General features: G+C 39.8%; 1 protein-coding gene across 4 annotated transcripts; it reads right to left on the reverse strand.

The window, feature by feature from the left end:
* Positions 1 to 14,603: 14,603 nt before the first annotated feature.
* On the reverse strand, positions 14,604 to 34,285 carry LOC147887320 (MADS-box transcription factor 23-like). Of its 4 annotated transcripts, none has more exons than XM_087394807.1 (8): positions 33,771 to 34,285; positions 20,629 to 20,701; positions 15,614 to 15,675; positions 15,430 to 15,529; positions 15,286 to 15,327; positions 15,164 to 15,205; positions 14,923 to 15,073; positions 14,604 to 14,835 (listed from the first exon to the last, which is right to left on the reverse strand). In XM_087394807.1, the coding sequence occupies exons 1-8, from the start codon at positions 34,043 to 34,045 to the stop codon at positions 14,831 to 14,833; spliced, it is 750 nt and encodes a 249-aa protein (XP_087250933.1). In that variant the 5' UTR covers positions 34,046 to 34,285; the 3' UTR covers positions 14,604 to 14,830. The 4 variants fall into 4 exon arrangements, with proteins under 4 accessions (XP_087250933.1, XP_087250934.1, XP_087250935.1 ...); XM_087394808.1 differs by having other exon boundaries at positions 14,923 to 15,064; positions 20,629 to 20,707; XM_087394809.1 differs by having other exon boundaries at positions 14,992 to 15,073; positions 20,629 to 20,707.
* Between the last annotated feature and the right edge of the window lie 37,804 nt (positions 34,286 to 72,089).

The following is a 72,089-nucleotide window of genomic DNA, read 5'->3' on the forward strand; positions in this document are numbered from 1 at the left end:
CCTCAATTACTTCAATGGTAGGCATTGGAACATATGCATCTTGTACCAAAATGCAGATTTGCGGAAGATCAAAGGAACTTTTCTTTGCAAGTTTGATAGAGAATCTACTGAACATTTGATCAATCTGATCATGTGCATGTCCCACTAACAAAAACCTAATTTTAAAATTTTTAAAAATCCCTCTATTGTTATTGCATAACCATGCGGGTTAGTAGCAGTGACTATGAGGGTTGTGCGAGGGTAAGTTAGCTGCAACAACGGTTGGCGGTTCAGTTCTCCAAGCGGTTTGAGTCTTCAATGGTCTCTAACCAACAGTCAATTCTTGTATGCATGCTATTACTAGCATTACATCTCTTTTCTTTACACAATTGTTAAGAGAGCTCTTGCTCCAAGAATACAGAGTCGCACAATATTGGGATCTTCTATTCATGTTCTTTGTATTCTTTTTGTAGATGTTGTGCATGTTGTTTTATCTCTGTTTCCCATAGCATTTGTGCTGAGTTACAAAGCTACATCTATGCACTAGCATGTTCAAGTATGCAAGTAGAACTTGATTTTTGTTCTCTCTACTTGTATGGGCAAGCTGTAAAAAAAGAATAGGTGGTAATTGACCAGGCCATCCATCAATGATCTTTTGAAGTATTGTAACTGTCAACTTTGGATCATTATGAATGTTAGGGAAATTGATGAACACTCTTGATGACAAGATGCCATTGAAAACCAATGCTCCAACAACATGCAATTGGATGAGGTTTTCTTCCTTCACATTTTTTGGAGTGTGTATGAAGTGAGGTAGCATCAATTGCTTCAATATCCTTGCTAAAAGTGGAGTTTGTGAAGGCAATGGACAAAAAAGAGAGAACTTGCTAGGGGCTCCATGTTACCACTCTATCACCAAACACAAATGAAATGTTGCACCTTGTAAATGAGGCTTTAGAGACATGGAAAAGGTTTTCGTAACCCTTTTTATGGAATTTAATTATTTGAATTTATAAAATATCCAAACTTTTTAAAAATAGAGAGAGAGTGCTTTAAAAGGAGAGAGCTTTAAAAGAAAGTGGAGGGCCTTATTTCTCAATTGCAATAGTTGGAATTGGAGCTTGAGAGCACTATAGAGATTTGCACACATTTTAGCACAAGTTTTAAGCAAATGTTGGTCTTTTACTTGTCTTGTTTAGTTTATATTCTAGAAATATAGTTTTTAGAGAACATTACCTAATTCATGGTGGTTATTGTCTTGGGATTACACAAAGGTAGTTTTTATGAGAGTTTGTATATTTGAAAAAGATAAGGAACACATTTTGCTAGTCTGAGGTATAGAGTTAGTAGATTTGAGGAGATATTATTGTTTATAAACTTTGGGCAGATTGTTTATAATTATTGAAACATAATTACATGTGAAAGTACAAAACATCCAAAGAAAAAACAAATTTTCTTCTCAATATGAGTCCTCCATTCCAAAAGAAAAATAAGCTAGGATTCTATAATCCAAACCTTAGAAGTCTTATTTTTAGGAAATGGTTCCTTAGAGCTAGTGAAAAGGAAAGTAGGATTCTAGAATCCACTTCCTATAAAGATTGGGATTTGGACCCTAACTTTAAAGCTTACATTGGTTGTAAAGAAATAAAATAGTTGTATTTGGGATTTTGGAATCCCAAAGTTTGGGAAGACTGGACATCTAGAGTCCAACTAAGATGTGAAAGATTTTGGAATCCCAAAACAAAAAGACAGGTAGTGGAAGGTTTTTTTAACTTCAAGCATCAATGGGGGTTTGGTGGTAGATCCCCCAATAATAGATTTTTGGGGCTTGGCATCCCCCCAATAATGGGGGGTTTGGGGATTGGTAGCCCCTTGAGGGGGTACCCCTAGTGGCAAGGTCTGAGGGACCATGACAGTATGACCAATTTATTGTCACTCCTAGGCTTGGGGGTTTCTCTTCTATTTTATTAATTTGGATTCTAGAATTTGCATTTTGTAAATTAGGAAACTGGAATCCCAAAACGAAACACAATCGACTGGAACACAATGCAAAACCTCGAAAAGGATCATAGAAGCTTGTTCGCCTTCTTTGCGCCTGTTGTTTTGCTTTAAAGTTGGATTCCAGAATCCAATTCTCTACACATGGGATACTGGAATCCTGAAAACCAACACGATCGCCTTGATATGAAACACAATCATCTACAATATAGTGAAAAAGTCTGAAAAGCGACATAGAAGCTACTTCACCTTCTTTGTGGCTATTGTATTTCTTTGAAGGTTGGTTTCTAGAATCCCATTTCTGTACACTTGGAAAACTGGAATCCCAAAAATCAGCATGGCTATGTTAACACTGGCACAAACAACATTTACATCATGCAAAAGCTTCAAACTGTCGCTTGTTGCCCTCGTCTATGCCCCTTTTTTTTCATGAAATCAAATTCTAGAATCTGAGTTCTCTACACCTAGGGGAAAAGTTTGGCAAGTATTGTGAAATCTTGCAAATCATGTTAAAAAGAGAAGAAGAACAGAAAGTGGTTATGATCATGGGATCTTCTATTCCTTTCACCTCTCCAATGTTTACATGAGTCTTAGTGGATCAAATTCCATCCTTGAGTTGAAATGACTCTACATTCAACACACAAAAACCCCATTCATCAAACATAATTTTAGCACTTCCATGTGCTCAAGTTCTATCCACCATGGCTCTTTACAAAGAGGTGAGAATTCTGAACAAGAATCATGTTTAGTTTACAAATTCTATAAAAGTTGAAAATTTTTTGTTTTTTATTTTAAAATGTACTTTATTCAGTGGTAGCAGCAATTTCTATATATTTAAAATGAGTAAAGTGCTCTTTTGGTCAAAATATTGTAGTTATTATCTCCCAATTTCAAAAACGTTATGTGAATTTAAAGAGATTTCGCAATGTTCTCTTCAATTTCTACTTTTGAGATGTTTTTTGGTAAATACAGAGAAGAATGCACTTTCATATTTATGTACCTTTCATACAGGGATTCTAGAATCCTACCTCTTAGATTTGTGACTCGTTGTTCTTTAATCAACACTCTAGGTTTCATCTTCCATGCTACTTTCCAATTCATTAGTTCTTCTTTAATGATTCTTTTGTTTAGTTTGGATTCTAGAATCCAATTTCTAACATGTTTCATGATGGGTCATGCTAATGTGACTTTTCTACAAGAACTTCAATAATAATTTCTCTTTCCTCCATTACTTTATGTTTTCTTAGTCTTAGTATTTGTTTTCTAGGCAATGGCATCACAATCCTAGCTTCTCCACTCCAAGAATAAGTTCCAAACATCCAAAAATACATCACCTTCTGAGGTGGGGAGGTGATGTAAGAGGAAGGTTGGGGTTTTCAGGTTCCTTGACTCCTTCTCATTTGTAAGCACCACCCATGACTCCAGCATTTGTAGAGACAAGATTGCTCAACTCACCAAATGCTTCATCAAGAAGAGAGCTTCTTGCACATGAACAATCTCTATAGAAAAGTGAGGTCATGCCAAAAAGGGAGACAGTGTCTTTCAAAAAGCCTCTTCTTGTAGTAGAACAATTTCCACAGCAAAGCCAATGGACACCATCAAAAGTGAAAGGTCGTAGAGGTAAGAGTTCTTCAAATGAGATGGAAGCTCCTATTCCAAAGGATTCAAAACCTATAGCTGTGTACCCACACGGGTGATTGTACCAATCTTTGGGCATACCAACAGGTCATCCTCAACAATGTGCACCATGGAGGTACTCAGCATTTTCCCCATCAACTTTTGCCGCTCTGCTCATTGCCGATCCCATTCCTGACCATCCAAAAATTCATTCTGCCAATGGCCTTCTCCCAAGTAGAAGTGGGAGCATAACGTCATCTTTGTGTAGAGAGGCAAGAAGAAAGTGCGGGTCACAATGGGAGTGGTAGCACCCTTAGTGGATGCAATGTGACCAGTCTTGGTTGAGATGGTGAACATGTCAGATGGATTGGAGGATGAGGAGGAAAGAGCCTTCCTCAAAGAAAATCTAGAGTTGGTCCTGATATTCACCATCGATGTGGAAGGCATTACGGAGAGATACCTACATCAGAATCTTTTTGTGGGCTCCATCAACATGGTCCAAGAGGAGGTGACCGAGCAATAACAAGCGGCAGTGGATATGGATTTTCTGGATCTGCTGTAGCAAGAGAGAGAGTTCGAGGAGCACATGAGCCAAATCACACGGTGCAAGAAGATGCTTTGGATACGGCCTTTTTGGGGGATGATGGTGCATCTAATCCAATCCAAATCAGCATGTTGCTAATGGCCGAATTCTAAAGCAAACTAATAGCTATACTAAGGGATTTCTCTTAATATGTGTTTGCATGGGACTATGCCGACATGAAAGGATTAGATAAAAAATTTGACCAGCATCAGGTTAAGATGCAACTCTGACAAAGATACAATGCTATCGCATGAATCTGCATGTGGCCAAGCAAGTGCGAGAGGAGCTAGAGCGCTTGCTGTAGGTGGGATTCATAGCACCAATCAAGAATCCGGAATGGATTTCACCCATTATCATCGTGCCAAAGAAGAATAAGAAATTGCAGATTTGTGTAGATTATTGCAAGTTGAATGTGGCCACAGTACCAGATCCCTTTCCTCTACCGTACATGGATTCCATGCTGGATGAAGTGGCGGGTCATGAGGTATACTCATTGTTGGATGGTTGTAGTGGATACAATAAAATCAGGATGGCTCCTGAAGACCAACCCAAGAGAAAATTCATCACAGGGAGTCTATGTGTGTACAATCATGTGGTTCGGATTGTGGAACATTGCCTCCACCTTTCAGACAGAAATGCGGGAGATTTGCAGCTCATACTAGATGTGAAGAGAGTGGGAGAGAAGGAAGGAGTCTCACTTGCAGCTTTCTCACATACACAATGGGGGAATATACACAAAGGTGGAGGCTGAAAACAATTTTCCTCTTCTTAGTTGTGAAAGCCAAAAAAACTCTCTAGGTACAAAAGGAATAGGTCAACCCTATATGTGGGTCTCAAACCAAACTCAGCTAACTAAGGTGGCATACTAACTGAGACACTAACTAGACTACATAAAGATAGCTGTCATCGAGCTATTATTCATGGGTAATGTACCATGCCGTTAATTTCAATTTTTAGTTTTTATTATTTATCATAAAGTCAAATTTAAATTTATTGAAATTTCAACTTCTTATTAATGTGAATGTTAAATCCTTATGAGCTGTAAGCAAATTAGTTTTTGTAAATAAAAATATTGTCTCATTTTTAAAATTTTTTATCTCAATTGTAATTGTCTTTTTTAAACTCGCAACCTAAGCATATTAAAAAAAATAATGGAAAAGAAATTATTTCTTGCTTTTATTGGCTTCGGCACTTGGTGTAGCCTAGATTAGCATATATTAGTTTATCGTTAGAGGAGAGAACTCCAAAAAAACCAATCAAAGCCTTGCTCAAAATTTCCCCACTAGTTCCTAGCCCATTTGCTCACATGTGGTTTCACACTCCAAACAACCCTACCATTTAAGCAACAATCAAGGTTTTTACAACTTTCAAGATGATTGGAAGTTGTATGAGTGGATATTACAGATTACAGTTGTATTAGTTGTGGGAGTCGACAAAATAGATTATATTTGTACTAGTTGTGGGAGTGGACAAAGCATATTGCACTTGTATCAGAAAGACTTCAGATTTGTATCCGATTGTACTTTATTTCATTTTACACTATCCATGAGTTCATTGTAAATCCTTAAATTTTTTTCCACATTTATGCATGTATCTAAGACTTTAAAGCCTTTTAGTCTATTCCCAAAGCATGAAATTGACACTTATACCATTGGGAAGAATGAAAACTTGAGGTGTATCAAGGGGACTCATTGTACTTTGATTTATCAAGGTAATTGTAGTTTTCATGCAAAAGTGTTATATTATTTGTACCTAAAAATTTTGTTATGCTTTTAATATAGGATGGATCTTGACCCAAAGAACTTCACAAACTGGACCATTGTTGACACCACAAAGAAAGCATGGTTCTTGGTATTGAGCAAAGGCAATCTCATTCTAGTGATGATAAAGAGAGAGTGGAGAAAGATGAGTAGGCATTGGATGTATCTTTCTCAAAGAGCAATTTGATTCAAGGGGGCACCTTACTAGGAATAAAAATTGAAAAAGACAGCAATACAATGATGATTTACACAAATTCAAGAATGAGCAATAGATTGTTTCTTCTTTCAAAGAAAGACGCAATGCACTTTGTGATGCTGCCTCCAAAAGCACCTAATTGATGATCCTCCAACATGTGTGGGAGAAATTTCTCATTGAGGAAGTAAGAAAAATGATGTCAAAGATAATCCTTGAATACTTTTAGGGTGCCATAGAACAAGGTTCAACTTCATTCGAGGGACCTAAAGTACAAGGATTTGCGATACACCTAAGGTGCAAGAATCCACACATGAGAAAGGAAGGGATAAGACACACCATGTAGACCTAGTTCAGGGTCATTCAAATGAGAGAGGAACTAGAGTGGATGAGACAGAACATGTAGCATTGAATGAGGGTCTTGTACATGTGGATGCTTACAAGGGATCTACATCTGAGACATGAATTAAATTCGCTAAGACACGACATGCATCAGATGAGATGGGAGATGCACATGCATCTCTCGTTTATGGTAATACTCACTTAGATGGTGTAACGCATAAAGTTGATGGGATAGTAGAACAAGTAGAGCCCTTGAGTATACTTGAAGTGGATGCAATAGAAGAAGAAGTAGGGTGATCTAAGAAGTTTAGATAGAGCCCCTAAAAAATAAAGCTCGACGTCAAATGCAAAAGGTGAGTACTTCATGAGTTACAGTTCCAAGTCCTATGATAGCTACAAGTACTTGAAAAAGAGGTCATTCATCTACAAAGAAAGGGCAAAGAGAAGAGGAAGAACACAAAGAGGATGCGGAGGGTCTTGAAATGGACTCAGATTTAAAAGCAAGGCTAGAAGACTTATGTTGTACATGCTTCATCAGTGGTGAAAGCAAGCATCTTCACCAATAGAAGGACCTTAGATATAGACTATGTTGAAAAGATTTTTTAGGCTTTGATTAATGGGAAAAAACCAATTGTTTCAAATTTGGTAATCCATCCAAGGGCATATTGGCCAGCCAAAGGAGATTCTAGTCAATCCATCCCAGCCTCAAGATTTTGAGATGGAATTCACTAAGTTCCTTGAAAAACAAGTTCCCTCACTTCAGGAAGGACAACATTCAGTGGATGATCCAGAATGACATAGAAAGGATGCTAAGAGAAATTTCTTAGCTCACTGCACATTTGAGGCAGCACTATGCCTATGCTTGTAATGAGCATTCTAGAGGGGCATACAACAAAGGAGAAATTACTTATGACACCTTTGTGAATGTGCCTCAATTCCACTAGCATTTGTATCTTCAAGAACGAGGAAAAATATTTGATTGAGTTGGAAAGAATTAATCATGACATTCATGCACTATGAAAGATCTCTTCCACTTTAGAGATGTTGCTCAAATCTAGGACCATATGGAGAGCTTTTTATTCTCCTGTGACCACTCTCAAAAGAATTGCTACTAAAGTGGAAACGGAGAATCTTATTGACTTTTACACATGCTTAGTGCAATTGTACCAAGGGGAAAGCAAGAAAGGAAAGAGGTGATGACAAGATTTAATACGGGGAAGTGACATCTATCAAGACTACACAAGCATACTTTTTTGCAGTGATGAAGTTTTCAATAAGATAACAAAATTATGTCTTACTGGTGAGAAGGGATATGTCACATATGAGGCTCCATCATTTATTAAAGATAAGGCAAAGAAGAATGAGATAAAAGAGACGACGGCTCAGATGTGGAGGCCTGTAAGAAACTTGCCAGACAAATACGCAAGTATTATTGCAGAGAAATGAAAGTCAAAACAATGGTTTTTTTGCAAAGGGATAAAGATCATTGCATGGAAGATTGCATCATCCAGCACATCAAGCCTGATGTAGTAAAGAGTGCGATTGAATATTAGTTGGTAGAAAAAAATATTCCAATTAGTCAATGTAAAGCTAATCATAGTATTGTGAAGCAGATGGCATTAGATTTACTGTCAGCTAAACAGAAGGCTTGGGCACACAAATGGGTAAAGGTAGAAGAGGATGGGTCTAAAGTTACTCCTATGGCAAATGACATTCTGGAAAATGTGCATGCATATGCACAAAAAATTATCAATGAGCACACTCTCGGAAAAGCAAAAACTTTGAACAGGGGCTTTTTTTTCATACACGAGATAATTTTAGAGTGTGGAAAGAGTGTAGGGTGCAAGGGAGTTTCATTGAATGACTTCTTATCTGACGACACCGCTTGGGAGAGGACTCAGCTTTTCTTTGTCTATTAAATATCACCTGACGATATTTGTCAACTCCTTGAAATAAAATACATACCACCATTGGTAGAGTGGGACTATGTAACATCATCATATTTGGTGATAAAGAAGCCAAGGAAAAAATGTTTACTACCCTAGAAAAACAATATGGCAATGAGCTTAAGATTTACAATGGTATATACTCAAGAAAGAGAGACAAGAGAGAATGCGATCTCAAGATATAGAGTCTTGAAACCTTTTTCTTGTGCATGAAGAGCGCTTACAAATGATTACTCCTTATAGAATAACATAAGAGGGAATGCACAGAGATTGCAACTGATGCTGGAAGAGCATGAAGCTCAAGGTCTTCTCCATCAAAGGCCAACAAAAAGTGCTAATCTTTTAATTAGGATGATGGAATTTTTGTTGCCGCCCAGATGGGAAGTCACATTGTGTCGAATGGGACATTTGTTTGAAGCTCTTATAAAAAAATGACACCCTGTAAATATTATTGAGAGCCTTGCTTTCTTGGAATACCTTGATACCATGGTTGCTCTCACAATGAAGTATGATAAAAAAGGTCCAATCTCACATGAAGAGGATGCTGCCATAGAGATGGCCATGTATGATGAGAGCAATAAAGAGGATGAAAATGCTGAAAGCTTTGGATATGATAGTGAGGACACCAACTTTAGTGAGAAAGCTGAAGGAGATGGATATGACACTGACCTTGCCTCATAAGGTTACATAAAAAGACCACGAAGATATCTAAAGGTATGAAAACTTATCCTTAATTTTCTTCATTTATTGAAAAAGACTAAAATTTTTTATTATAATTAATTTAAAATTTTGAATCTCATAGTTATTATATCTTTTTATAGGGGGAGGAAAAGCAAGAGGACATAGTTGGAGTAGAGAATATAGGAAGCTCATCTCAAGAAAATAGAGTTGCTCTCGCTATCCATTAGATGAGTCTAGAAAATAATCATACCTTGCAGTAGATGGGGAAGTCATTTCAAGTTAGGTTTCAAGTTCGACAAAAACCTCTTACTTTTCTATTTGATGAAGAGGACATTTCAATCCTCTTAAACTCCAAGAAAGAGGTTAATGACAAAGTCATAATAGCCATCCTCAGGTTTTGACACAAAATTTTTTCTTAACTTGATGCTTTTGTATTTCCATTGGATCAAATGAACTAATATTCTTTTCTTTTTATTATAGTATGGTTTTAGAACAGCTTCCCCAATATATATAGAGATGTGCATATATGGTCGATCCTCTTGTTTTCAATGTACCTAGCAACAAGCAAAAGACCATAGACGATTTTTACAAGTGATTGCAACTTGTGGATTTTTTGATTGAGGCGCGAGTTATCTTTACTGCATATTACGAGGAGTAAGTATCAATCCTTACTTAGCTTATCTCTTACATTGTGGAGGATTATGTCAAATAATAATTATTCTTAATTGATAATGGAGCTCGCATTGGAGCTTGGTGAATGTGGACATCTTAGCCAAGCACTGTTTCTTTATCAATTCAATAGCATCTGTCCATGGCAGTGTGTCAAAGTAAGTATAACCTACCTGTGTCACAATTACTTCCATGAGATGCATCATATGCAATGTGCACATTCATTTATGTTATCTATTATGATGTGTAGATCAGCTCAGAATTTGGTAGGTACTATAGATCTAGTTATGCAATTGGAAGGTGACTTAGAAGATCAAATAGAGTATGTAACATGCTTGGCAATGAAGCAGAAATATGGCCATAGTTGTGGGTGGAGAGTCGGATATAACTCCTTATTGCTCCTTGCTCAAAATTTTAATTTAAGCGATAGGTGAAACCTCATTGTCAACATATACAGACTTGCATCTACACGCATTTATGTCATCTACAATTAAGGCATTTATTGATAGCATGGTGGAGTGTCCAAGGAAAACATTGGCTAATACACCCATAATTTGTCCTAATGTAACTTCTGTATTGGACAAAATGGGTAGCTCTTTTGATGTCAGGGTTAGCATTAGCAGCGACCTCAGATTTTGACAACATTGGCTGCTACACCCATAAGCTATCCTAATGTAACCACTGTATTGGACAAAATGGGTAGCTCTTTTGATGTCAGGGTTATAACTAGCAATAGCGACCTCATGTTTTGATGCTGCTTCCAATGGTCCAACGTTGATTCAACGATAACACAAATGACAAAGTCCACAGAATCATCGCTCTAGAACACTAGTGAGGAAGTTACAATCCTCTCAGACCCTTTGAAAGAGGCTAATGACAAAGTCATGATGGCCATCCTCAGGTTTGATATGAGCTTCTCTTGGCTTGATACTTCAATCTTTTGATTCAATCTGCTACTAACATTTGTTTATTCATTACTCTAGTATGATTATATCTCACTTTCCTAGACAATAGATGATGTTTGTACAATGTTACAACCTTTAGACTTGGATGGCATGCTAGTCATCTTTATGCCATATTATGAGAAGTATCATCTCAACCTTTTTTTTACTCTTTTATTTGTAATATTGTGTCAATAAATCTTTTTTTCTTTATTGGTGATGTAGCTTACATTGGAGCCTGATAGTATGGGATCTTGATGACAACCATTGTTGGTTTGTCGCCCAACAGTGGGTGTAGACCATAGTATAAAAATATGCTCTCACACATACAAATCCACACACCCACACATACTTGAGCATCCATTTATACAAAGTCTTTGTACTGAGTTTCTGTCAGCACTCCGGAGGTGAAGGGCAGACTCAGCCATGATGAAGGCTAGCACTAAAGGAGAAGGCTAATCAAAAGATAGTCCAAAATCTCTTCATTCAAGCTACAACTACTTGTGAAGTCTAAACATTTTCATTTTAGTCTCTCCCCAACGAGCATCTAAATCTAAATCTAGCTGATAGGGCAATGCACCATTTAAGATAGAAAGAATTATCATAATACCAGCAGGCCGCAACTTGGACGAAAACTTCACAAGGTGAAATTTGCATGTTCGCTAATACGGCAGAAGCATATACCTAGATGAATCCAGGAACATTCCCAAACTCATCCTCTAAAAACACAACATAGTGCAGTTTCAATCTCATGATAGTCACTCACAAGGTTGAAAACCATAAACTCCATCATGCATAGCAGGGACTAGCTACTATGACATCCCCACTGATGTCATCAGCGCCCAACAGTGGGTGTAGACCATAGTATAGAAATATGCTCTCACACATACAAATCCACACACCCACACATACTTGAGCATCCATTTATACAAAGTCTTCGTACTGAGTTTCTGTCGGCACTCCGGAGGTGAAAGGCAAACTCAGCCATGATGAAGGCTAGCACTAAAGGAGAAGGCTAATCAAAAGGTAGTCCAAAATCTCTTCATTCAAGCTACAACTGCTTGTGAAGTCTAAACATTTTCATTTTAGTCTCTCCCCAATGAACATCTAAATCTAAATCTAGCTGATAGGGCAACGCACCATTTAAGATAGAATTATCACAATACCAGCAGGGCGCAACTTGGACGAAAACTTCACAAGGTGAAATTTGCATGTCTGCTAATACGGCAGAAGCATATACCTAGATGAATCCAGGAACATTCCCAAACTCATCCTCTAAAAACACAACATAGTGCAGTTTCAATCTCATGATAGTCACTCACAAGGTTGAAAACCATAAACTCCATCATGCATAGCAGGGACTAGCTACTATGACATCCCCACTGACATCATCAGCGCCCAACAGTGGGTGTAGACCATAGTATAAAAATATGCTCTCATACATACAAATCCACACACCCACACATACTTGAGCATGTGTGGTGGTCCAAGCACAACCAATGCAAAAACCACTTGTGGTAGATGGATACAATCTATAGAAAAATTTTAAAGATGTCATAAGACATTTCAAGACAATGAGGATAATGATGCCTAATCAGAACTCTAGGTACTTCTCTATGGAAGTAGATAAGAAGACAAAACCTTCAAAAGGTAAAATAACTAAGCCTGTATGGAGTAAAGAGGCAACCCACAATGAAACCCACTAAAGCACAAATGGATATATTTAAAAAGAACGGTTAAAAGTTTAATCATTCAAATGGAAGCAATGGTAAGAGCTCAACAACTTGGTTATGATAATCTTGTATCACCAAGAGAGTACAAAAGCCTATTTACAAACTTTTTATATGGATTGACGAAGCAATAGATTTGACCTATGTATTTCAAATATATGATGACATTAATGAGAAAATCTATGTTACTTTTAGTATCTTTTTTTTTTTGGAACGAGTATGTGATCCATACTTTATATAAAACAAAAATACATGGCATGCTTCCTTAGAAGCTTGATGTCATATAAATTTGATCTTATGTGGTAATAGTTATTGGGACAAAAATATATGGCACGCCTCCTTAGAAACTTAATGTCATAAATTTGATGCTACAAACCTAACTTAGAATGTTGTGTGTGAGCATTTGCGTTCTAAAACAAAATTGGGAGTGATATTTTGATATATCTTTTAATATTAGTCAATGTGTTGCTTATTAAAGTATAGTTAGGAGGATGCAATCTGATAAACATAAGTAAAGCAATACCAAATACATTACATTAGGGGAGATTTGGGGTCTAAGAAGAGCCACCTAAGGAGACTCTACAAGTTCATGGGAATTTTGGAGTAACAATTTGACAACCATGGGCAACCTATAGCTAGAATCACCCAAATTTATTGGACTTCATAATTTCAAAATTGTCTCATCAAGAGCCTTCTAGTGATATACATGTTATAATATACATTGGACAAGTACTAGAGCTCTAATTTTCCCTCCAAAATTCAAATTTGAATCTTATATGGTATTAGATGTATTTTCTTAAAGAATCAAACTAGCATGCAAACTTTTCTTTTATCGTTCCCTTAGGGGCCACTTTTGTTACCCCACATCTCCCCTAATGCAACTCTTAAATACCCATCGAAGAGAGATTCAAATTCAACAAAACCTATTCTCTAAAGATAAGTCAACATTGCAAGTGGTAGGAAGAGGAAGAGAGATTCAAATTCAACAAAACCTATACTCTAAAGATAAGTCAACATTGCAAGTGGTAGGAAGAGGATTGTTTGCACACTCTATAGTTCAACAAGAGGTAATTATTTTCCCTCGTAGTGGCACACAATATTGATATGATGAATGGAGAAAATTAACAACACAAAATACCAAGAATAAGAAGAATTGGAATTGATAACATTATCTTATTTCAAAAATAATCTTATCATACGACAATTGAAGACACCCATAATCCTAAATGGGAATATTTATATTTATATTTGGATGGAATCCAAGAACATCCTATAAAAACATAATGAATAGTGCAATTTGAATCTCATGACAATCACAAGGTTGAATACCATAAACGTCATAATGCATGTCAAGGGCTAGCCACTTTACATCCGATGGGTACTCTCTCAAGAGCCCTAGGAAGCGAAGCATCATCGAAAAGCGAGAAACGCAGATCAAATCCATGCACCGACACATACTTAAGCACCTATGTTTACCTGATACTCAGTTGCTATCAATACTTCAAAGGTGAAGGCTAGACTCGACCATGTCAACGCTAGCACCAAAGAAGAAAGCTACTCAGGGGGGTCACTATGTATAAACCCTCTATATCACGTGCGTTCAAGGCCTATATTTAAAGTCCCTTATCTGTAAAAAATTTAATTAATAAAATGTACCCCTTTTCTATACAAATCTGTAAATTTTTTCCAAAACTATTTTAAATAGTCCCTTATGTATATTTATTTCTATAAATTTTAGAAATAAAAAAAATCCTTCTGTTGAACTCACGTGATAGGGTTACATATGATGAGTGACCCCCCCGAGGAAAGCTAATAAAAAGTGCCCTCATTCTCCTTATTCAAGCTACAACTACTTGGGAAGACTTTAGTATTTCATTTTAGTCTCTCCCAAATAACATCTTGGAGAGAAAAATGCTTAGAAAAGATAGCTAACATTACCCGTAAGGTAGATAAAATTTATCCCAATATCAACCAACCTCAACATGGTCGAAAACTTCAAAAGAGGAACTGTACAATTCTGCTAGTGTGGCAAGAATACATATTTAGATTAACATAGAAACATGGGTCCTCTAAAATCATAACAAATAGTGCATTTTCAATCTCATGATAGTCAGAAGGTTGGAAAACCATAAACTACAGGGATGAGCTATCATGATATCCCATCAATGCCCAAATGGAATGTTGTCTCCCACTAATCATTTCAATGGCAACACATGGAATTAGCTCATAGGAGGAAGTATCAGCAAAGTAAAGGGCACTACACAATGTCTTCCATGTACCACCAGGCCAGACTGGGGGATGACACTTGACCATTCTAATCTTTTCTTCCATACTTACAAGAATCACTCTTTACAGTAATTGCATCCACATAAAGCTCAGAAAATCGATGATTTAACCTGTGCACCAAGCATTTCAACACATCAACACCGAAGAAATTTGTGGGTGGAAGAGAGACAGATAGAAAACAGAGAGACACACGAAACCTGATAAGTTAGTCCCAAGTTGCAGGGTTGTTTCGGTGGCGGTTATGCTTGATTGAGCTTTAGAAGCACCTTCAACACTCGAAGAATCCTGACAATCTTGAAAGTTGATTGCCAATGTCGTTTTTCCTTCCATGCTGGCCATCTGGAAAATCTTCAAGCTCAAGGACGTCGACGATCAGAAGAACAGGCAAGGACTCATCTGAAATTTGAAAGCTCATGCAGTAACATGGTGTTGCCTTACCTTCCTTCTGAGCATCTCATTCTCCTGGAAAAGCAGATGTTCCTAAAGAAAGCCCATGATAAAGCAGTCAGACAACGACTGCCCTATGATTCAAACAGCCAGAAAACAAACAAATCACGCACCTTTTTACAATGATTCTGTAATTCTTCCTTCAGCAGTTGAGTCTGCCCAGACAAGTGAAACTTGGATGATGACGAGTCTAGGATTGTCCTGATTCTGGAAGACTACGTTACGTTTGATGCAAGCAAAGACGATTGATCACAAACCTTTCTGGCCTCCACTTGGTTTGCCCCAATTTCTAATTGCCTTTCTAGATTTTGCAAGTCTTTCAATGACAATCCTGCAAGATTTTGGCCCATGCTGTGTCTGCACTGTACAGAGTTACCAAAAGATCAAAAAATCTAGTTTTTATTCTTAAGAGCTTACACCAACCACGCTGCATAATCACACCTGTTTTCGTTTTCCAGAAAAGCCAATTGCTCCTTCAATCTGGCAGATTGTTGTCTCCACCCCTGCATAACCAGCAGGCCATGAACAGAGGAGTGTTGTCCTTAATTTACTTTGAGATCTTGAAGAAATTGGAAATGGAAAATACCAATCTATCTAATGGGTCCTAGATCTTTGAACAACTGTAAATTGTTGTTTAGTTATCCATTGTGCTAGGATGCTCAGAAGATATAGAAATGATAAATTGGATAAATAGCACGCAATATTTATGCTCCTTTTTGTGCAGCCAACCATACCAACCATGTACTGATCTTGAAACGTTATGCTTTGAAATGCGCAAACAAGCCGGTTAGAGATTTTGAAGAATTAGAACATAATACATCAAGCTCGACGATGCTTAAAACAACACACAACCATATTGACTACAAAGGTTTCTGCAATTTCAACGTTCTAATAATTTGAGGTGACTCATGAGCTGCAGCGAACATGCATGATTCCCAGTCCTTGAATTATTGCATTTTGAAGACATCCATATTCTTTTGAAGTTACTAGACATGATCGTGAATCTGAATGCCTTAAAGTGACGTGCTTAATTCAGTTGTAAGACATAATAAGAGCTTGATTATCAAGCTGATGGTTGAAATTTTGAAGAACTGGAGATTCGTTTCAACATCGTGTTTGTCTCAGCTTGCAACATCTTATTTGGCGCTTCCAATGTCTTCTTTTTTAATCTGTATCAAGGGTTTTGATTGATTCGGCTCTTGCAAATTCTCGTGCTTTTTGTCACTGGTTCCTCTAGAGCCTCTCAATCTGGATTGTTACAACTTTTCCGATAATTTAAATTCTTTATATTTCAAGAAAAATCCCGGATACTTAGATAAATTATATGTACGCTCACTTTTTTATTTGCGTTTGCCATCAATTTTTCTTGTGTCTACTCATACCCAATTCTACCATATACATAGCCTCATCATGCATTGGACTGTCTATGAAAAACCAAGAAAAAATCCCATTGACAACCTTGATCCCAAATCGAATTGCATATATGCTAGTTGTGAGAGAACAAATGAAATTAGGGATGTGATCCCCTCAATACAATGACTTGTGAAAAAAAAATCACTTTTTCCTTCCACTAATTTACATGAATTTGACTACATAATGTCTCTTTACAAGCATTAGTAGATGATGTTCAAACTTCGAAAGGTGTATGCTCTCTCTACATTGAAAATTTCCACTTTAAGATAGCCAATCAAAAGGATTTCCCTCACAATCAAATTAGTGTTTCTATTGCCATCACATTCTTAAGCTCTCGTAATTCTTGGCACATGGTGGGGTTATCTCAACGGCCAAGTTAGTGACATTGCAAGTAGTGTAGTCTGTTTCTATTTCTTTGTGTATGTTAACACAAATCTTTAGATAGTTTTCCAGGTTTTATATTTAATTAAAAGAGTTATGCACATTACTTAGTAGTTTTTGTTACATCATAACGTCTCTTCTTGTAATCATTCTTCTCATAGGTTTGAGGAGATAATTATGTAGATTTGTTGTTTTTACAATATATCTTTCAATTATGTAGATTTGTCATTTTTACAATATATCTTTGTGTAACTAATCTAATAAAACAAAAAGTCAGCAAATTTAGAAAGTGGTGACCTCCACTCAATAAAGATTTAGTAAAGTCCAAAATCTAGTTCAATTATAACATTGTGCAATGCCTTGCTTTAGTGTTTGATAGAGAGAAAACATAATAGCATAGTTAAAAAGGTCTCATCATGAATTAAATAAAATAATTAAAGATTTTGTTAAATTGAACATATAGGTGGTGTAAAGGTACAACATTTGTTTGGAATTTATATAGGTGGTATACAGATACACCATTCTTTTGGAATGAGGCATAAAATTGTTATCATATGCTTCTACGCTCATTCAAAGTCTTCGAATTATAGTATTGCATTTGACTTCAAGGATCAAATCTAAATTGATATTTAATATATATGCAAATGCTATCAATGATTATAAGACATTTTCTCAGATATCGATGTGGTTCTAGGAGCCCTCAATTTCTAGCGATGAATAATGGCACTCACTTTCACCTTTTTGGTTTGAAAATCCCTCATAAGATGATCTGATTGTTTATTTTATAGGAGAATTTTCAAAGGCTTCAATGCATACCAAAAATCTGTGAATGTGGTAAGGATTTCTTTTTCACCCCTTACTAGATGAAGAAGCTTTACTACCCAAATTGGGCCACCTTGGTCATCTAAGTTTGATTCTAGATAGTAACAAATATACTCTCTTGCATTTTGTAACATGGTACAAACTCATGTAAGAACTTGTCACCCTTCATACCATAGAATCTTCAAGGAAAGGGCATTGCTCAGCTTCTTCCATAACACTTGTGGTATCTCTAACAAATTCAAAACCTTGTGACTCATCTCACTGTGGCAAAAAAGATTCAAAGTATTCAATGCTCAATAGATTTTCTTGTTATTTTAGATATTCGACATGGACTTTATTATTCCACATTTTTATTAGACTCCATATTTTTTTATATCATAATTCTAGAATGAGAAATAAATACTTGCAAGCCTCTCATTTTATCCAACTGGGCCTATACTCTTGATGAATTTAAGACTTTGGTCTAATGACAAGGATGTGAAAAGTATAGACCTTATGTATGTGTTTCCTGTTGTATTATATATAGGTTTTGTTTCCAATGTATGTATTGCCTTCCATATTATATAGGGTCTATACTCTTGATGAATTTTAGACTTGGTCTAGTGACAAGGATGTGAAAAGTATAGAGCTTTATGTGTGTATTTCTTTTTGTATTATATATAGGGTTTGTTTCCAATGTAGGTGTTACCCTCCATATTATATATGATGCTAGATTGCACTTCATCCTTATATGTTTTTTCCTACACAAGGAGTTAGATGGTAATCACTCCCACCATGGAGTGGGGGGAGTTGTAATGGAACCTTTAGTCCATGGAGGTACCATGCAAGGTCCATAATTAGTCTCAAAATCAAAAGACATCCACATTAATAAAATTAGTTCCTCCACTAGAGAGCGGCCTTCAATTAGCTTTCTATTTCTTTAATGTAACCCATTCCATCTAATTCTAAGAATGTATGTTATTTTTAGTTGTAACACATCAAATCCTTACAATATCCATAGCCTTGGATCTAAGAATTAAAACTATAAATAAATTAGCCAAGGATACAAATATACATTCTTATATTGAGCTCAATATACAATGAGTCTCAAATATCAAACGGACATAAGTTTAAACAAAATTCCATGATTTTTATAAATAAAATAATTCTAAAAAGGACATCATAATAAATTTGGATTACACGTGGTATTATCGTCAAATAGCCAACCAAAGTTCTCTAATTTAGAGAACTTTATTACCTTAAAATTGTCTATGCAGGAAATTTAATCTTAGGGTATAAGGCATTCTCCCACAATGGAGACATTTTGTCTCTTCAAACTTAGAATTCCATTTCTCACTTATATTAAATCTAATTTCCAAACACTTAAAATGCTATTGATTTTACACAAATGAAGTATAACGTTTGCAAGGTGTAAATCCATAACAAATCCCCCAAAATTATTCTAGGTAGTATCCCAAAATCTATGGAGCCCAAAAAGAATGAGTTTCAAATAGCATGCCTCTAGAATTTGATAGATTGAGACAAATTTAAAGGAAATTCCATGATTGTTTACTAACAAATTACCTCTAAAAAGGACGTCATCATAAATTCAGTTTACGTGATGTATTATCATCCAATAATCACACCAATGTTCTCTAACAGCATTTTATTACCTAAAAGTAGTCTACAAAGGAAATTTAATATTTAGATATATGAAATCCCACAACGGAGCCATCTTATCCATCAAGCTTTTTTGTTTATTTCTCTATTATTAAGTATACTAACCAAACACTTGAATGCTATAGATATTACTAAAATGCAAAAATAATATTTTCAAGGTGTAAATCCATACCAAATCCCCCAAAAGTTATTCTAGGCTAGCATTAATACAAATTAAGCTGAGTTATGCTCTCATTGTAGGTATTAATGCATTGCTTTGAGTCTCATTTTAGTCTTCACTTGTAATTTATTAATATCTTTAAATAGCTCTCCAAATACTTCTATTATCCATGTGTTGATAGGTTCCCAAGGAATCCCTGAGTATATAGATGATTAGATCTGCCTAACAACAAGTAAGCGAGATTCTATGTATTTGGAGAGGACAATGATGTGGTGAGCTAGCAAATATAAAGGAGATAGAATGAAAGGTTCATCATGCCTTATTAAAAAGGAAAGAATATTGTTGAATATTCTAAGCACTATGACCTCATGCTATGTGCTCAAATTTAGACTTGGATACAATACCCTTAAAGGGGTAATTTCTCATAAGAATAAAAATCATATATTTATCCGTATGTATGCAAACTATGTATGTTCTAGTTGGTATATTAATCACATCAAAGCATGTTTATCACCAATGTAATTTGATTCTTTATCCCAAAAATAAGCCTTCTTTGAATAACTCCACAAACCTAGTTTTCAAGGAGTCCTATGATTAATTCGTTTTCAAGAAAACTTCCTTTTTCCCTTGTGCTACCATGACTAATTCCATGCTTAAATTTTTAAATTGCACTATTTTCTTTGAAATACCATGATGATGAGGAGAAATATAGGAACATGTCTTAAAGTCAAAATTTTAGCAAAGTGTCACTTCTCTTTACCTTGAAATAATCAAATAATCAAGATCCTTCTTAGCATGAAAGGTTATTTTCATGACATGGATAAATACTTCCTTATTCTACCTCAAGATAACAACATGAAAGTACTAGAACTTCAGCCATAACCCAATCATTCCATTATAGGTTAAAGAATCATGTGGATTTGTGTGTGCAAGTTCTTACATTAAGGCTTATCCTTATATCTAGTTTGTGTACCATTTTTCACACTATAGCCACTCTTTGATCTATAAATTTGAGCATTACCTCAACTTCTTGATCTGGATTACCATGTTCTTGTATTCCACCTCCATATTTTGTGTATCTTTCTATGATCTTGCTGATGCTACAAAATCAAAAGTGCATGCTAGTTAGCCTCTCTCTCTCTCTCTCTCTCTCTCTCTCTCTATATATATATATATATATATATATATATATAGAGAGAGAGAGAGAGAGAGAGAGAGAGATGCATAACATCAATAATCAATAATAATATTAGAAATTGTAGATCTATGAAGAATTCAATCTTCAAACTATAATCCTTCAAACTTAAAATTCCAAGAATACGTTAATTTTAAGTAGAAATATTTCCTGTTTCTAACTAGAGTTCATATAGCCTTTCCTTTGTAATCAACAATCCACATTGGATGTAGCCCTTGCACAAGTCAAGCCACCTAAATATATTGGCTTCAAGTTAATGTTTTGTGTTGTGCTAACTTGCTGGCTTCATTTATTTTTAAATACCATGTTTCATATATCAAAACTTTGTGGCTTTGGACCATTGCAATTGTAGCTTCTCTACTCAACAATTTTTTGTTTTGGGCAAGGGATTATAAACATAGTGAATAATGATATCACTTTTCAAAAAACTCTACATTGTATGACATTTGGAAAATTTTACATATCAAGCTAACACATTTGGATCACATTGTATGGTAATTTCTAGATTTTCTTACAATAAAATGAATATAGAATACTATGATTTATCTTCATTCCTTTTAGGCCTAGGAAGTATAAAGCATAACCATATTCATATTTAAGTGCATCGAGCATGGTCAAGAGCTAGGCAATAAGTGATAATGGTCTACCCAAACTATTCATTTTGTCTTACATTGCACTTTAATTTCTAGATTTTGATACTATCACATGAAGATAGAATTATCTTTCTTCCTTACATGCCTAGGGAGTATAAAGAATAATCATATTCACATGTGAGTGCATCTAGCATGTCAAGATGCGGGCACTAAACTTGACAATGGCCTACCCAAGTCCTACCTTGTAACTAGTGGATAAGATAAGCAACAATTTTTCAAGCACCAAATTGATTCAAAACTGAATAGTTGAATGTAAATACCACATATGTTGCACGAGAATATAGGAATCAGCTAACTTTACCACATGTAATGGATCACCTATTTTAGATCATGCAAAGGTATTGATGCACAAAGAACTACCTATTTTTTATCAAAATTTGCTAAAATACATTTATTTTAAATACTTGACTTGCAATAGCACCAAACATATAAGTACACTCAATAAGACCTTTACAACTTCAAATGCTACAATCCCTCAAATGGGAAACGAGTAAACTTGGAAAATTAATAATGATGAATGGGCCCATGTAGAAGTAGGTGAGTGATCATGAAGAACCAATATTTCATTTTTCCCCTGAAGATTCAAGCACATGATGAACATGAAGTCTAAATTTAATTTTGGCACTAGGTCCACAACCAGTTATTACTAATGTATTTCTGAATTGCATGTAAGGTGACATGTCACATCTCACACATTCCATATTCTCTTTGATATCTTTTATATTTCGGAATTCAAAATTTGCTTTTCATCCTTGTCGTAGGCTAAAGACATATGCAAGGACTTGAATTTTTTGGGGAATTCATGATGGAGCCTAGACTAAATCTCTACAGGGAGAAAATTATTTGTTTTACTTTTTTAAAAAATGGTCTAGTTATAATAAGGAAAAGGAATACAAAAACTATTTTGAGAAATTTTTATAGCTTTGGATGTAAGATGTGGATGACTATTTTGGGGCCTCAAATGTTGAAATTTTGCAAAAAAAAGACTTTCAAACATTTGAAGTTGAGGTAAAGCATAAAAAAACATGCATATCTTATGAAATTTTATTTTTTTTCATTCACTTAAGATTTGTAGGTTTCTAGACAAATTAAATGTCTTGAACACTTCTTAAAAAGGGAAAGTATTACAGAAGCCGTGGTTGCCCAGGAGTTCAGCACTTGCCTGCTAGGGTGGTAGACTCTGCTCAAGCCCAATTGTGTGAAGTGTAAGCCAAGAGCAAGTGCTCCATAATAGATCCAAATCGGTGGGTGAGTGGATGGGTAACTTTTAATATTTTTTAAATTAAAAAAAGCTATATATAAAAATAAAATCTATTTAAAAGAGCTATTTTATTGTTAGCAAACGGCTCTTAAAAGTGATGCGCTTTTGGGAAAAGTGACTTTGGAGAACACCAAAATCATTTTAAAAATAAAATGTCTTGTAGACCCCCTATCGTTGATGAACTACTACTAATGTGGTCAATCAATAAATAATCTATGTAAATATGATTGCTAGTGGGACAAGATATTTATCAATGGTTCACTAGAATGACACATCTTGAAATACTATGATATACCTCCTTAAGTTTTCCCTAGTTACAAGAAAGTGAAATTAGCTTATTTATTAATAATATTCATTATACGATTATTAAATTCTTTATTAAAAATGTCTCTAAATAAAGTACACTTATTTGAAGATCACCAAGTAGTCTATTATGCCTTGTTATATTATTAATGTAACATTATTAATTACTACTATGAAAGAATCCTCTTAACCTTTGTTTTAATTTTGATTAAAAACCGAAAGGGTCTCCTCTTTATTATGAATTCAATCCTTTAGGTATGGGAGTAAAGCTTGACTATAGCTAGATGAAGTTCAAAAAGTTGTATCAACCAACCATATGGACTTGTAGAAATTTCACAAATTGGGATCTATTTGCAAGCTAGAAACTAGGGAGGGACCCAAATAAGATTCTCTATACATCCATTTCCTAGGTCAATATACATGTTTTTTTAATTACAAGATGAGTAAGATATCCAAGAATCCTAATTTTTTATAGTTAATTAATTACAATATTGTATTTATCTAAGACTTTTCTATTGTCCTTGACAAATATTTGGCCATGTCTTATGGTTCCATGATTAAAAGGCCTAACTAGCTATTTTGAGTGAATTTCTGAATTATAGACAATCAAGTTGTGGTAGTAAGCATCATATCTTGCCTTGTTAATATTGTCCATAATGGCATGAACCTATATACAATGCTACCTTTGCCACAAATTGGAGCACCATGGAGGCTCACTTCTAGTGCATCTTTTTGCCAATATTGATGGGATACCTTCATGCCACCCATTACATTATAGTTTAGCAAACGATGATAGTGGATTAGTCTTGGCATCTTTTGCCAATTTTATTTGTTGACAATTTCATTGCACTCTAAAATTCTTATCTAGATCATTAGTAGCCATCTCTAGATTTTCGTGTGCACTAGAGGACCATCTTGTCATTTCTTGATGAAGCGAGGATTGTATTCATTAAATCTAGGTACATGGGGATTTCATTTCATTTGGAGTGAACCATATACTATCAAGCTGTGAAGGATGTATTATCATATCGCTCAAAACTTAGCTATCAAGCTAGATGTCATCAACGATTTGCCCATGCTTTTTGTTAGAGTAATTTACTATTTGTTTGCATGTTGATTCTTTATGAAACGACACTCAAAATATTTACCATTTGTAGGGTCTAGAAAGCCTAGTCTGATACCCTTAGACTTAGCTTGTCACGTGTTTTGTACTTCATGACTTTTGCAATGGATTTGTGATATGCTCCCAGACCCACCATACATCCCTTATCAAGAAAATAGTCCATCGACCTTTCTTGTAATTCTGTCCATAGATTCAACTATACTCTAATTCCTCTGAGTCACGAGTGGGCGACATTACAAGCTACCTTGTGTCCAAGTTTGAGGACCAATGCTTGCTGAAGCAAGGAGGATTCACACAAAGACCAGTCAAAGAAGGCACACTTCTCCCAGAAAGAGTAGCACATAATTCCACCTAAGCTCTATGCTAGACGTACTTTGGTATTCAAGCTTTAATTTTACATGGAAATCCCTTTTAATCTCTTCTCTAGTTGCGTGAATTCTGCCCTCCAAGTTGAGTTAGTGCTCTGCAAGGCACTTTCATAGTTTTTTAGATGTTTGATGGGTGAAGCAAGTGATCATCTATTTTGAGGATGCTGGTAACAATACATTTCTAGAGTTAGTCACTTATCACTCAGTTGATGCTGATAATTTGGTTCAAATACTCTCTTATAGTGTTTTATTTCATTTGTGAGTATCTTCTTTGATTTGAAGATGATACACATGCACAATGATTGCTGATGAACATTTGATCAGTTGTAACCGTGACTAGCTCTTGTGGTTCTTGTAATGAGAGCTATGTGAAGAAGTCCAAGTCAACACGAAGGGAAAAGATCAAGGTAAGAAAACTCCTTCCAAGAGACTTTAGGAAAAGCCTACTAGGTATTTTTATGGCAAGAATTTATGATTTTCTGAGTACATAGCAAATAACTTACATTTGTATGGTGAGGGAGACCTCTTTGTCAAAAAAGATTGACCATCTGTAAGACAGTAGACACTGCCTAATTATAAAGATAAGACCCTCTCAATGGCCACCTTTAAGATAGATAAGTTTAATGGCCAAGGTTTTCATGCTTGGCAAATGAAAATCAAATTTGTGCTTATGAAGGAGAATTTGTGGGACTTAGTCAAGCCAGGGAATCAATCATCTAAAGAAGGAGAATCCACCATAACCAAAGGTAAAGGGAAGGCAAGTGAATCTTCTTCAACTACACTTGTAGATGCTAAAAGGCTAGAGAAGGCTTATGCATGCACTGCTTTAGGATTTGGAGATGATTTTGTGCATCATATTTCTAATTTGGAATCCCCGTCTGGCTTGACATAAGTTAGATATGTTATTTGGTGCTAGTTCTCATACTTCTAAGTTGAATTTGAAAATTAAGTTCTTTGAACTTACGATGCATGGAAACACTTTTGTAGCTCATGTTAATACTTTGAGAAGTCTTATGACACAATTGGCCTCAATCAACTCTCCAGTTACTAAAGATGATGCTATGGCTGTGCTCTTGACGGGTATGCCTCAAGACTATGATTATTTTGTGACTACCTTGAAGAATCTTCCCCAACCCATACTAGAGGAAATCATTAGTGCTCTACAAGAGAAATAGAGAAAGAAGACTTCAAGAAAGGATGGAGAGCACACACAACCACTTGCAGTGAAGTATTCATCAAAGAGCAAATACAAGGCATGCAAGCATTGTGGAAAGACCAATCATCTTGAAAAAGATTGCTACAAGATCAATCCTTGCACTTATTGTGCTAAGATCAATCATTTAGAGAAGTTTTGCAATGAGAAGAAGAAAAGCATGGCAAATCTGGCTAAAGAGAGAACTCCATCAACAAATGAAGACACAAACATTGTGGTAGAAGAAAATAAAAACTTTATCTTTTGAGCTTTCTTTTATCATCGAGTTATCATCACTTGGTCAACTTTGAGGTTCTCTTCCTAGAGTAGTACTCCAAAAAGAATGTTATGTGTTTTGTGTTTTTTCTTTTGTAATCACCTCTGGTCACTATGTAAGCCATGTGATATGTATTTGCCTCCATGGACATAAGAAACTAGTTCCACACAAAGGCCTAAGATTAATCCTTATACATGTGAAGGATATAACTATTTTGGGGGGGGTCTATCCCATTTTCGAAAACCTTTACCCTTGGGCACCTTTGCTAGCATGAGATCCTAGCCATACATTTATCCTTGACCATCATGAGATGGCTTGTGAAACTATGTGCATGGATGTATCCTTGACATACCAAGAGGCAAACCCTTGAGGGGGGCATGTTGGGAATCATGTGATCAAGTGTCTGTCCTATGATCATGTGTGTGTGTGTGTGTGTGGGTGTGGGAGTAGCACACTAAGTGCTATGATGTGTCTAGACCATGACATAAGTGATGATGTAAAGCAAATGCCCCCAGATGGGGAGGTGCCTTTGATTTAGGAGTCTCTATCCTTTGATGTAGGAGAGGTTCCTATGATCTAGGCCACCCTCTCTCCCATTCTATAAAAGAGAGGACTCCCTCACACATTAATGGAACATTTTTCCCTTTGGTTCCCACACTCTTTTCCCTCATGTCCATCTTCTCTCCCAATCCCCAACAGTGACTAGGTGACTGAGGGTTGAGGCAACCTTAGTACATAGATCGACGTAATGTTAAGGTCACTTATCTATATCTAAAGAGCTAGCGGCTCTAATTCTAAATGAGACAATGATATATTGGAACCCATGAGACACAAAAATGGACCAAGGAGGATGGATTCAAAGGAAAAGTTAAAATTCCACTCATGATAGAGGGAAGCTATTGAAATGTGCACAACTATGAGGTACATAGATGGTGCAAGTGTGAAATAGGGAGAGGGCTACATTGAACTTGACCTTGGAATGACGTGGAAATGGGTATGCTAGCTTAATCCCACATACAAAGTTGGGGCCTAAAGTTGAAGTCATATGATGCCTTAGTGATAGGACTTGTCAGCACACCTAGATCCACTTCTAGGAATAATGTTGTTTAGAGTGGCTAGGTGGTTGAGGGTTCAACAACTCCACATATTGTCACTGCCACTTGTCTAAATCTCAATAATCTTGTGGACCTAACTATCACAGAGTGAATATAGAGGTGAAGAATATATGATTAGGAGTTGTGGTTTTGGAATCATGTATAAGGAATGATGCAACATCCCCCTTTGTCTTTATCACTGACTTATAGATTGAATAGTCACATTCGTCAAAAAAGTTTAGTTTACTGGGAGTGAATTTGGGACTCAAAGACAGGAGATTGGTGGCTTCTTCGAGAGATTTGCTGCTGCCATTTTACCTTAAGCACTCACGAGATTGCATTTCTGAGGTAGATTTTACTAAAGTAGAATGAGGGCTGGCCAACTAATTGCATCAATATTGAAACCAGAAGGCCTCTCCACTGGTACATAGGAAAGATGAAAAACCAAAAGGCCTCTCCACTGGTACATAGGAAGATATCTGCAAATGCAATATATAGGATGTTGATGAATGAACGGGCTGAGCATGTGGATTTGAATAGACAATGGAACTTGAGGCGGGCACTTAGTTGGTGGCATCGTAGATTTAAAGTGATTTGATGCAAAGGGCTTGTGGGAAATACAGCTTCATTCTGTAGAAGATTTCAAACCAATGGTTTCCAGTAAGAGGCAAATTAGCTAAGAGGTTCCAAGTGAACCCACTGTGCGTACTTTTTGGGAATGCTATAGAGCACATCTATCACTTATTCTAGAGATGCATTGTGTCTAGATATGTCTGGACTAGGGTCGAATGAGCAATTGGGTCGACTGGCTTAACGACCAACTTTTGCTTTGACAAAAACTGGAAGCTAGTATTGCTAGGAAATTCTTTTGGATTCCCTTAGACCTTTCAAGCCTGATGGCCTTTTTTGAGAGGGGTAGTCTTCTTTGCCATCTGGCAATTGAGAAATCAGCTCGTCTTCTGTGACCGGGAAGAAGAAAGGTCATGGTGGTGAAAGCTGATAAGTGTGCTACTCTGGATACATCTAAAGTTATGGAAATCTTCCATTCTCTGATTAACCAATACCTATCAGATATTGGAATCTCTAAGAGCAGATGAGGAGGCTGTCTTAGCATAGTCCTAGGGCCCTGCCCTTTTTTCTTTGGCCACTTTTTGTAAAGGGTCTTTTGAGACCAACCCCCACTTTTTAATAATATCCGGCATATTTATTGTTATAAAAGCAATTTTAATTTTCAAAAATGAATAATAAAAATTCGTAGGCTTCCATGAAGGTACCTAAATTTTGGAAATCAACTTCTATATCATAAATTCATAGGAATGAATGGGAGCAAGAAGGAAATAATGATTTGTATAACTAAAGATAATATATGTCAGGACTTTATTTGCAGCTTAAGGAATGTTAGGAGAATGTAATGTTTGAAGATAAGTTTAGTCCATTGAAACACCTATACTAAAAGAAATACACATTTTAAAAGGAAGCATGCATCTTAATTAATTAACATATAAGAAACATCTAGTCTTGTAACATACAAACATATCAATGTTATGCTACTAAACTCACACATGCAAAAAAAACGTGAACCCTATGTGCTAATGCAAAAGATCTCATTTTGGAGAAAAATGCATAAACCTTGTTTTCGTAAGGAGCCAAATGGAACATGCCCTTCATAATTTTTAATATTTCGTATTTACCAAGAATACATGGTAGGAATACAACAAATTTCACATAGCCAATATGGTAAGATTACGAAAAAGAAGTTCCAAATCTATGTACTAATGCTATAGGTGTAGAGATGGAAATATTAATTTTTTTCACTTTTCACAAAATTGTATTCATAATATAATATATATTCTTGGCATTATGCTTGTGTGTGTGTGTGTGTGCGTGTGTGTGTGTGTGTATGGATTGATTAAACAATCGATTGATCGATTGAGGGAGGATGGATGGATAGACAAAGGGGAGGGAAGGAATGACTAATAGATAAACTGATGGATATCCCTTTCGCTTGCTACATTCCATTTTGATAGAGTTGTATCAAGAAAAAATTCATCTCTACTAATATAGATATTTTGTGATGACTTTTGTGGGGCTATTCATGGATGTCTTTAATAGGGATTTGGTGAAAAATAAATAGACCTATACTGTGGATACAAAAGTAGATTCAAAATACTCATATGTATGAAGAGATGCTGAATTCCATTTGCATCAGCATTGAAGTTCTATTAAAATAAGGAATTAGCCAACAAGCTAGGCACACTTGAGGTTTTATTAGAGGAGTCTAGTATTGCATCTTGAATTTAGATAGAAAATCATGTTAAAAAGTCTACTATTTCAGTGTTAGGCTGAGGTATCACTACAAGGCATAGGCACTTTTGCGACGTTTAGCACGCGCGGGGCGCTAATCGTCGGTATGCAAAGTGGGCTTAAAAAGTATCGCTATAAGACATAGGTCCTTTTTAGACGGTTACGCACCAACGTTTAGCACGTGCGGGACACTAATCGTCGGCATGCAAAGCGGGCTTAAAATGTGTCGCTATATAGGGACACTTTTTGAGCCCGCTTTGGTGCTAATCGTTGGTATGCAATGCGAGCTTAAAAAGTGTCGCTATATAGCGACATTTATAAAAGTGTCGCTATATAGCGACACTTTTTAAGCCCACTTTGCATACCGACGACCAGCGCTTTATAAAAGTGTCGCTATATAGCAACACTTGCTAGACTTGTATAAAGTCATTATATAGCGACGTTATACAGAGAGTGTTTTTCCCCATACCAACCTTTAAAGATAGTTTTATCCAATGACAAAAAAAATTTCTTTTCATACATGTTTGATCCTTTGAAAAAATAAAAGTACAAGAGCATGTACATCAAGTTTGAAGCTCATATATTCATGTCCACGTTTGAGACTTGGCTTCATCCTGAGCCAAGTCTAGTATGCCAAACAAGTCTATCTCCAACTCTATACTGAGTTGATCTCCTATATCATCATCGTACTTTAGCATCGTACGTTCACCATAGACTTGATCATCTTCTTCAATAAAGTCGGGTGATTCTTGATGATCGTCATCTTCTTCCTCAATATCGTGATCTCCATCTTTCTCCCATATGATGTCATTATGCACATCTTCCTCTTGGCTCATATTGTGATCTTCATCTTCTTCTGTAAATCCATCTAGATCAATTGGATCCGACATTGGTAGTGGAATCTCCATATCTACATCTCTATCTTCATATCCATGTTAGTAGTGTGAAGGTATACGCACACCACCCTCCTCATCATGTCTCAAGGTTTCGTATAAATATAAGATCTTGTCTCAAGATTTCGTGTCGTGTACGCATGCAATATTAATCACGAACTCAAATAGCATTGACTTTTCGATGATCCATCACCATGTGCACCACCAACGGTGGGTACTGGTTTGCGCTCCTTCCCATACATTCTCAAGTGGCGCATGACTACGGCATTGATGTCGTACTTCTCGCTTGCAATGAGTGCAATGACAATACAACCTCTCTGTAAGCCACTCTGCACTCCCAAGCATTGGTGCATCATCTGACAAGCTTTCACTCGTCCCTTCCATCTGCACACCTCCAAAGTCACAACACAAAATGCAAGGGAATCCATTAAGATCCAAAAAATAGCCACCTATGAGCTCCTTCCCTCTCTTCTTAGATCAAGTGCCTTGAACTGACACTTTTAAGGTATAAGTGTCGCTATATAGCGACACTTAGGATTAAAGATTGCTATATAGTGACTTTTAGGATAAAGTATCGCTACATAGTGACACTTTTAGGATATGAGTATCGCTATATAGTGACACTTTTAGAATATGAGTGTCGCTATATAGCAACGCTTTTAGGATATAAGTGTCGCTATATAGCGACGCTAGGAGAGTAAAACCCGAAATGCCGTGCGATGCTATCTTTCATAACTCTATTGCGAGAAAAGCAAAAATCTCTCCTCCCATGCTTTCCTCCTCTATTCGGCAACCTCGCTTTCCTCCTCTATTCCCCACACTCCTTGCCCCTACCAAGCCCCTCTCCCATTGACACTTGTGCTCCCTCTCCACCCTTCTCCCTCTCTACTTGTGTGAAAGGAATTTTTTCAAGAAGGTGTGCCTCTTTAAGCAATGTAGGTTCATTTTTTCTGAGATTTCATTTTGTGAGAGTTGAAGCATGTTTCTCCTTGCATTGTTAAGCCAATGTGCTAATTTTCATGCTTGATTTTCAGAGATTAACGACAAAAAACGAGATTTGCTCCTCTTTTTGGTATTTCTATTCCTCCTCTTTTCCTTCCTTTCGTGCTTTCTCCTTGTTTGTAGGCTTATGCTTGCCCCTCAATCCAATCCCTTTGGAAAGTTGCTTCTCCAAACTCCTCTTTCCTCTAACCAGTTATCTAAAAAATGGCATGTTTCCGAGATGTTTCCTCTCTTTTGTAAGGCCAGTCCACGAAACAAGGAGGGGACTTTTCCAAGTAAGAAAGTGCTTCTTCTTTTTTTTTTTTTAATGTCCGTTATTTGCATTGGTCTGCAGTGAGTGCTTTAAGTACTAGCTGTAGTGCTGGGCGTAGGAACCCTTTCTTGCCCTCTCTTCTCTTATTCCCTCTTCTTTCCCTCTTTTCCTCTTTTCCTCCCTCTTTCCTCCCTCTTTTCCTCCCTCTCTTATTTCCTCTTCTTCCTCTCTTTTCTTCTTTTTCCCTCTCTTTTTTCATTCTCTTTTCCCCTCTTCCTCCCTCTTCCTTCTCTTCTTTTCCCCTCTCTTATTTCCTCTCTTTCATCCTCTTTTCTCTTCTTTTCATAAGCATATGCATTTGCCTATGCTTATGCTTATGCTCATATGCTTATGCTTATGCATGAGCATATGCTCATATGCTTTTCCCCTCTCTTTTTTCTTCTCTTTTTCCCTCTTCTTTCTCTTCTTTTCCCCTCTCTTATTTTCTCTCTTTCATCATCTTTTCTACTCTTTTCATAAGCATATGCATTTGCCTATGCTTATGCATGAGCATATGCTCATATGCTCATGCATAAGCATAAGCATATTCTTTCTCTTTTTCCTTCTCTTTTCTTCTTTTCCCCTCTCTTTTTTCCTTCTCTTTTCTCCTTTTTATTTCTCTTCTTTCTCTGCTTTTCCCCTCTCTTATTTCCTCTCTTTCATCCTCTTTTCTCTTCTTTTCATAAGCATATATAAACAAGCTTACTCCATAGTTTACTAGAGTCAAAGGGACAATCACTACTGGACATAGCAAATTATATGTTAGATAACCTAGCCCAAAGGCTAACAAAAGCAATCAAACACAAGCTATGAAGCTGAATTAAATTTTAGCTATCAAGTTGACACAACTTACACCACTACAAATATGAAACATTATAGGGGGTATTCCAAGGGATTTAGAACTTTCCTAGTTGCATTGTTTCTTTAATGAAACCACAAAGAGGATATATATGCAAAAATATTCAACCAATCGGAATTGAAGAAAAAAAGAAGCCGGAGAAATGCGGGAACTGGCAATTTTTGGCGCAGAACCTGGCCAAACCTTCTATGTACATATCTCACATTCATCCATCTACATATGAGATACAACAAGAAGCACAAGGATTAATAAATTATATTTAGTGGGTGTACCATATAATGTTATGGAGCGCTTAAAATGAATATTGTACTTTCTTTGCAAGTATTAATGAATGAGAATCATGTTTCTCAAACATGCTATACCTAGAGAGTTGGGCATATCAATACTACATTTATGTCAAGTCCAAGAGAACCACCCAAAACAAGCCAATCCAAATGGAACTACAAATGAGTGCAAAACCATTTGAGCTTATCTTTCTTTACAAAGTTGGGAAAAACGTCGTGTGTGTATAAACCTTGTTCTATCTTTATTGAGTCCCTCTTGGTCTCAAATATCCAAGGCAATTGTCGCTATGACCACAAAAGCATTGCAGCTAACATCAAGCATAGTTCCACAAGACCTAGAAGTAACAATGGTCTTTATGACATCTATGACCTCACTTGCTCTTTTAAGGATCTCAAGATAAACCAATAACAAGTGCCTGCATGCTTTTTATTTAGTCTAACATGTAAGCTAATCAATTCCGATTAATTTGTAGGTGCAATGTTCATCTTGTGTATCCTAAATCGCCAATAAATTTTTTCTTTCTCGGAACCTAAACGCTAAACGCACTAATCAATGATAGATTTTTTGAGAGTGGAAAAGCCCCGTAGCAACTACCACCACTAGGGTGTGACTCTCTGTTATCCCATTTCAAGAAAGATGGATGTAGAGTTCTTTTGGGAATCTGCTATTTTATGAGATAGTGAAGGCATGTGCTACAAAATATGACTCCTTATAACAGCAATGGAATTGTTCTATCCCTACTGTTTATACTAGGATGTTACTCACGGTATCATCCATGCTGCTTCGCAATCTGATATCAGCGTCGGAACATGTGAATTCATGATGTTGATTATAGTTAGGCTCCTAAAATCCGTAAGTAATTTTTATGCAGTCTCACTCATCGTGCGAATGGAAACATAATCTAGCTGGAAACAAAGGGTTCCACCGTAGCCATTTGTTTAAGCAGTTTAGCAAGCGAATGTTCGATTTTCAACCACTCATATTTGGAGTTTTCATTTCAACGAGTAAGGATTTTTTAACTGGAACAATAGAATGCAAATTTCGTCGGGTTTGTTCTCACACCTGGAGCTGGAGTACTCGTAAAGCCTCCCAGTGGTCGAGAAGATAATGGCAGCTACATCAGCGTCGCACAGGACGGACAATTCGCAAGCTTTCTTGAGCAAGCTGTTTTTGCGCTTGGAAAATATGACTTGGCGGCTGGTGATGTTCTCGATTCGTCTGATGGGTATTTTGCGACGACGGGTGGAAGAGCTCTTGTATTCAAGGTTGTTGACATGGGTCTCTTGTTTTTTTGGGGTGAAGGGGTGAGGTTGAACGACTGCACTGACAGAGGACATGGTTGGTTTGGGGGGAGGGAAGAAGCTATGGAGGATTTGAGGTGTGGGAGGTTGGCTATGGCGGCTCTCTTGGGAACTTTCAAGTACACGAGTACAAAGTGGGTTGGTGCTCTCACCCGTCTATTGTCATTATTGTTTGTCTTCCCCACTAGGAGCGCACCGCCGCCACATGGAACCACGGAGACCTCCAGTAATAGCTCGAGCACCAGCTCGACACAGAATCTCAGCTCCTCGTGGCCACATGGACCTCTGGATTGGGGAAGGAAACGTGCAAGGGCACACTCGTCGATGCAACTATAGAACTCTGGAGGTCTCACATGCGGGGGTTTTTGCCACCTCTAATATTCACACCCTCCATACTGCTATTCTCCAGCTAGGTGGCTTTCAAGGTAAATTTAATGCACGTTGCTCCTCCATCCACCTCCGTTTTGCTCTATTAGCACATAGCCCTTGCCAAGAACAGTTTGGAATTCAGCATATGAATCCATGTCCCACATCATCAGGCCACCTCTTCTTCCATAGAATTTTCAACAAGCCGTAACTTGTAATCCAAGAGGAATTTGCACACACTCCAAAAAGGAAAAGTGATCATCTTTTCAAGCTCTGCGCAGCTATCAGATCAGAATAATTTTATGCAATTAGATACTTCCAATATTGAAAGAAATCAATTGGTAAGACCTTTGCAACAAATGACAAATCAAAGCATGAATGCACACATCGCTATCATAAGCATGCCAAAAGCACAAGTTCATGAGATGACCATAGCATAAAACATGGCATCCACACATAAAGCATCAAGGCACATGGAAGAACAAAGCATCATGCATCAAGCTACATCAAGCAAAGAAGAGAATGCCATCATTTACAATAAGCCTCAGATAAGTTACACCAAAAAATTAGATTCAGTAGTTGTAAACTCTCTTAATATTTATAATGGTGTTAGCAAACACCTTCAAAAGTCACAACTGTATTAAGCAAACTCTCACAATATTTATAAAGGTGTTGACAAACACCAAAAGTTACAATAAGTCTCTCAGTGGAATGCATTAATATTTGCTCTTGAAATCCTAAATTCAACCCATTCAAGGGCTGAGTTCATCTCATCATCATCAATGTAGTTAAAACTACAGAAGAGAAGTAAGGAATTATAAAATTTATCTTGTATAGCACTTTACTGATTCCGAATGGCTTGCGCTTCTTGGGATGGAAATCTTCCATAACGATCCACACGCAAAGTAACCTCACTTAGAAAGTGTGCTAGCTCTCTTCTATATGAATGTAATTTATCTATTTTTTTAGTGGACCTACTTAATTTTCCTCTCTCCTTCTTCTCTAAGCTCTTTGACAAGCAAACTCGTCCTTCTCATACTAGGTTAACGAAGATCAATATCTCTTTCTTGCCTCCCTCTTCACCTCATTCTCAGTGATCCATTCTTTGCTAGTGCTAATGGCTTCCTCGAAGGAATCGATGACTTCAAAAAGATCCATGAAAACGAGAGGAGGAAGGTAACAAGAGTGAGGAAGGTAACGAGAAAAAAGTGGAAGAAGTATTTTGTTGTAAGGCTGTTGGCAAGATGGAAGGAGTAAACTTGAGGAGAGGAGGAAGGTAATGAGAGCAAAAGTGAAAGAAGTGTTTGGCTATAAAGCTATGCACGAGATGTAGAAGACAAACGACTAGAGAGGGATTTATAGAATTGCAAACTCATATTGTGAGATGAAAGATTTAGAATAAATAACTGGGAGAGGCTGAGATGTCCCTAAGATGATGGTTGGAGAACGCTAGACTACTAGACTGTGTGAAGTAATAGATGCAAGACCGTAATGTGAGACATAATAGATGGTAGATTTTGAGTACAATGAAATCTGTAAAAGAAAGTGATAGAACACAAGAATGATATAATTATTAGATTCTCATCATGAGATATTTATTTTATATAATAAGTTAGACTTGCAGATGCAAAATCGTAAAGCGAGACATGTGAGACAATAGGTTTTGAGTACATCGAAATCTATAAAATAAACTGATGGAACACAAGAATGATATAATTATTAGATTCTCATAATGAGATATTTATTGTATATAATAAGTTAGACTTTGAAAGAGAGGTGAGTTGTCGATTGATTGAAGTAAAAGATGCAAGACCATAATGTGAAAGACATATGAGATGATAGATTTTGAATACATTTAAATCTATGAAATAAAGTGATTGCAGACATGAATAATATTATATCACACTCCCTTCTTTCGTCCATCCTAGTCGTTCTATAAGCACATTCTTCTTTCATCACTCTTAATTTATCATCTCCCCACCCACCACGGATGTCCTTGGCATCGTCGCAGACATGGAGTCCGAAATCGACAATCTCAAAGAATGGATTGCATACCAAGGAGCAAGGAGAGATGCAAGAATTCAACAAGGCTCTCCACTTACACGGATGGAGAGAGAGGAGTTCAATGCATAGAGGCGGGTAGAGAGAGAGGAGACTCAGAAGATAGCAGAGAGCGAAAGGCTTTTGCAATGTATTATAACATCATGACAAGATCTCTTAAACTTCTTAAGCAACCTACGTTATCACAACACTCAGTATGGACGATTTGATGCAGATGCTGAAAGAACAATAAGGGCCTCACAAAGAGATTATAAAGAAACGGGGAAAATTTTATTGTGAGCTTTTTAATGCGAGCTTTTTTGGAAATTTATCAAATTTTGTGAGCTTTTTTAGAGTCCCATAAAAAAAGACCTACTAATCAAAAAATAACAAAGTAATTACTTATCCTGTATCTATGGATTTATCCTAGGAAATACCAAAGCAATTAGCAATTCTAAGGACTAAAAAAGACAAAGCTATTAATCCAAGTAATTTATATTGCAAGTCAGTAATAAATGATATCATATATAAAAATGAGCCATCACAATACCAACAAATATGTATTATGCATTCAAGTCTATGGATTGTTGCTAAGGCAACAAAGGTTTAATGAAACTTCAAGTAAGCATATGCCAATTTTCATGTAGTTCTATTATTTGAAAAGGCCAAAGCAATTAGTAAAATGTTCCACACATTAAGAACATTGTGTTGACTCAACACATCAAATTTTGAGCAAAAAAAAGTGTCACATCAAAAAGTGGGCTATCATAACACCAACCAAGTTTATATTTTGCATTCAGGTCTATGGATTGATCCTAGGTCGACTAAGCACTGATGAAACATCCATAGTGGAAAGGGTTGGTTGATGAATAAGCATGTGTTGATTTGGATCCAATCCCAATACACGGATGAAGATGTAATAGATATGTTTGCATGCCAGGTAAGGTTTTTGACCCAACTCTCTTCTTTGAAAATCTGGACATGTACACATGGGTTCAGTCTTGATGTGCACATCGTAAGACATACGAGCCTTGTCAGACCCTGTTGTTCTCAAATGGAAAATACTATGATGAAGAAGCTCCACTGTCATTTCTCCCATGACAACAGCGTGCATAGATTGAGCACTAGCTATTCTTTTTGCAGCCTCCTTAGATATGCCATGCCTCCATTTTGTGGTTCTTACCAATGTGTGTTGAGCTAAATTCCTTGGTATGGATGCCGACCCTCCATGTGCATCACAAAAATTAGTTGGCATCGGTGCTGATCCTTGAGGTACATTTGGTGTCCTCCAATTTACATGGGGTTGATCCACTATTTGCAGTCTAAAACCAGCCTTGATGAGATTGCCTATCTCCTCACTTGGCCGCCGTTCAGAGTAGAAACAGGGTGCCACCACTCCTTGTGAACTGCTTTGTATATATCGATTACACTTAACCTTTCCATCTATGAATCCAAGACACTTCACTTTAGAGTTTTTGGAGGTCCTTCGAATTGCCCAAAAGGTACGGTGGATAGGCACCTCAACAATAGAGAGGCCACTAGGAAGGCCTCCTTGTCTCATAGGTGGAGCCGTTGGGGTGTGTTCTCTTGTGGGCATGGTCTCATTCTGAGCTCCTTCAGCTTCCCCTACATTGCCATGTTTTTCCCATGATGTTTTTGTAGACTCCCCTTGAACTCCACCTTGCTCCATTGTGGAAGCCTCAACATCCACTGGTTGGGTATTACCTTGCGGTTTTATTGAATGCCAATCTCCACCTTCTGTCTCGAACCTAATTTTTCTCGGCCGCCCTCTTTGCTTACGATCTCTGGTCTCCATCACATACCCTGGCTTGTGTGAGGTGTTTTCTAAATGTATACTTGATGACTTGCTTCTCTTTCTTTGGACTGTTACCTTATCCCCATGTAATGGTCTTGGTTCTTCATACATTGGTGTCCCTGCAACTGTTTCATGCACCATTTGTGCAACTTGTGCTGGTGAAGGTGTACTCCTTGAGGCCACTCTTTGCATCAAGGCTTCCAAGTTAGGACCATCCCCAACATGCCTTCCAATCATATATGCATATTGTTTGGCACTTTGTAATAGGGCATTTGCCATGTCCGAGACGCAACAATCATATAATTGTATCTTTGTCTTAAACCCTTCTCCTGCTAGCCAACTACCATGCATGCTTTAAGCTAGATTTGACCTTGGAGTGTGTGCCTCCTCCAAGGAACTCTTTGTTACCTGTGGTAAAAAGGGAGGTAATTAGATTGGCTTATTACATTTATTTAGCTTACTACATTTATCTACAAAATACATACCGCGCTCATGAGATTCTCCCAATGGGCAATCCGCACATCCCACCAACTAAACCATATGTCCATTGAAGGAATGTCGGCCACACGGACGTGTCCTGCATGCCACCACTTCCAAATGAGCTTTGCTTGGTTGGTAGCTTCTTGCTTTGTCTTACATAATCTCCAATTCTCACACATGGTGATATGCTCGTTCCTCATATTCTCTTTGATGAATTTCCTTTGGCTTGTGGCAATGATGCCGGGAATAGCCAAGAGGCTTTACAAGGCTGAAAAATGATGTGCACGATGCCGTGAGATAGCCAAATAGGCTTTACAATGGTGGCATGTGTGTGTGAAATCAAGTGCTATCTGCCCACTGAATCAATCTGCAATGCCTCTGAACTCTGAAGTCTGCTCACTGAACTGATGAACGTAAGGTTTCAGGTAATGTAATGATGTGAAATCGGATGTGAGCGTATGGACTGACTCCGAGTAGGTACTAGTCGGGAATTTCGGGCATGGCCTAGATTGGCAACTTGGGGAATTCAAAGCATCCCCTCTATGGCGATCTAGTCTACTCTGATCTAGATCTAAACCAACCGTCGATCGATGAAAGAGCAGCAAATAATTCCTTTTCCTTTGTTCTTTTTAAGTGTTGGGTCAGATGCGTCGATGTAGAGGCAAATGTGCGTGAAGGAAGTGGTTTTGTCGGCGAGGCTCAAATGTGAGTGTAACTTGCGCCGAAATGTGTGCGTGATGTAACGAGCACGTAGAGCATGAAAAATCGAGCGACTTTCCTTTTTGAAGCACCCTCAAATTCTTCCTTGATCAAGAGATATGACTTGATCTAGGTGGAGGGGCAAAAGGAGTGCAAATGGTGCTCAATGATGATGTGTCACTGTGAGTCACATGCAGTGATGATGTGGCACTGTGCTTAGCAAGAGGTGTGCCAGTGAAGCTCTGTGCTGAGGTGGCAGGAGTGTGCACATGCAGTGTGTGCACAGTGTGCCTGGCAAGGGACTGTGCCTGCAGGGGTCACTGGACTGCTGAGGTGGCAGTGCTGAGGTGGCACTGATGACATGGCCTGATGACATGGCAATGATGACGTGGCACTGATGACATGGCAAGTGACATGGCAGTTGGTGGTGATGTGGCAATCGGTGATGACGTGGCAGTCGGTGATGACGTGTCAGCTGATGTGGCAGATAAGATGACGTTGCCATGTGGCACAATTGGGATCAAACCACCTAACTAGGGGTTGACTGTACCTTAGCCTGGTTAGGTCCTATCTGCCACGTGTTGCAAGGTGAGCCACCGGAATCTTTTGGAGATTCTGACGAAATCTTCGAGATTCCGTCTCCCTGCGGATTTTCGTCGATGCCGTTTGGAGGTGGCGTCTTAAAGTCGATGGAGATGGAGCGCGTTGGAGCTGAAGCTAGGCGGGCGGTTGTCAGTGGACTGGCAGGAGCCGGGAGCCCGTGGAGGAGAGGCTAGCTACGGTCGTTGTAGGCTTGTGTCGTTGTCGGTGGCTGCTGCTGAGAGGTCTTCGTCGTACACTTTGGAGCAGTCGGGAGCCTGAAGCTTGTTATAGAGGCTGGCATGCGCCCGCTGCCTAGTGTGTTGAATGTCGGCTGAAGCGTCGTTCCTGTGGAGGTCCCTCGTTTGTTGCTTTATTTGCAAGTGTTGTGTGTCGTTGGGAATCTGTTTGAAGAGGCATTTGGAGAGACTACTGCTGAACATGGAGTAGCCGTATATGAATTATGCCAGTCGTTTGGATTTGTTTGGAGCTTTATGTGCAGCCGCTCGTTGGATTGGGCATAGCTGTTCGTAGATGGTCGCTACAGGATGTCGTTGATGGACAAGCTATCTTTGGATAAACCGAGTCGTTGTTGCAAAGTCGCTGAAGGGCATTGGAGCATGGTCTTTGAGCGGTGCTTATTGCAGAGTCTCTGGAGTGTAGTAGAGCCTCTGGAGTATTAGTTGGAGTAGTCGATCGAAGCAAGAGCTAGGCTGTTGATGGCGAGCAAGGCTTCGAAAGCTTGTATGCATTGGAGAGGAAGTGCTAGAGTAGAAGCAAGTCGAGAGACTCTCACAAATCTCTCTCTCAAAGACTCTCAAGGAAATAAATCTCTCTCGTTCTCTCTCAAACAGAAATCTCTCTCTTTCTCACACCTCAAGAATAGTGGATGGAAACTTTCTCTCTATTTCTCTTAAGAAGAAGAATCAAATATCTCACAAACTCTTGAAGGAGATGAACGGAAATAACTCACCAAATGGACGGAATTTTCTCTCAATGGAAGTGAAGGGAAGGATCTCACAATCACTCAAGAGAACTCTCAATCTCACAATCTCTCTCACACTCTCAAGAATCACAATGTCTCAATGGAAGACAAGGGAGCTCTGATACCATGACAAAATATGAAGAGGGGAGAGGAGAAGAGTGGAGATGAGGAGAGAGGGCACAGCTAGAGAGCACACCACAAATGACTAACTGTACACTAGAATTAGTTGAAAAAATAGAATATATACAAACCCTTTTAGGGTTAGGGTTAGGGGGATCTAACCCTTTCCTTTATAGCACTCTATAAGGTTAGTGCTATGCACATATGATCACGTGATGGTGCTATGCACACTGATCACATGATGTTGAGCGTGAACTCTCAACACCCCATACCAAGGTATTTATCATTCATACACATGGTATTTACAATGATCCATTCCAGCCATCCTCTCAATCCCATACAATATCTTAGAAAATAGAAATAAGTGAGAGTTACTAGGCTATCACTTGATACTCAAACTCTTATCAAACATAGAATAAAACAATACCAATGCCAAATAAAAAATATCAATTTTTTGCATCACACTACACAACAAGGCAGACCGAAAGCCCCCACCTCCACTAGCACCCCACTTAAGGCCCCAGCTCAAAAAGAGAAGAAAGCTCGCCGTAGTGGTAAACCAATGCCATTGCCTACTCAAACTATGCCACCACCCTCCACCCAAGAAATTTGTGAGCTATAAGTACAAGATGCTATCCTCTGTGCCCAACATCACTTCAATTGAAGCCGACTCCCTGAGAATGTCAAAGCAACAACGACAGCTTCGATTGCCCCAAGAAAAGGCTCCTCCGAACCCATCCATTACAAGAAGAAAGCTGCACCACTCTCTCGCGCCCCCGCCACACACCGTCAATAGTTCAATCAACACCACCCACTTGGGCGGCCAAGGCAAGAAAGTGGCCTCGGTCCAAAAATAGACAATAAAAACCACAAAGTCATCAATGGTGGCACCACAAGAACCTATGTCTCCCCGAGATACAGCACTGTAAGAACCTGCCAATGACAAAAAGAACGAAGTAGACTAGCCTCAAGGTACGGAATACGCACTAGTGCCACGAGTGGTTCGACTCAACACAAGTATCACCACAACCAGTTGAGGAACTCCGTAGGAACCGAATTGCCCTCCATAAAGAGTTACACAAGAACCTCTCTTTAGGGGCAAACATTCGAAGGTAATGGCAAACGTACCCCCTGTGAAGAGAGTGGGAGACGAAGGAGTCTCACTTGCAGCTTTCTCACATACACAATGGGGTAATATACACAAAGGTGGAGGCTGAAAACAATTTTCCTATTCTTTGTTGTGAAAGCCAAAAGAACTCTAAGTAGAAAAGAATAGGTGAACCCTATAAAGATAGCTATCATCTAGCTATTATTCATGGGCAGTGTACCAACTACATCTACTGCTAACAAGTCGGTGACATAAATGCACAATGGTCACCCTGGCATATCACGAGTGGAGCTCGATATCTCAATACTCCTCCTCGAGCTCAATCCCAATTCCTACACACCAAGCAGGTCTCTGAACTTGTGCAGCTTCTCTGCACCCAATGCCTTCGTGAATATGTCAGCTACCTGATCCTCTGTGCTGACATAAACTTGATCGATGAAACCTACTAGAACCTTCTCCTACACATAGTGATAATGCACCTCAATGTGATTTGTTCTAGCATGATAGACTGGGTTATTTGCCAATTGTATACTGCTCATGTTGTCACAATAAATGACAGCTGGCCCATCTATAGACTGATGCATATCATAAAGTAGCTTATGCAACCAAGCTACCTCACATGCAGCCATTACTGCACCCCTGTACTCAGCCTCTTTGCTTGACAAGGCACTCGGGGGGGTCACTATGTATAAACCCTCTATACCACGTGCGTTCAAGGCCTATTTCTAAAATCCCTTATCTGTAAATTTTTTTATTAATAAAATATATCCCTTTTCTATACAAATCTGTAAATTTTTCCCAAAACTATTTTAAATAGTCCCTTATGTATATTTATTTCTGTAAATTTTAGAAATAAAAAATATCCTTCTGTTGAACTCACGTGATAGGGTTACATATGATGAGTGACCCCCCTGAGACAAGGCAATTGTAGGCTGTTTCTTGTTGCTCCAAGTGACTAAAGCACTCCCAAAAGAGAACACATATCCATTGGTAGATCGTCTAATAGCAATACTACCAGCCCAATCAGCATCAATGCATCCATGCAACTGTATCTGAACCCTAGTCTCATGGAATAGTCCATACTGCAATGTGGACTTCACACACCTCAATATGCATCTAGCGGCATCCAAATGCGGTTTCCTTGGAGCCTGCATAAACTGACTTATCAACCCAATAGCATAGCTCAAATCTGGCCTGGTAATAGTCATATAAATCAAACTTCCTACTATGCATATGTACATAGTAGGGTCTTCCAAAAGCTCACGTGCATCTGTGCTCAACTTCACATTCTGCTCCAAAGGAACTGAAATAGGCTTATAGCCTGTCATCCCATATTTGGACAGCATGTCCAATCCATATTGTCTCTACAAGAGCCATATCCCACTTGTGGATCTAATCACCTCAATGCCCAAGAAGTAACGCAACTCTCCCAAATCCTTCATCTCAAACTTCTGCTTCAATAGCATTTTCACATGAAGGATATCTTCATCACTATCACCTATGATGATCAAATCATCAACATAAATGACAAGCATCATTATACCTTTCTTTGTTTTTCTCACATAAAGTGAGAAATCTGCCTTGGAAATCTGAAAGCCAATAGTGACAAGATACTATCCTATCTTGTCGTACCATGCTCTAGGTGCTTGCTTCAAGCCATAAAAGGCTTTCTTCAACTTGCAAACAAACTCAGGATGAGAACAGCATGAACATAACCTGGTAACTACTCCATATAGACCTCTTCTTGCAAATCACCATGCAAGAAAGCATTCTTTACATCCATCTGATGTAAAGACCAGCCCTTTGATGTAGCCATAGCAATGACTGCTCTTATGGTTGCCATCCTTGCAACCAGACTGAATGTTTCTTTATAATCAAGGCCATATGTCTATGCATACCCCTTGACAACTAATCTTGCCTTGTATCTATTCACAGAACCATCTGCATTGTGCTTCACCTTATAAACCCACTTGTAGCCACTTGCATTCTTGTCTTTAGGCAAAGGCACCAATTCCCATGTAGCATTTGCTTCCAAGGCATCCATTTCTTCATCCATGGCTTTCTCCCATTTTTCTTTTCCCATGGCTTGCTCAAAAGAAGTGGGTTCTGGTTCATGTATCACTTTGACCATATAGGCATAGTGAATGGCTGTAAATCCATCATATTTTAGCCTATCCACAGGAGACCTAGCTCTAGTAGACCTGCACAAAATAGGCTCACTACTAGGTGCTCTCAAAACATCCCTTGTCTTTGTTACTCCAGGTGTAACAACAGAAGGAATACCCAACTCATCATTAAGGCTCTGTTCTGAGCCATTGGATTCACCATCCACATAAGAGTGACTTGCATTCATATCAACCATGGGCTGATCTACTTTCTCTTTTCCTTTTTGTGATACTTGCATATCAGTATCTGCATTGCTTTGAGGCGATCCTCCTAATCTCAATCTGCCTCTCCATTTTGTGCATCTACATCATAAATCACATTTACTGGTTTATACCAGCTGCTCATCTCATAAAAAACAACATCTCTGCTCACTGTAAACTTACGAGTAGAAGGGTTATATAATCTATACCCTTTCTATTACAGAGAATAACCAATAAAGATGCACTTCTCAGCTTTTGGATCTAGCCTGGATATCAACTCATCTGGCACATGAACATAGGCAATGCAACCAAAAACTTTCAAATGAGAAATATCTGGTTTCCTACCAGTATACCTCTCCTCTGGCATCATGACATGTATTGCTGCAGTGGGAGTCTTGTTCTTTATGTAGACTATTGTAGCAAATGCTTCAGCCCAATAATAATCTGTCAGGTCTTTTTCATTGAGCATGGCATGAGATACCTCTCCAATATGCATGTTTTTCCTTTCTGCAAGTCCATTTTGCTGTGGGGTATGACTGCATGAATATTGCTGCTTTATGCCATGCTCCTGCAGGAAACTTGCAAACTCATTTGAGAGGTACTCTCCCCCTCCATCTGACCTTAGGCATTTTATTTGTAGGCCTGTTTCTTTTTCAACCATAGCTTTAAAAGCTTTGAAATGCCCAAACACTTCACTTTTCTTTTTCATAAAATACACCCAAACATTTCTGCTGTAGTCATTAATAAAAGTGACAAAATAATGACAGCCTCCAACAGATGCAGCTTTAGTAGTCCACACATCAGAGTGGATTAATTCCATTGGCCTCTTACTCTCTTGAACATGTCTAAGAAATGGTTTCCTTGCCTGTTTTCCAAATTGGCAGGCTTCACATACCTTATGCATTTCTGCAACCTTGAACTTAGGCAATCTTGCAACAATATTTTGGGCCTGCATTGATTAAGCTCAGGGGGGTCACTATATATAAACCCTCTATATCACGTGCGTTCAAGGCCTATATTTAAAATCCCTTATCTGTAAATTTTTTCATTAATAAAATGTACCCCTTTTCTATACAAATTTGTAAATTTTTTCCAAATTTATTTTAAATAGTCCCTTATGTATATTTATTTCTGTAAATTTTAGGAATAAAAAATATCCTTCTATCGAACTCATGTGATAGGGTTACATATGATGAGTGACCCCCCTGAGTGATTAAGTCACTATACATTAACATAACCAATGCATTTATGCCAGATATCAATATCTGCAACTAGGTCGGTCCCATGTGCAAACATTGTTCCACTCAATTCAAGCATGTCCGCAGCCAATGTAAACATCCTGCCCTTCTTCTTCCCTTTTTCTATCAAGCGAACTTTATTTTTCAAATCCTCAACAAAGCATCCATGAGGATTAAGTCTGACCTGCAAGCCCTGCTCAACCACTTGACCAACAGAAACTAGATTCTTGATGATATTTAGGACATGATATACATCAGACATGCATTTCTTTTTTCCATACTGCATAGACAAAAAATTTTTAACAATCTGCACAAAAGGATGTGCAGTATCATCACCAGTCTCCACAAATCCTGGTCTTTCCATTTTTGTTGCATCCTGCATCCATTCTGCATGACCTATCATGTTGTTTGATGCACTTGAGTCAACATACCACACATCATTGGTTTCTTCTACACTTGTCACAGAATTGGTCATGTGCTGCACCATAAACAAATGCTCGTTTTTTTCATCACCCTGTGTACTAGAGGATGCATAAATGTCTTGCTGCAATTTTCTAGTCATGATGTCATTCTGCTTTTTATTATAGTCTTTAACCATATGACCCATTTTACCACAGCAGTAGCATTCAACATTGCTGTTTGCATTTTGGCCTCTCTAACATCCACCATGGCCTCTTTGGCTCCCGCTGCCTCTAAAGTTACCACATCCTCCTTCATAGGACTGGTTTTCTTAAATTTGCTACATGTTATGATTTTGCCACGGCCTCCAAATCAGCCTGCTCTACCTCTGCCTCTACCTCTTCTAGCATTTGAGTAGAAGACAACTTCTTTTGAAGTTCCTCCTGAAGAAGATGCACCACCATTTCTATGCTCTTCAAAAATTAGAAGAGCAATCAAATCCTCAAAATCAGGAAAATTCTCACGGACGGCAATGAATGTCTGGAATTGTACATAATCCTTTCCTAAACCATTCAAGGTCATAGAAACTAGATCATCATCTTCCACTGGCAACCCAATGGAAGCAAGTGCATCTACAATCTTCTTCACCTTCATGTGGTAGTCATTGATGCTCATATTTTCTCTCTGCACATTGTGCAACTCTTGCTTGAGCTGCATTTTCCTGGCTTGCGTATTTGTGCTATACAATTTTGTCAAAGTATCCCACGCCTCCTACGGATCCTGAATATGCACAATCAAAGGAATCTGAAATACTGAGACAGCCAATACATAACTTTTCTGGCTCTCTCATGCCAACTTTTTAAATGCCTACAACTCTTGTTGATTGGGAACATTAGGAATAACTAGTTCTTGTTCAGCTCCAGTAATGAACTCCCAATAGCCTTTTCCCTTAAGGAAATTTGTCATTCTAAACTTCCATGCTTGGAAGTTGTTCTTGTCAAGATTTTCAGTGAAAATTTGTGAAAGAGCATCAGACTCCATTATAGAACACTACAAAATATTCTATCACTGCAAAAAAACACAACTTCTGCCTCACAAGGGCAAATCTGCAAAACTGATGAGAGTGGTATTTGACCACACAGTCACTTCCTAGTGATGATTATGCATCAATAGGAAATAATAATGATTCTGTTACTCCCAATATCTCTGCGCACAGACATACGATGTAATTTCTACAATAACTTTTCACTGACCTGCGGAATAGTGGTTGCATAGCAAAAATAGGGCACTTTATTGAGTGCATGCGAAAAACTTCTGTGACCACAACGGGCCCCGAAATGGCATCGAATTAAAAAAATAATTTCACCAAGGGCGTTGCCCTTGCCCATAGCATAAAGTGCCCTCTCGCCACATCGTGAAGGGTGTCGCAATCTGAGACAGTGCACTCTTTCACTTTCCGGCTGTGCTACCTGCAGAGATTTGCTCCCAAACTCGAAAAAAAAGAAAAGCAACAATGATCCTCTTACTAGGACACTGCGAACTTGGTTAGCACCAGGATTAGAATCCATTTTTGCATTTGTTCATTATCTTGCATGCTGACCTCACTATCACGACCACACCACACAAGTGCACTCTACACACTCACACTTTTTTCCCCTCACACACCACTCCCTCTTTCTTTCACTCTTTTTACATAGTCAGTACCCCTCCGGGCCATCGCCATAATGGTATCTCTCCAATCATTGGGATCCCAACATCCTGCTGACCATTGCCATTGCCATTTACAAATCACACCGATTGTCACATTAGAAGTATCCCAGCGACTGTCGCGATACCAACATCCCAGCAATCAATGCCAAGGAAAGACACCACCACCACTCGTTGCCATTCCAAGATCGCACCATCTGTCTTTATTCTGTATCATGTCAGTCGCGGCCTTGGCCACATCTCATTGACCGCCGACCGCCACATCTCACCGACTGTCGCCATCAATTTTTAGCACTGACCGCCGCCATCGATTTTTAGCATCGACCGTTGCCATACCCATATCCCGTCGATGAGGGGATAGGAAGTCTATATAAGCAAGCTTACCCTACCGGGTTGTCAACATAGCAGTTGCCTCAAAACTCTTGCAAAAGTTCCCTAGAAATTTGACAGTTTCTTGCCCCCTTCCACTACAATCTAGACAACAAGTTTATGTCCTCTTGCTCTTCCTCATCCACTGACTCCCTTATCACTCAACTCCCATCACTATTTTCAATGGATACCGAACACAATTTGTTTGAGTTCAAAACCAACCTCGGACTCCACCCTCGCCCTACCTCAGAGGCCATTGGTCCATCGGACTCCCAAAGCACTCGGTCTGCCATGATCCGCATGCCGGTCAAGATACCCTTGTAAGACTTGCAAGGCGAAGAGACATCCACCAGATAGGCCACTCAAGAGGATCCAACCACAGCAAGCACGCTGCCCTCAAGGACATGAAAGCGCACCCCGGTGCCAACCATCGGTGAGTACAAGGTCGTGTGCTCCCAAGCACACTCACCACTTGGAGAAGCATGGCTCTAAGAGCTAAATGCTTGCGTGATACACTCATGCCATGCATACTAGGGCAATAACTACACCCTCCACTACCAAATAGCAATAGCATACACCACTTTCTAGGCTAGAGCAATGGTGGAGGCACTCAACTTTGGGTAGAATAGTTGCCTGTCTCCCATGCCACTTGGACATGACACTGCTAAAAAAATTCCTCAAGGCATACAACAGCAACACCAATGTTGGCATCTTGCAAGATGCAGCAGGCAATCCCCACCACTACCAAATAAATCAGGACATAGTGCGAGGATCCTCCAGTGGTCGGGGAGAAATACTCCAAGAAGAAGAAAATGCTCGATGCCCTCAAAATGGTTTTTCACTACGACGACCACAAGTGTAAGGGCCTCCTCCAGTTCATAGCCATCCACAAGCCCGAAGAGGAGCAACCAGCAAGAGCCTTGTAATGGCTCAATCAAGTCTCATTAGTCCATTGTGCCCAATATATTGCTGCGCATGGTGGAGTTCCAAGAGACAAACTGGAATGACTACTTCTACAACCAAATGCAAGAAGATCTTGGCACCCATGGGGATGTTATCACCAATCCCATTCTATACATGCCGGTCCTCTATTACTTAAAGAGTCAGCATCTACAAGTTGGCTTTGGACTAGCAGAGAAATGCGCCACTGGCCCAATATAGACTGAGCAAGAAGAAACGGAGGTAAGGCCCAAGAGAGCAAGGACAACGCGCAATGTCACTGTGGCAATTCATGTGTAACTGGACACAAGTCAGCTGCTCACCCAATATGAGGACAGCCAGTTGCACGAGTTCATGCATCAACAACTGCATCTCCAGTGGGTGGATCCTCAAGGAAAGGGCAAATAGGTTCCTCATTAAAGACCTCTAGGGTGATGAGACAATCAAAATTGGCCTCCATATAGGAGCTGAAGCTACACCGACCAGCCCAACTACACCCTATGTGTCAATGTCCATCACCCCTCAGGAGACAACATCCTTCACCATTAGCACCTCTTCCACTCCATGGAGAGGCCTAGTAGAGGCCTTACAATTTTGTAGCGCACCCTAGTATAAGGTATCAGGTGGCTATAGCCACATGACAGAAGAGTAGTTGTCATGCACAAACCTGATGGAGCTAAACCTCTTTGAAGCCATGGCAAAACTCCCATAGGTCGCCCGCACGATTTTATAGAAAAGGTAGGAACAAGCCTCACAGATCTCCACTAGTCTCATCAGAGCTCTCATCCAAGCCCAACTCTCTGCGCATGAAAGCTAATCGACAATGGTCGTAGCCCAAGCAACAGGCCATGCTGCAATACATAGAGCCAAAGAATACCGGGCCAAATTTTTAGAGCTCGAGCTCGCTCTTACAAGGCTCAAGGACGACCTCACCACCAGTGAAACCCTGGTCTAGAAAATCATGGATTAGGTAGACAAGGTAGAGTCGACCCTCCACACAATGCTGGAACTACAAGCACACGCAGAGAAGTAATACGCCCAATCACAAGAGTCCCACGAACAACAAATCCTATCTTTATAGGATCTCTTGGCACAAGAGAGGAACCTAACATTCTCCCTCTAAGAAGCAAATGAATGCCAGCACCATTGGCTAATTAGAGGAGTCAGCATTCGAAGACTGGGAGCAATAGGAGTTTTGGATGTACAAGGATGTCTTCACACAATTAGCCACATACACACTTGCACCATGCACCATCCCCCAAACCCTCCCAATGCACTTTGATGCACTTCACACACAAAATATCAACTTTGACCTAGACCTCACTACTCCGCTTCCGCCTAACACCCTCCATACTATCCTTCACCGTAATCCCGACCACTACTCCCCATCTTAGCCATGTCATACTTCTCTCTTGATCTTCAAGCCACTTCTCTATCTCTTCTCCACCCCTTTGATCTCCAAACACTATTTGCCCATCCCATCCTTCTCAATTTTCAAGCCTAGTGCCGCATCATCATCATTGAGTCCCTTAAATATCCTACGGACGATGAAGTGATGCAACTCGCAAAGCCCAAGGAACTCATGCCATGGGTCTACAGTCCCGCAAGTATGCATGCAAACCTATAGCTAGAGCCTTAGCCATCCAATCTCAAGGGCACCTTGCAGCCTACCAATCCACAACCTACCACCCCCTCAGAATAATAATCCTCTTCAATAGGGTGCTATAGGCTCTCCAAGACTCACTTGAGTCCTTGGTGAGCAATTTTGAAACAATTCACGTAGCCTACCGAGAGGAAGTCACCAAGGAAGAGGGAAATGATGCAATCACCCTCTTTAATACCACCGCCCCCTGCAAAAATTCTGCTACCACCTCATCTAGATCCTACCCTACCCACCCAACAAGCCATCCACATTAAGGGAGAATTGGGGTCTCAAAAGGGCCTCATAAGGAATGGATTAGGGAATGCTTAGTGGGCTAATGCAAGGGCCCTGGAGGGTCCCAAAGAGGCCTAGCTAGCCCACCTAGGTGGGTTAAGCCCACATTTGAGCTGTCTTCTCCCCCCATCAATGAGGGGAGGGGGCCACTTTTTGAAATTTGAATTTCAAATTTCTAATCTCCCTCCCTCCCTCGCTCTCTCTCTCTGTCCCTCCCTCTCTCTCCCTCCCTCCCTCCCTCCCTCCCTCCCTCCTCCTCCTCCCTCTCCCTCTCCCTCTCCCACCCTCCCCCTCCCTCCTCCTCTCCCCTCCTTCGTCTTGCTCCTCCTTCTCCCTCCTCCCTCTCCCCTCCTCCTCTTTCTAGCTCCTCCTCCTCCTTTTGGCTCCTCGTCTCTCCTTCCTCTCCCCTCCTTCTCCAGCCACCCAGGATCCCTCTCCTTTGCTCCTCCCTCCTACAGAATCTTTCCCCTCCTCCTCCCTCCTGTAGCATCTCTCCCCTCCTCCTCCCTTCTACAGTAGCTCCTTCCCTCCCTTCTATACTTGTCACCCTACTCTTCTCCTCCTCTTCATCTTGCCCTCATCTGCTTCTCCTCCTCCCTCTTCCTTGCTACTCTCTCCCTCTCACTGCTCCATCTTTGCCATCTCTCCCCTACATTTTAGCTTGCATCTGTGATACCTCTCTTTCAGTACTCATGGCACCATTCAAGGATATACCCAACAAGTACCATGTGAACCTACAACTGGAGGTAGAATATGCAAGCACACGCTCTTTGGGATATAGTGGAACTCCTCAAAGTGTGCTCCACAGTCTTCAATTGCAAGGGAAGAAGCCTCTTGACCTTTGGGTGGATGGAAACTTGTATCCTTTAGACCCTACCACCCAAAAGAGTCCTCCTTTTCATACAGTGCATGATGTTGTTTGGTTTGTTGGCAAGGGACATGCTAGATTGCTTGGTTATTGCAATCGATTGAACCATTCTCAGACATTGGCTATGCAAGCAAGCGAGGTGCAGAGAGCCCAACCAGAAGAACTTGCACATTTGGGAAATATTACTATTGTGGAAATGCATAATATTATGGAGGATCTCCAATTGCAAAACAAAGAACCCAGTGACAAAGCACATGCAATGGACTTGGAGCAACATGAATTGGAAGAATCAATCTAGAAGCTTGCTAAAAGCAAACAAGATTTGGAAAGGTCTATCTATGGCCAAGTTCAATGTGCTGTGGAGAAGGAACGAGAGAAGTTGATAGAACGAGTACAAAAGTTGAAGGGAACACCTTTGGGACTGAAGGAGAGGAAAAGACAATTGCAATCTATGGATGCATTGTCAACCAATAGTGGTGCCTGAAAGAGGAGAATATGGGCTACAAGGTTAGTTCCCCAAATTTTCAATGAAATTTCTTACCCCAAAATATTTGTGGTGTTGCATTCTTTCCACTGAGACTCATTTGTACTCTACTTTAGGAATTTCATGGACGATGTGATGGGAACAATGGAAATGGATGATAGTGATCCTTCATATGTTCTAAGAAGTTTAATAAAGCCAAGTGATGTCATGGAAGTGTTGAAGGACCCTAGACAAAAAGGGCTACATAAACAAGTCACTAGAGAAGTAATGAAGGATTTCAAGGGCCTCGTCCAAGCATAGGAGGTGCTTGGAGCTTGTGATGCTAATGGTGTAAGTCATGAAGCTTACAACTCTATTTTAAAAATTTTCAAGTCTACTATGGAGGAAAAGTATAAGATATCTACAATGGCATTTCCAACAGCGTGGTCTATAATGTTTGCACGTCAAGAAACAAACCAATGTGCTAGAGAAAAGCTTGGAGGATACCATTGTGTAAGTGGCACAATGACTTGGAAGAGTAAAAAGAAATCTGGCATCCAAACATTTGAGATGAATGCTTTCAATAATGTTTACGTGGATGTGGAGAATTTGCAGAGAGCCATGGTCAAATTCTATGGGATGAGAGAAGAAGGTAAAAGAAATTACCTCTTCACATTCAACTTTATTTCTTCTGATTTCTATATCCTTAATAAATTTCTCTTTCATTGTACAGATGGCAAGCTAGTATTTGTTATAAAAATGGATGAAGCTCAGTTGGTAAAAGAGCACAAGCTAGAGAGGGTGAGAATTTGTATTATGAATGATGCCTTGCGTTTTGCTCAAGGGGATGAGGAAGTTGAGAAGGGTTTCTCAATCCAATCTGAGAAGGACATATGATGGCTTGTAGCCTTTGAGACCCCAAAGGAGTGCCACGAGACATTCAAGTGGGTTTTGGAGAGAACCGGCATCCCGTCGATTATTTGAAGACAAGAGGTAGGGCAAACATTAATTATGGATGGGCATGGAACATTTCAAGTTGAATGGCATCTAGCTGGTGATTTGAAGACCCTCAAGTACTTGTATGGTTGTGATATAGGTGCAGATGCAAAATGGACATGCTTGTATTGCATCCACACTCAGAAGATGCAAAAGGGAAGCCTACAGTGGGAAAATGGCATCCTTTCTTGCAACCAAAGTGCAGCCCCTGATAATCACAAAAAGGATCCTAAGTGGGACCCCATTCTACCAATTCCATTGGAGCGGGTACACATGTGTACTTTGCATGCTGAAATGCATATACTTGATAAGTTACTTTATCTCCATCTAGTTTATGCTTGGAATTTGAGGCCATAGCAAGTATCTGCACAATGCATTGCAAAAGCTAAAGAACTACTCTCACTAATGGGACTTCATGGAGGCAATGTGAAGCTTAAGCAGGAAAAGAAACAATTAGGAAAGACACAAAATCTTCCCGCTAAAGTGTCCATGGGTGGAGGAAAGGCAAGGAGGTTCTTGTCCAACCACAATGCTGATAAAGAAAAAACTACATTAGCTCAAAGCACCCTAGGTTGGGAGTACTGGAAAGATTTGTGTGAGTGTACCACAAATCAAGCTTCACATCCGCGAATTGCTACTTTGAGAGCAAAACTGTGGACCTTGATGCATTTATAAAATTGCTTAGACAAGGTCAAACAGATGAGATTTATTATGAGAGATTCAGGACAGCATTGGGAGAATTCATATCATTGATGGTAGAAGCATGGGGGGAGTCACATATTACACATTACATGGTGATCCTCCTTAGGTTGAAATTTTGTGCTTTAAACTTGAGTCAGTTTATGTTTCTAATACAATGTTTTTCTTTACAGCATATTCTTTACACACATGCACCATGGTTTGTGGAGCAATGGGGCCCTCTATCCATTTGGAATACTCAAGAAATGGAGAAATCACACTATAGAGAAAAGGGAGCATACTTCAACAATACAAGGCATGGGGGTGGTATCGCGCAAAGCAATGGACTACATGAAATGTTCGATTGGTTTTATAGATGTCTAGAGGCTAGGACTTTGAAGCGCAATAAGGTAGAGGTCCTCACAAAAGCAGTTCAACATGTCAAGAAGACAAGGAGATGTGTTGCTTGGAAGTCCTCAATAGGGAGCCAAGGGGTTGTGCTTTGGTTGCAACAACGTAGAGTCAGACAGGGGAGGCGTTGGGTCCTAAGAGAGCCCCAAATGTAAAATGTTTGATGAATAAAGTTAACACTATTTTGAGTCAATTATAGATTCCAAAATTCACAAATTTGTTTGGAAATTGCAGAATTGCATGTGCGACATGGCAAGGCAGAGAGGTGAGTGGGTTGGAAGGGAGGGTGGTGAAGATTAAGTATTATCAACTAGTGACAAAACACTGGGGGGGAGGAGGTGCACTTAAAAAACCCTAATTTAAAAGAATTACCCTAAAGTCATTTAAAAGACTATATAAATCACTTCAAAACCCTAAAATCCCTCATTTCTATGGCACGGGTTAAACAAACTGCTAGACCCACTAAACGTTGTTTAGACGCTACCCATTATCCTTCTCAAAATGCCATGGCCTCCGAACACACTGCAAGCCCTAGTGGCCAAGAGGGCAATGATCACTAGGGATCTGAAGGCGGTTCTCATCATCAAGAGTCCAAGCAACGCAAGTCCCCACCATTCGACTCTCATGGGGGATCCCAGGGATCTCAGCACCATGAGGAATCCTAGCATGATGAAGGATCCAAGCACAATCAGGGGTCCTCTCAGTCCTTCCACACAACTAACCGTGGAAGTAGAGAGGTCTCCCAAGAGGGGCAAAATAGTCTAGTCAATCCTGATCAACTGCCCCTCCCTCCTCCATGGGGTCTTGGCATGGAGCATCTAGACAAACAAGGGGAGCAAGAAAAGCAAAGAGAGGAGATGGAGAGATTACAGGGGCCACAACAAGAGGAAGTATTTGGCGGGCTCGCAGATATAATGAACCTTGGCCCCAATCCTCCAACTAGGCACACCGCACAAAGGAGCACCATCAACCCTCTGTGCCTTGAGATGAGCAAGAGCCTCAGCCTGTTGTCTCATAGCCTTGTGAAAAGGAAAAGAGACCAAGGACAAAGTAGACCTCTAGGCACGAGAAGCCACCTCGAATGACCCACTAGACACAGGAAGAGGAGTCTGAAGAGGTGGTTGCAAGGGAGGAGAGGCAAAAGAAGTTCAAAGCGGACAAGCGGCCATGGAGCCATGTCCAAAGGCCAGTGCAAGGTCCCCCAAAGATTAAGAGGCACAAAAATTCAGGCATGAATGTAAAGAATAAGGGAGAGAGATAGGAGACTCAAGTTCAGCTTTCTTCACAACACACAAAAGAGAGAAGACACAAGGTTGGAGGGTGAAGCCTTTCTTCACTTTTGCACACAACAACAATACAATAGAAGAGGGAAATACCCTATATGTCAAAACCTAGAATACGTGGTTCATATGTGAACCCAAACCAAAAACATACGTGGTAGTCTAACTACACCACGAGTACAACTAACATAGGCGGTGACATAAATGATAGTCATCCAGGAGATATGTCGGGGATAGAGCTTGATATCTCAACACTCCCCCTCAAGCTCAAATCCATCTCACGTACACCAAGCAAGCTCCTAAATCTGCGAAGCTTCTCGGTACCCAATGCCTTCGTAAAGATATCAGCCACCTGCTCCTCAGTGCTGACATAGACAAGATCAATCTCACCAGCTAGAACCTTCTCTCTCACAAAGTGATAATGCACCTCAATGTGCTTCGTTCTAGCATGATAAACTGGGTTATTAGCAAGCATGATTCTGCTAATGTTGTCACAATGAATGACAACTGCTGCATGAATTGACTGTCCCATATCTGCAAGTAGCTTCCGTAACCAAGCTACCTCACATGCAGCCATTGCTGCACCCCTGTACTCAGCCTTTGTGCTCGACAAGGCAACGGTTGGCTGCTTCTTGCTGCTCCAACTGATGGCACCACTCCCAAGGGAAAACATAAAACCACTAGTAGATCTCCTGTCTGAGACACTACCAGCCCAGTCAGCATCTGTGTATCCATGTACCTGTAATGCACACCCAGCTTCATAAAACAGTCCATAATGCAATGTGGACTTCACATACCGCAGTATGCACCTAGCCGCATCCAAATGTGGCTTCCTTGGTGCCTGCATAAACTGACTCACCAGCCCCACAGCATAGCTCAAGTCTGGTCGGGTTATAGTCATGTAAATCAAGCTACCTACTATGCGCCTGTACATAGTAATATCTTCAAGAAGCTCACCTGACTCTGCATTGAGCTTCACATTCTGCTCCAATGGAACAGAGATAGGCTTACAGCCTGTCATCCCATATTTGGACAGCATGTCCAAACCGTATTGCCTTTGCAACAGCCATATCCCACTCGGGGATCTAATAACCTCAATGCCCAAGAAGTAACGCAGCTCTCCCAAATCCTTCATCTCAAATTTTTGCTTCAACAGCAGCTTCACTTCATTAATGTCTGCATCACTATCACCTGTAATAATCAAGTCATCAACATAGATGACTATAAGCACAATCCCTCTGTTTGTCCTTTTCACATAAAGTGAAAAATTTGAATTGGAAATCTGAAATCCAATAGTGACAAGATATTGCCCTATCTTGTCTGACCATGCCCTCGGCGCCTGTTTTAAGCCATACAAGGCTTTGCGCAACCTGCATACAAAATCGGGGTGTGCTTTATCCTCATAACCTTCTGGCTGCATCATATAAACCTCTTCCTGCAAGTCACCATGCAAGAAGGCATTTTTCACATCCATCTGATGCAAAGACCATCCCTTTGCAGCAGCCATAGCAATTACTGCTCTCACGGTTGCCATCCTTGCAACTGGGCTGAAAGTTTCCTCATAGTCAATTCCATATGTCTGTGCAAAACCTTTGGCAACCAATCTTGCCTTGTACCTGCTAACAGACCCATCAGCATTGTGCTTTACTTTGTAAACCCACTTGCAGCCAATAGCCTTCTTATCATGAGGCAAAGGCATCAAATCCCAAGTGTGGTTTGCATCCAAGGCAGCCATCTCTTCATCCATAGCTGCTTCCCAATTTTTATGCCCTGCTGCATCCTCAAAACATGTGGGCTCTGGCTCCTCTAGAACCTTGACCATATAAGCATAGTGATGTGCTGTATACCCATCATATCTCAGCCTGTCAACTGGATACTTAATACGAGTGGACCTCCGTACAACTGGATCAGTTGCAGGAGTCTTTAAATCATGCCTGCTTTTCCTTGCACCAGGTGTAACAACAGAAGGAATCCCAAGTTCCTCATCAAGGCTCATTTCAGAGCCGCTTGACTCTCCATCAACATGAGAGCTACCAGCAGACACATCAAATACTGGAGCATGGTCCACTTTTTCTTTTCCCTTATGTGATACCTGCACAACACTATCAGGACTGCCATGTGACGATTCACTAGATCTCAATCTCCCTGTCCATGCATTAGATCCACTAGTAGAAGACTCTCTGGGTCCACTCAAGGCTTGAGATTGCTGCTCTGCATTTATTGCAGCATTCCCATTTCCTGCATCTGCATCTCCTACCATAACAGTTGGTACATACCAGCTGCTCATTTCATCAAAAACAACATCTCTGCTCACTTGCATTTTGCGGGTGGAAGGGTTATAACAGCGATACCCTTTCTGGTGCTGAGCATATCCAATAAAGATGCATTTTTCTGCCTTTGGATCCAGCTTTGTTCTCTTCTCATCAGGAACATGAACATAAGCTATGCAACCAAATACCTTCAAGTGAGAAATATCTGGTTTTTGGCCTGTATACATTTCTTCAGGCGTCATGCCATGGACAGCTGCAGTGGGGGTTCTGTTCATAATATAAACAGCAGTTGCTACTGCTTCAGCCCAAAAATAATCAGGCATGTTTTTCTCATTTAGGATCGCCCGTCCTACTTCTGCAATATGCCTGTTCTTCCTTTCTGCAACCCCATTCTGCTGAGGGGTAGACCTGCATGAGTACTTCCTTTGAATTCCCTGTTCTTTCAGATATTCACAAAATTCTTCTGAAAAGTACTCTCCCCCTCCATCAGATCTTAGCACTTTAATATGTACACCTTTCTCTTTTTCAACCATGGCCTTAAAAGCCTTGAAATGGCTGAACACTTCACTTTTGTGCTTCATAAAATAAATCCACACCTTCCTTGTGTAGTCATCAATAAACGTCACATAATAATGGCATCCACCAATAGAAGCAGCTTTGGTTGTCCAAACATCTGAATGGATTACTTCCAAAGGTCTTCTGCTCACCTTAGCATTTTTAGGAAATGCATGTCTGGCCTGCTTACCCATTTGGCATGCTTCACATACCTTTTGCATTCCCTCAACTCTGAATTTAGGCAAACCTGCAACAATGTTTTTCGTTTGCATAGATTTCAGCCTTTGTATATTCACGTGCCCAATGCGCTTGTGCCATATCTCAATATCTGCAATGACACCTCTCCCATGCGCAAACATAGCAGCTTTCACCTCAGGCATATCAACATCCAAGGTGAACATTCTTCCATTTTTGTTGCCTTTTGCAACCAAGCGGCACTTATTTTTCAGGTCCTCAACAAAGCATCCATCAGGATTAAATCTAACCTGCAGACCTTGCTCAACCATCTGGCCAACTGAAACCAGGTTCTTTGTGATTTTTGGAACATGAAGTACATCTGCCAAGTACTTCGTTTTGCCATCCTGCATAGCCAATGGCACTTTACCAACCTGCGTAATTGGGTGCGCAGTATCATCACCTGTTTCAACATAACCTGGCTTATCCAAATTTCTAACATCATGAAACCACTCACCATGACTGGTCATGTGGTTAGAGGCACCTGAATCAACATACCAAACATTATTGCAAGCTGCAGCATCTCCTGACATGGAGTTAACCATATGCTGCATCACAAAAAGGTGCTCATTTCTGTCGTCACCATGCCCACTTGATGATGCATAGTTGCTTTGCTGCAACTTTCCACTTTTGATGTCATTCTGCTTTTTATAGCATGTATTCTCCTTGTGTCCAGGCTTTCCACAATAATAGCATTCTGTGCTGCTATTTACTTGCTGGTTCCTTTGCCATGAACCACGGCCTCTTTGGCTCCCCCTGCCTCTAGAACTAACACGTCCTCCTCCATAGGACTGGTTTTCCTGTTGTTGCTGTTGGTTCTGATTTCCTGCACAGCCACCAGAACGGCCTCTTCCTCTACCCCTGCCTCTACCTGTATTCGAGTAGAAAGCAGTCTCTTGAGAAGTTGAGGTGGCTGAACCACCATTCCTTTGCTCTTCACTCAGCAAGAGAGCAATAAGTTCCTGAAAATCAGGAAATGTTTCACGGACTCCAATGGATGTCCGAAATTGTGCATAATCTTTCCCAAGACCATTCAAGGTCACGGACACTAAGTCCTCATCATCAACAGGTGCTCCAATGGAGGCAAGAGAATCTGCAAGGCCTTTCACCTTCAAGGAATACTCATTTATATTCAGATTTTTCCTTTGCACATTGTGCAACTCCTGCTTTAGCTGCATCTTTCGTGCTTTGGTATTTGTGCTATACAGCTTCACCAATGTATCCCATGCCTCCTTAGGCGTCTCTAGATCCTGTATATGCACAATCATAGAATCTGAAATGCTAACGGACAGCCAATACAGGCATTTTCTGGCTTTTTCATGCCATTCTTTAAAGGCCTTCAATTCAGTAGGAGTGGGAGCAGCACCCAAAACTGGTTCTGCAGTTTCACCACTGATGTAATCCCAAACTCCCTTTCCCATAAAGAAGTTTGTCATCCTGAACTTCCATGCTTGGAAGTTGTTCTTGTCAAGCTTCTCACTGACAATGGTAGACAGATTCTCAGACATTTTACAAATCACGAATTGCAACAGCAACCTGTAAACACAGCAAATGCCTCAGAAGGGCAAATAGCAAAACTTCTGCAAAGAGCCTCACAGGGGCAGATCTGCAACACTGACGAAAGTGGTATTTCACCACACAGTCACTTCCTCGTGACGATTTTGCATCAACAGGCAACAGGCATGAATCTGCAACTCCAATATCTCTGCACATAGGCATACGATGCAATTTCTATGGCACCTTTCCACCGACTAGCCCCGCGGTGGTCGCACAGCAAAAACAGGGCCTTTTTCTGAGTGCCTGCGAAGAACTTTCGCCTTCAAAACGGGCCCCGAAACGGCCTCAAATCAGAAAAATAAAGTCAACGAGGGCTTCGCCCCTTCCCGCAGCATATACTGCGCTCTCGCCGCACCGTGAAGGGCCTCTCAATCTGAAGCAGTGCACTCCTGCACTTCTGGCTGTGCTACCTGCAGAGATTTGCTCCCAAACTCGAAATAGGAAAGCTACACTGGTCCTCTTACCAGGACACCACAAACTTGGCTAGCTTTCTTGAGCTCCTTACCACGAACAAGGCTCTGATACCATGTAAAGAATAAGGGAGAGAGATAGGAGACTCAAGTTCAGCTTTCTTCACAACACACAAAAGAGAGAAGACACAAGGTTGGAGGGTGAAGCCTTTCTTCACTTTTGCACACAACAACAATACAATAGAAGAGGGAAATACCCTATATGTCAAAACCTAGAATACGTGGTTCATATGTGAACCCAAACCAAAAACATACGTGGTAGTCTAACTACACCACGAGTACAACTAACATAGGCGGTGACATAAATGATAGTCATCCAGGAGATATGTCGGGGATAGAGCTTGATATCTCAACAATGAAGGCACTTCAGGAGATCCGCAAGTTCCAAACCATTGTGGACTTGTAATCTCATTCCCCATGCACCCTTCCAGTGTGTTGTACGTGAAATAGCACAGCATTACAAGAGTGATGTGTGTTTCACTTTAGGCGCTATGGGAGCAATTCAGGAGGCAATGGAGCAGATGACAATAGGTCTTTTGGAAGATGCAAATTTATGTGCTATCCATGCCAAAACAGTAACAGTGATGGACAAGGGCCTTGCACTCGCCAAGCGCATCTGCTCCAATCCCTCCCTTAGGTCCTAGATGTTGTTTAGGTTCATTTGGTGTGACCTGAATCATTTTCTAAATCTCTGCCCTTTGAGGCCAATGAATAAAAGATATCTTTATGTTCTATTACTGTTCCCATGTTATTATACATGTTACGTGATGCTTTCCATCAATTTATGCAAGTTCAGTGTGAATTTGAGTGGTCAAATGATGTTTTTTCACCATGCGAAAGAAGGCAAATGTGTTCAGCATCGTGCAGGGAGCCCAAAAATGGTAAAACCTACTATGGCACATATGGGGCCTATTTGACCAAGTCAAACAAGCCATAGTGGGTTTTACCATTTTTGGGCTCTTAGTTAAACAAGCCCCATATGTGCCATAGTGGGTTTTACCATTTTTGGGCTCCCCGTGCGATGCCGAACACATTTGCCTTCTGCCACGCAGTGAGATTCTTACTAGATTGCTTAGAAATGACCATTATAGCGCAAATATTTATCTGATCTCATGCTTTTGAACATAATAGTGAATGAAAATATTAATGCCAACAACAATTAAAGTTACAAAATACAATGACAGTATAAAACAAATTTTGTAAAAGAACACAAAATGGGGCACTGTATAAAAAGTATAGCTATATTCATATAAAATAAAATTTCTATACAATAAGGCTTTAGAGTCTTTCTCTCTTCTCTAAAACACTGAGAACATCGGGCTTTGAATTCCCAAATACACTCCTAGTTCTAAACCTAGTCGATAGACAGTCAACACTATTGTTGTTGTTGGCCAAGGACATGGTTGCTGCCGTCAATGCCATACCTTGAAAATTGGTTCCAAAGGCATTGAGAGTAACCATGCGGTTCACCAAAATGACGTTGTCAGCATTGCGATTGATGTCAGCATGACCAATCACTCTTGACAAGGCCTTGCACTTCAGGAGGTCATCAGTGCCATGTGGAGAAAACTTTTTCTAAATAATCACAAAGTACCCTTTTGCTTGGCCAAGGTAATGTGCCAGTGAGTGATCTCGATCAAAGCTACTGCGAACAAGGCATTGCCGAGATGAGAAAGGTTGACCTCAAATGCCTCCTACAATAGTCCAACATTACATTAGAATTCCATTAAAGCAAAAGTATACCAAGAGAGAAGAAATTCAAAGCTCATAGTTTCTTACCACTATGGAGTCATCATGCTCAATCCCTTCCTCTTTGTCAATGTGGATGGATCCACAGGCCTCCTGCTATCTAGAGTGAGATGTGGAGGCTTCTTCTGGAATATCAGGTAGGTCATAGTAGATTGATGTCTCTGGATCTTTGATCTGGGCCAGTGTTAAAGCAAGAACCTCTTCTATTGAATCATCTACTCCCAAAAACCCAGGTTCTTGCATAGTCGTGTCCACCTTGTATCCACATAGGATACCAAGAGCTTCATCCTCCCGGAGACCAAACATAACCTCTATGTCATGGAGAAAGAGGTATTGTTCTCCATCGACAAGAAGGGGAGCAAGAAACTATATCATTGTTGCGAGGTCAATAGAAGTGGTGCCCGAGGTGGATGGAACTTGAGAAGTAGAATGGGGTTCAAGAGGTCGCTGGAGCACTTCCAAGGCCAATGCAGCTTCCCATTCCTCAGCTTATTCATCTATGGGCTCTTCATTGTAGATGTTGGGCTCATCTACAAAAATTAGAGGATCGGAAAGGGCAGAGGCCTTGAGGTTGAGGCCTCCTCTTCCATTTGTCCCTCTTGGAGAAGGAAAATAAACGTCATTTCCTAGGATAGGAACCTATTTCCTATGTTTTTGACGACTCCACATGCTAGGAGGTCATCAGTGTCCACCTCCCTAAACCCTAGGGGTGCGAAAGCGATCTAAATGCTTCACCACCTTGGGTTCTTGATTGAACAAGTACTTTAAATAATCAATTGGGACCCAACTTTTTGTAGACTCGTCAAGTTGATATGAAAAACTCGCAATGTAGTCTTGCATGTACTTGATGAGGTCTTAAAAATCGTATCGGGCTCCCAAGTAGGTGCCAAGGACATCTATGCTCTTATCAAAGACTGGAAATAACTCCTCTCTATCAATTAATGGAGTATGGGAGATGAAATCGTGGAAGGCAGACCTAGCAGAATCCATGGTAGTTTGGTAGCTAGGAGAACTATGGCTATAATAGTGAAACTTTGAAACTAAAGTAACTTTATAACCTATATATACCCAAATGTTCTAAATATAAAAAATAAAAATATTTATAAAATTTTGGGAAAAAACTTGACATTGACATGAAACAAAACCATTCAAAACATCAAAAGTAATTGCACCACTATTAATTGCAAAATGTCAAAATCCACAATTGTTCCACCCCACATTTTCTAAACAATCTTCAATATTGCAGGAGGGATAAAAGTGGCACTATGCACGAGCTTCTCTACAAGCTTTCCTACCTTTTCACCATTTAAGGTAAAGTGAAAGGACTCAAACATGCCATCCTCCATGACCAATAGGTGTTCCCACACATCCCTAAGAGTCCAATGTGATGTGATAGTCACATTCTTGACATCTCCTAAATGAGAACCAATACATAAACTTACCCCTATATTATCATCATCATTAGAGTCAAGGGGAGCCCATTGCCACCTGTTTTCTTCCAGTGCCTATATTGGAAAGCAAAATATAACATTTGGTGGGAGATGTGGTCCTTGAAACCACATTGTCCTTACATACATGGCATTGAAACAGATCACCCTTTTGTTCAGCTGACCTGCTTCCCCAATTCACCCCAACCAATTTCTCAAGGGCATTCTCATGTAGGCACTTGCATGACCACATGGTTTTTGTTATGTGCATTTGGATATTATGAAACCAAGAAGCAAAAATGTGCAAAGGCATAAACCAAGACAACCTTACCCATTTAGAGCCAAATGTAAACTTCATGGCCATGCCCACATCCTTTGCAATCTTTTCCTTGTATGATTGCATTGTTCTTGTGTCCACCATGCTGCAATCCATGTCTTCAAGTTGTGGTGTTGCAATGCATTGAAGATGGCCATAACCTAATGCCGTCCTTGGAGTAATGTACTTGGCATTATACCAATAGATATTTCTCTGTTTCAAAGTAGAGGACTTCTCTCCAGCATGCATTTGCCTTCCTAAATCCTCATGAATGGTAGTAAACTTACCTAAGAAGCACTCGACTGGTTCCCACTCCTCAAAGTCTGAAGGAAATACATCTCGTATGCACAAGTGCTATTTCAAAATGCAATTTCAAATTGACTCATTACACTGGTTCTATTTCAAAATACAATTTCAAGTTGACTTATTACACTTCAAAATCTTACACAAAATATAGACTTACAATGCGATGGTATTGTCAATTGATTGCTTGACGGAGGAAGGCGCATGTCCTTCCCAATGCAGATGTGTTGCACCTTTGCAAGCAATCCTTTCTTCCCAAGCTTGAACTTCATGATGCGGCCCTTCCATTCATGCAAAAGATCACCTCTTTTGCTCTTGGGAAGCTCATGTAGACCCTTGGCAGATCCTCTCATGACTATCCAATCATTCAAGCTATAGGTGCAAGGCATCCATTCACCCAATGCATTTTTGCTCCTGTGGGACATAGAATACATGTATGGTCTCCTCACCATGCTTGTATAGAGGTCACAACAGCAATAGTGGACTAGAAAAGGAAGCTTGGAGGGAGAGAGTAGCTTCGATAGAGGGAGAGAGAGGGAGAAGGTATAGAGGGTGCAACTAAAGGTTGAGAGAAGCTCCAAGAGGTGCTGTAGCTAGGAATGGAGGGAGAAAGAGTAGAGGGGGATGAGCAGCTACTCCAGGAGGTGTTGTAGCGAGGAATGGAGGGAGAAACAATAGAGGGAGATGAGCAACCACTACAGGAGGTAATATAGCTAGGAATGGAGGAAGAAAGAGCAGAGGGGGATGAGCAGCTACTACTGTAGGAGGTGCTGTAGCTAGGAATGCAGAGAGAATGAGCAACTTCTACATGGGGTGCTAGAGAGGGAGAAACACAGTGGACTAGAGCAAGAGGGGGCAGAGAAGATGCCAAATGAGTTCCCACATTTTAAAAAATGGAGGGAGAATGGAGCTGGACCAGAGAAGAGGGGGGGCAGGCCTGTAACAAGCTGAGAGGGGAGGAAATTCACCCAGAAGGGCCCTCCACCTCTTGAATGAATTGTAGGTTTGTTTAGGGGAGGTGCATATGGGAGAAGGGTCAAGCATGGGTTGAGGGTGGGGGGACATATTTCAGCCTATCCACATATAACTCTGGTAGACCTATGCAAAATAGGCTAACTACTAGGTGCTCTCAAAACATCCCTTGTCTTCCTTATTGTAGGTGTAACAATAGAAGGAATACCCAACTCATCATCAAGGCTCTATTCTGAGCCACTGGATTCACCATCCACATAAGAGTGACCTGCATTCACATCAACCATAGGCTGATCTACTTTCTCTTTTCCTTTTTGTGATACTTGCATACCACTATCTGCATTGCTTTGAGGAGATCCTCCCCTGATCTCAATCTACCTATTCATGGTGAAGTATGTGAACCACTGCTAAAGGACACTATAGGTCCACTAATATTTTGTGAATGCTGCTGTGAATTCTATGCAGCATTACCGTTTTGTGCATCTACATCATCAATCACATTTACTAGTTTATACCAGCTCCTCATCTCATCAAAAACAACATCTCTGCTCACTCTAAACTTACAAATAGAAGGGTTATAGCATCTATACCCTTTGTGCTATAGAGAATAACCAATAAAGATGCACTTCTCAGCTTTTGGATCTGACTTGGATCTCAACTCATCTGGCACATGAACATAGGCAATGCAACCAAAAACTTTGAAATGAGAAATATCTGGTTTTCTACCAATATACCTCTCCTCTGGCATCATGCCATGTATTGCTATAGTGGGAGTCCTGTTCATTATGTAGACTACTCTAGCAACTACTTTAGCCCAATAATAATTTGGTAGGCCTTTTTCGTTGAGCATGGCATGAGATACCTCTCCAATATGCCTGTTTTTCCTTTCTGCAAGTCCATTTTGCTATGGGGTATGACTGCATGAATATTGTTGCTTTATGCCATACTCCTACAGGAAACTTGCAAACTTATTTGAGAGGTACTCTCCCCCTCCATCTGACCTTAGGCATTTTATTTGCAGGCCTGTTTCTTTTTCAACCATAGCTTTAAAAGCTTTGAAATGCCCAAACACTTCACTTTTCTTTTTCATAAAATACACCCAAACTTTTCTGCTATAGTCATCAATAAAAGTGACAAAATAATGACAGCCTCCAATAGATACAGCTTTAGTAGTCCACACGTCATAGTGGATTAATTCCAATGGCCTCTTACTCTCTTAAAATGTCTAGGAAATGGTTTCCTTGCCTGTTTTCCAAATTGACAGGCTTCACATACCTTTCTGCAACCTTGAACTTAGGCAATCCTGCAATAATATTTTGGGCCTGCATTAATTTAAGTCGTTGTACATTAACATGACCAATGCATTTATGCCAAATATCAATATCTACAACTACACCGGTCCCATGTGCAAACATTGCTGCACTCAATTTAGGCATGTCCGCATCCAATGTAAACATCCTGCCCTTCTTCTTCCCTTTTTCTATCAAGTAACCTTTATTTTTCAGATCCTCAACAAAGCATCCATGAGGATTAAACCTGACCTGCAAGCCCTGCTCAACCATTTGACCAACAGAAACTAGGTTCTTGGTGATATTCAAGACATGAAATGCATCAGACAAGTATTTCTTTTTTTCATCTTGCATAGACAAAGGAATTTTATGAATCTGCACAATAGGATGTGCAGTATCATCACCAATCTCCACAAATCCTGGTCTTTCCATTTTCCTTGCATACTGCATCCATTCTGGATGATCTGTCATGTGGTTTGATGCACCTGAGTCAACATACCACACATCATTGCTTTCCTCTGCACTAGTCATAGAATTGGTCGTGTGCTGCACCATAAACAAATGCTCATTTCTATCATCACCCTATCTACTAGAGGATGCTGCAATTTTCCAGTCATGATGTCATTCTGGTTTTTATAGCAGTCCTTAACCATATGACCCATTTTACCACAATACTGGTATTCAACATTGCTATTTGCATTTTGGCCTCTCTGCCATCCACCACGACCTCTTTGGCTCCCCTTGCCTCTAAAGTTACCACATCCTCCTCCATAGGACTGGTTTTCTTGAATTTGCTACATATTTTGATTTCTACCATGGCCTCCAAATCGGCCTGCTCTACCTCTGCCTCTACCTCTTCCAGCATTTGAGTAGAAGACAGCTTCATTGAAGTTCCTCTTGAAGAAGATGCACCACCATTTCTCTACTCTTCAGAAATTAGAAGAGCAATTAACTCCTCAAAATCATGAAAATTCTCATGGATGGCAATGGATGTCCGGAATTATGCATAATCCTTTCCTAGACCATTCAAGGTCACAGAAACTAAATCATCATCTTCCACTGGTGACCCAATAGAAGTTAGTGCATCTGCAATCTTCTTTACCTTCATGTGGTAGCCATTGATACTCATATTTTCTCTCTACACATTATGTAACTCTTGCTTGAGCTGTATTTTCTTGGCTTGCATATTTGTGCTATACATTTTTGTCAAAGTATCCCACCCCTCCTTTGGCATGCTTGCATCTTGAATATGCACAATCATAGAATCTGAAATACTGATAGACAGCTAGTACATAACTTTTCTAGCTCTCTCATGCCAACCTTTAAATGCCTGCAACTCCTGTTGATTGGGAACATTAGGAATAACTAGTTCTTGTTCAGCTCTAGTAATGAACTCCCAATAGCCTTTTCCCTTAAGGAAATTCGTCATTCTAAACTTCCATGCTTGGAAGTTGTTCTTGTCAAGCTTTTCAGAGACAATCTGTGAAAGAGCATCAAATTCCATTACAAAACACTGGAAAATATTCTGTCACTGCAAAAAAACACAACTTCTGCCTCACATCAGCAAATTTGCAAAATTGATGCAAGCGGTATTTGACCACACAGTCACTTCCTAGTGACAATTATGCATCAACAAGCAATAAGAATGATTTTTTCACTCCCAATATCTCTACGCATAGCCATACGATGTAATTTCCATGATAACTTTTCACCGACCTGTAGAACAGTGGTCGCACTGCAAAAATAGGGCACTTTCTTGAGTGCCTGCGGAAACTTCTGCCACCAAAACAGGCGCCGAAATGGCCTCGAATCAAACAAATAATTTCATGAAGGGCTTCACCCATCCCCGTAGCATATACTACCCTTTTGTCACACCACAAAGGGTGTCCCAATCTGAGGAGTGCACTCTTGCACTTTTTAGCTGTGCTACCCGCATAGATTTGCTCCCAAACTCCAAAAAAAAGGAAAGCAACACTCATCCTCTTACTAGGATACCGCGAACTTGGTTTGCTTTCTTGAGCTCCTTACCATGAATTGAGCTCTGATACCATGTGAAGAGAGTGGGAGAGAAGGAAGGAGTCTCACTGGCAGCTTTCTCACATACACACTGGGGAATATACATAAAGGTGGAGGCTAAAAATAGTTTTCCTCTTCTTAGTTGTGAAAGCCAAAAGAACTTTAAGTACAAAAGAATAGGTGAACCCTATATGTGGGTCTCAAACTAAACTCAGCTAACTAAGGTGGCATACTAACTAAGCCACTAACTAGAGTACATAAAGATAGCTGTCATCCAGCTATTATTCATGGGCGGTGTACCAACTGCATCTATAGCTAACAAGTCAGTGACATAAATGCACAGTGGTCACCCTGGCATATCATGAGTCGAGCTCAATATCTCAACAGGTAGTAGTGCCAAAACTTATCCAACATTAAGAAGGGGAGCCACCATTGGTTGTGCAGACCGACATCAGCATCGATCACGGATACTGGGGTGTCAAGGGCAAGGCTATATCCTCCTCTCGTACGCTTTGGATGCGTGCAGCACCAATCATCAAAGGACTACATAAGGGGGCGTGCGCACCTCAATAATTTTGTAGGAAGTGGAGGTGTGAGCGCTCAAGCTGGCACTTCCATTGGTGCATGAGAGCGCTATGTGGTAGCTCCTGAAAGGACTATAAGTCTGCACATCTTCAGGGGGAGAAACTAGTGAGGATGGCAGAGCATCATCATCTGCAAGTGGCATGGGATCTGGCTCCATTGTGCCTGCAAGAGATGATGCATCAGTTCTTTGTATAAAATTTGCTGCTTTGAGCAGCGTGTTGAAGGCCTCGTCAAGAAGGTTGATCCAAGCATTGGAGAAGATGGACAAGGAGGATCCGTGCTATGTGGTGGTTGTGTTAGAGGCATTAGATGAGTACTCGAGCATTGTTGTCGGAGGGGTGATGATGTGATCATTTGGAAATATAACCTTGTGTGATGAGAATTTTGATATGAATAAGTGATGATGTAATATTTGTAATATATTTCACTCCAAAGTATCAATTCCCAATGCTCCACTCACTTAAAGTATAGCGTTCCCAATGTGAAGATAGTGGGAGAGAGGGAAGGAGTCTCACTTGCGGCTTTCTCACATACACAATGGGGGAATACACACATAGGTGGAGGCTGAAAACAGTTTTTCTCTTCTTAGTTGTGAAAGCCAAAAGAACTCTAGTACAAGGAAATAGAGGAACCCTATATGTGGGTCTCAAACCAAACTCAAATAACTAAGGTGGGTCATCCAGCTATTATTCGTGGGCAGTGTACCAACCACATCTGTAGCTAACAAGTCGGTGACATAAATGCACAACGGTCACCCTAGCATATCACGAGTGGAGCTCGATATCTCAACACTCCCCCTCGAGCTCAATCCCAATTCTTGCACACTAAGCAAGTCTCTGAACTTGCGTAGCTTCTCTGTGCCCAATGCCTTTGTGAATATGTCAGCTACCTAATCCTCTGTGCTGACATAAACTAGATCAATAAGACCTAGTAAAACCTTGATCTCCCGCACATAGTGATAATGCACCTCAATGTGCTTTGTTCTAGCATGATAGACTGGGTTATTTGCCAAGTTTATGCTGCTCATGTTGTCACAATAAATGACAACTGGCCCATCTGTAGACTGATGCATATCATAAAGTAGCTTATGCAACCAAGCTACCTCACATGCAGCCATTGCTACACCCCTGTACTCAGCCTTTGTGCTCGACAAGGCAACTATAGGCTGTTTCTTGCTACTCCAGGTGACTGTAGCACTCCCAAAAGAGAACACATATCCACTGGTAGATCGTCTATCAGAAATACTACCAGCCCAATCAGCATCAAACATAGTATTAGATAAAGTGGGACAAAAGTTGCATTTTGGGAATTTCGAAATTGGGTGGATTTCATTAAAATTGGGAAAGGCTTCAATTAATTTGGAAAAATTTCCATTGATTGTGGGTATTTTACCAATATTGAATAAGCTAATATTTGGAGTTCCAATGATTATGAAAAACTTCATTGGTTGTGAAACAGTTCATTGCGTATAAAAACCGGAACAAAGCATTTGTGGCAGAGTTTGAAAATCATGTATTTGGTGGTGTTAATAAACACCGTCTAGGGACAACATGCATATTTTACTTGACGTGTTAATAAACACCAGTTGGTGGTGGTAACAAACACCATGCATAGTGAGTTCCACTAGAAACAAAGTAGTTGTTGGTGAAGGTCAGCTTCTAAAAATTGTCATATTAATAATATGCAAATACCCATTGACAAGATAACAACAATTGAGAAACATCACATGAGAACACACCTTACAATGGAAGTTTGGGAGATTAAAAGGGAGAAATTCGACACCATTTTCTATGCTCTGATACCAAGCAAGCTCTCCTGTGCTTTGATACATACGCTCTATGGAATCTTGATCTTCTTAGGTCTATTTATGGATTTTGATGTCCATGACCAGACAATTGCATCAATACACTCCCATACCTGTGGATCCAACCTATTCTCTGCCCAATACTTGTTCCAGCAATCAACATAGGCATCTACATCACTGAGTCCCTTTCTCTTAACTGATGGTGCCCAATACTGAATTAATAATTTCTTGAAATTAGGAGAAGCAGCATCCATCTCGGCAGTTGATATGGCAACCCCAAGCCATATGGGGTATATAGGATCTGATGGCCTCACCAAGACAAAGTCACCTTGCTTAACATCCAACATTGGTCTAAACTCTTCCCTCGGCTTACCTTTTAGAGGCCCACGATAGTGATCATTCCATTCCTCATAGCCTTGGAAATCATTAATGCAAGCATCTATATCATCCTCCTCATCAGGAGATTGTGTTCTTGGCCAAAACTCTCTGTACACTCCTATCTCTGAGATGTTTTCCTGTTCGAGCTCACCGATCATGGTTTTCCAATAGTCTATCACTGGCCTAATGTAGGACTCATAGGATGCATTCTTTCCACTTGCACATTTCTCCCAAAACTTAATGTAATCCTTTATCCCTGATAGTACTTGCAAGTGATCTCTCACACTTCATATCATAAAATTGTGTGCATGA

The sequence above is a fragment of the Dipteris shenzhenensis genome, chromosome 23 (genome assembly GCF_047967505.1).
Source record: "Dipteris shenzhenensis isolate YYH24624 ecotype China chromosome 23, Dip_SZ_1.0, whole genome shotgun sequence".
Classification (NCBI taxonomy): domain Eukaryota; kingdom Viridiplantae; phylum Streptophyta; class Polypodiopsida; order Gleicheniales; family Dipteridaceae; genus Dipteris; species Dipteris shenzhenensis.

What these genes read in the sequence shown, in the direction of transcription:
- LOC147887320 (XM_087394806.1), bottom strand. Translation starts at nt 34,045, where the DNA reads ATGTCCTCTGTCAGTGCAGTCGTTCAACCTCACCCCTTCACCCCAAAA. An exon ending in TACGAGTACTCCAGCTCCAG is followed by an intron (nt 20,708 to 33,770) that starts GTGTGAGAACAA and finishes TTGATTTTGTAG; the next exon opens with CATCAGCAAGATCATAGAAA. An exon ending in ATGAGATGCTCAGAAGGAAG is followed by an intron (nt 15,074 to 15,163) that starts GTAAGGCAACAC and finishes TTGAGCTTGAAG; the next exon opens with ATTTTCCAGATGGCCAGCAT.